The following is a 72,089-nucleotide window of genomic DNA, read 5'->3' as shown; positions in this document are numbered from 1 at the left end:
CTTGCACTAATTGCTAAGCATTTAAGCTTGGACGATCCTACCTATTTAAAAATTAAAGGGGCGCTGGTGGCAGTGGCCGGTGGTAGGTCAATGGGAGAGTCCGTCGAGTACTCTCCGCAACATCGAGGACGTATATTAGATGGTGTACTTCTGCATGGTTTGGACCAGACTGTGCCAAAGTCGCAGGACATCGAGGGAAGCCGTGAGGGATTTAGGTACAATACCTGTAACCACCCGCTCGAGACGCCAAATTTCTTTGATTTCCCACCTTCTTCTCCACGGTATTCCGTTCGATGTTGTTGTTATGGGGGATAGCAACATCAATAATATACCCAGAGGGACCCGTCTTGTCAACTAACAGTACATCAGCCTTGTTATCTAGATTATGGCGATCAGTCAGAACTTGCCAGTCCCAATACATGGTGTAAGCAGAACTATCAAGTACTGCTTGCGCCTCATATCGGTAAACCGGACATGTTCCCGTAATCAGCCCATGTTTGTATGCAAGGTTTTGCTAGATAACCTTATATACAGCATTATGCCCGGTGATGTATTGCACCGCTGCCATAATAGTACAGCCAGAAATGAGATGGTCCAACGTCTCTAACGCCGAACCACACATTCTGCACTCGTCGTTCATGGCGACCTTTTTATAAGCTTGGGTGGCGACCACGCCGTTCTGAATGGCACACATGAACCCCTTCGTATCAGCAAAGAGCTCCCCAGCACTCAGCCATTTGTTCGACAAATGGATGCCAAAGATAATTCACGTGTTTACCGTGCATTGCCTTCGACTTCCATTCGTCGATCCGCTTTTGATCCGACTTCACCCACCCAGAGGATTGAAAGATCGATCCTTCAAGTTAAGTGGAGTCAGTCCACAGCCTGACAGACAGCCGCATGCAAGGGACTTGCCTGCTCTTTGCTGTAAGAATAAGCGCGCAGCGAGTCGACTTGGCGATGATGTTGTGCCGCCACATCAACCATGCCCCTACCTCCGATGTCACGAGACAGGTTCATCCGCTCCACGGCAGACTTTGGATGATGCATTCGAAATTTGGACATAGTTGTCCGTATCCGCCGCTGGACGTTTTCCAGATCCGTCTTCGTCCACGGCAATATTCCGAATGCATAAGCCAGTGAAGGGAAAGCGAATACATTCAACGCGCTTATTTTATTCTTCCCCGAGATGCGATTTCAGCATCAGCATTATACGTCGCAGGAATTCGGACAGCAGAGCATCCTTCAGATCAACAATTCGTGCATGGGTTCCTTGCAGAATTCCTCTCAAGGTCGTCAACCTTTGCGAATGGTTTGGATTCGATACTTGTTTAATTCAAACTCCATCCGAATATCACGGCTGAACATGGCTATTATTCGCAACAGACTTCTAAGATGGTCGTCAGTATCAGCATACAGCTTGATGTCATCTAAGTACATCAAGTGTGTCAGTTCGCACTTAGCACGTAGGCCGTACTTTATTGAAAAGCATGCATGCATCATTCAGTAGCCATGAAAGGGGGTTCAATGCCGTAAGATATATCAGCACACAACCGAGATTTAATCTCATCATTGATTTGTAATAGAATTCCCGGAGTTGCTGGAGATGCATAGAGCCTGGGAATACCTGGTCTATGCAAAGGAACCATTTCCGAGAATTCTATACACGCCCTTTGGAACTCGTCTCGAACCTAAGCTGGACGGTAGAGAAGAGTGTTGCAGCGAGTATTAAAACTCTTGCCTGCAGTACGGCGTGGTGTTGTTGATGCCGCCGCCTCTGCCCCCATCGACTCTCGGTCACCAGTTTCCCCGATAATCTCAAGTCGAACACGCTCCCTGATGATGGCCGGAATTGTGTCGCTACGATTTATAAAGCGGTACTGATCTGCGATTCGCTGCACAGGCATGTGTGCGAATTGGGGGAACGTTCGACGAATCTCTGGTGCAACTGGTTGTAGGAGCGGATGATGAAGAGGTTCATTTCTTCACACTTCATCCGCTGCCTACGCGAACCTGCTGAAGTGGCCGCCACAGATTGTGGCGAAACAGCTGCAGCAGGCGGAGCAATGCTTCTGGTCGTCGCGCGCCTAGACGTCGAACCGCCCCACGACTAGCGGCTTCGACGTCGTGCTGTCCATTACGGAAGCCCGACCCAGTCACCAAGTCAGACGACGCCCGCCGGATCTAAAATTCCTTCTTCTCATAGATGGATTTGCATTTTATACCTAACTGCCAGGTGTGGGGATAGCTTCCTCAGTGAGTAATCTGTAAGACTGCAAAGTTCCTGCACTTTCCTCACCTACTTCCTGAGACGCTGCGGTACCGTACAGCCATTCAGACTGAATTATCCATCCCTACTCCTTTCACAACCGGGCTTGGGACCGACTACGGCGGCGTTATTATTATTATCAGGGGCTCTGCACCAGAGACTTGAAGGTTATATAAATTAACTACTGTTGTTAGAAGCTTGTGGGACCTCCTTTATTACTAATCATTTCCAATAATCGCTTTTTCATTGATTTAACCAGATTGTATGTAACTTCTGTTGGAATCTTCTTCCATTCTTCCAGCAAAGTTGTTGTTGTTGTGTCCATCTTTATTTGTTACTCCTGTTGCCTTTACTCGTTGGTTAATTTCTTACTGCCCCCAGACCTTAATCCCATCGAGAATTTACAGGTTTTTTTCAGCTGCCGGGGTGCATTATACAATAGGTTACTCCATCGATTTTTGTTTGTTCTCCCAATTTCCCATAAAGATTTATCTTGATTTCACAAGAAAACAGTTAATTCAGTGATCGACTTTGGCATGTCCACCGTGTATGTAAGCTAATCATAGACTAAAACATTTTCTATTCATAAGACTTAGTTTCTGACCTTTGTCCTTAAAGCCCATAATGAGTATAATTAGTTGTAATCGTTGAAATGTTTTGTTAGCTTTTTTTATACAAGTGTTTCCAGACATTTTTTGTGCTAGAGGAAATATTTTATATTTCAATGATTTCTCATAACTGTTGTTGGTTTGCATTCAATCCTATATTCTATTAAAATAAAAGTTTAATGTCTGCTGGGCATTATAAAAATAGTTTCAGCATGGAATCGTATTTCCGACAATATCAGCATAGTAAGTTTTGAAACGTAGGTGTTTCCAGATTTTTTTGTCCAGTGTATTTAATAGTGCTTCGTTGTGCTAACTTTAAACCTACCCCGTGTGTTCAGTCTATTGGAATTGGAACTCTGTGAGGTGCTCATGTTATGTTATTAGCTAGACTTGCTAGGCATATTATGTTTGTAAGACTACGCTTCAAACCAAGTTAAATTAAAATGTCATTAGGTCACACAAGAATAAACAACGATCAATAATATATCGATTTTCTTGTTAAGGAAGTTGAAAAACTCACGGTCAGATCTAAAACAACTGCAATCCGTTGAGAGCATTGGAACGAAGGAAAGTTGAATATAAGAAAGCAATATTCAAAGTGAACAATGCAACACGAAACCTTAATTCCTATGCAAAACTGATAGCAATGAGGCCACAAGGTGCAACCGTCGGAAGAAAACTTCCAAACAAAGAATTGTAATCATTTAATCTCGGCGATGTTGGATGGCCATGTTCCCATATGACAAAAGCTTGTAAAATAACAAACAGTTTATTTAGTCGATATTCGCAACAGATAAAGTGTTCATTTAGCACCTCACTTCCTGCGGGTTTCAAAAGCAACTATAAAGACATAAATCGATTATGTATGCAACATGCGTCGATTTGCTGTTTAATTAGAAGATATAATGTACAGTGTGTGGAGTTTTTAGTTGGGCGCCCTTAAAACGATGAAATTTAATAGTTGGCCTTGACAGGATCAATGAAATAATTTTTTCTGCTAATAATTTTATTTCCTTCTAGAGAATATATTATTTCGGAAGCCAATTGTTTCCTTGTTCCGAAAGGGATCTTGGAGGATGAAACATTTGATTCCTAAATTATTTCTAAGCGTACCAACGTTATTCATTCAAAGTGGAAAAAATCCTGCTTATACATAGTCTGCCTCAAAGTAAACACTTAAAAATAACAAATGGTTTTTTCGGCAAAATTGTTTTATTTTAAATAAAAATAAAACTAGCTAGTTTCCCCTACTACAATATATAGAGTTGGGGAAAAAGAAATGTTGTATTTGTGATCGAATTTTAACGCTTTATTTAACATACTTCGAATTATCCGATTTAAGTCAAATATGCGCCGTTTTGTCCGCAAACTTGTTGCCATTTTTAGAAGGCAACTCCGTTATCCCCCTCTTATAAAACACCCCCTCCTTATTTGCAAAAAACTCAGACAGCCTGTTTTCGCAAGCCTCTTTTGAGGCTAACTTAGTAGCACCAAGAGCGTTTTGCATGGACCGGAAGAGATGGTAATCACTTGGTGCCAGGTCCGGACTATACGGTGGGTACAATGGGACATCCCATCCCAGCTCCCGTAGCTTCTGCCGGGTCATCAAAGATGTGTGAGGCCGAGCGTTGTCCTGGTGGAACAGAACACCATTCCTATTGACCAATCCTGGCCGCTTCTGGTCAATCGCCTGCTTCAAACGGTCGAGTTGCTCACAGTGGAGAACCGAATTGAGGGTTTGGCCATAGTCGAGCAGCTCACAGTGGATGACTCCCTTTCAATCCCACCAAACACACAGCAAAATCTTCCTGGCCGTCAATCCGGGGTTGGCGATGGTTTGGGTTGGCTCGCCGCGCTTCGATCACGATTTTTTCGCTTGAGATTTTCGTACGTGATCCAGTTTTCATCACCAGTTACCGTCCACTTCAAAAATGGGTCGAATTCGTTCCGTTTCAGCAGTGCGTCGCAGGCGTTGATTCAGTCTAAGAGATTTTTTCCCGTCAATTCGTGTGGCACCCAGACATGCAGCTTTTTTTGCAATCCAATCTTCTACAAATGGTTCCAAACGGTTTCATGGTCCTTACTCAGTTCCTGACCAATCGAGCTAATGCTCACATGCCGGTCTACTTGGATGATTTCGACGATTTTATCGGTTTCTACGACGATTGGCCTACCACTACGGGGTGTTTCTTTGACATCCACTACACCAGAACGAAGTCGATCGAACCAACGCTGTGCTGTGCGAATCGTTACAGTATCGGACCCATAAACTAGACAAATTTTCTGGGCGCCTTCGTTGCATTTTTACCTCTCAGGTAGTAAAAATGTAAAATATGACGAATTTCTTGTTTGGTGGACTCCATCTTTGACGCGCTATAATTTGAGACTGAAACGTACGATCATAAAACAAAAAGATACCTGTAGCCCAGATTGTCGTCTTCAAATCGCCGTATAGTATGACCCGATGCGATAAGTACAACACAATGTTTAAGTGTCGCCATCTACGACATTACTTTTTCCCCAATCTAATACATCCCATTCCGATAGCTACTCAAATAATAATTCTTAATAACATATTACCATAGTTTAGGAATTTATTCAACAACTCCCTTAAGTTCATTCTATGTCAGCACAATTTGGTACCATTATAAGTAATAATACAATACACGATTTTGGAAGGTTTGAATACAACCCAACTATATGGAGGAAATGCGGTCCAAGAGTCCAGTCTTTCAGGAATTGAAATAAACAAGGTTATAGGGTTGTTGTCCGCGCAACAACCTTCCGGGAATTCTTCTGTATTTGGTCGGTGTCACGTCTGATTTTTCAGTAGCTGCTCCTTCGGTGCTCAGGTGCAGCCAACTTCTTCTTTTCCCCCTACTATTTCCACCGTTTGATTATTTTTATTCTCCATTGGACATGGCACCACGGCATCGTATTCTGTATTAGTCAAGAACGCATGTACCCTCCGGGAGAATGCCCCAACCCCAGTTCTCTGAATCCTCTCCTATGCTTAGGTCATATCGGAGTTGGAGTTTGGAAATACATATATCAAGGAAATTTCTCATACAAGATGAACACAAAACCTTTAACTCCAGGAATTCACTACGTGAATGTAAGAGGCTCATAAGAAGTTCGAAATGGGACTCCTTTAGAACATATTGTGAGGAACTGAAAGGTGGAAGTGAAATTTCAAGGCTGTGCAGAGTCCTAAAAAGGGATGAGTCGGCCAAGTTGGAACTTTTCCAGATTCTCTTGGAAGTACACTATCAACAAAAAACAGCAAACAGAAGTGGGAAGGAGAGAATTGGTGATTGGCGAAATTGAAACACAACATGGACAAGTAGTGGTTACTAATGAAAACCCGAGAGCTACTATACTGTCTTTTGAGTACTTCAAAGAACCTGAAATGAACGGCATCTATTTAGCGATGCTAAAAGAGGAAATAGAGCGGTAGTCCAGGTGTTTAAGATTCTGATGGCAATTGGCTCCTGCGACTCTCCTCCACGGGTGATCGATTCCGTCAGTTTTTTTGTGAGCGCCAACCAGGTGCATAACAAAAGTGGCGTAGCTCCTCAACACAATCGTGCCACTGTGTCCAACTACGGGGCTAAACGGCTTTGTCCTCTGCTTCATAGTTACCGAAGACTTTTTGATTGGCCAGGAAGTCTCTGTAGCGTTCACTTCTGATAGATGGCGAACCCTCAGACCTTGTTCATTCACGGGCAGTCAAGCGATGCTGCTGTTTTTCGAACTTCTCCGTCCATCTAAGCAACTTCTGAATTGTAGAAATGTGGATTGGAAAGATTACTCGCACGATTTCGGTCCGCAAACTACGTCGCAGGGTCTCGACCAATTTAGCTTCTTGGAGCGGTTGGCAGAACTTCGACACAAGACGTCTAATGTTCCGGTAGAAATCCGCCTTTGGTTCCAACTTTCTTTTTAGGTTTTGGGATAGCTCTCCCCTCTTGGTCGTCTCCGGCCACTTTCTCTCATTTTCAAAACATCTTGCTCAATGGCTTCGAATCTGAACAATCAGTAATTCTTTGTTTACATTCGAAGAAGAAAGCAATCATCGTCCTTCGATTTGATATCAAAGTTAACTTCCATTCGCCGTTGGAATAAAGCATAGTTTATATTTTAAACAAAAGCGGTTGTATTATGAGTTTTGTCGTCAGCGTTGCTTATCAACGTACATATAAATGCATTTCTCATACATTTTAAGTGGTATACGATATCCATAGCTGACCTTTTTCCCGGTCGAGCATACGAATATTGGAGTTACGTAACGCTATTGTCTAGATCGTGAACAATTAAAGAATATGCAAATTACAATTCCTACTTGAATGAAATGAAATACAGAAACTCCTTGAAAAGTCGTCTGATCTGAATATATCAAGGCAAACAACTTTATTATTGTGAACGTTCTACACATTCATAAATTGACATGCTCATTTATTACTTGAAGCAATTTCAGAATTCCTTATAAACTCGATATTAATAAATAATAAGCAAGCAAAGCAAATAGAAATCATAAAGGGAAACACTCATTCTATTTTTTCGCTTACTGTTATTTGATTGTTTGCTAAGTTTTACGTTTTCGTATTCAAATAAGTGAATATTTTCGTGCCTGCGTGAGTGAATGTGAAATACAACTTTATTCGTACTTGCAAGCTTGAATACGAACGTATTCATATTTACGAGTGTAAATACAAATTCTGTTGTATTGATTCAATGTAATTTCTATACATCCCCCCATTCCAAAACTAAAAGTACACCAGGGATAGCTAATGCGGGCAATCGGGTATTTGGAGGGATCGAAGGACTGTTTATTGACTCGCTACCGATATCGAGCAAGCATAGGGCGGACCATCTGGAAATATTCCATTGAGAATTCTATTGTATTCCTATATACGTATGTAACTATGTATATTCGATTTCATATTCATGTCTTCTATATTTCCACTTATTCGTTTGCAGGTTACGAATTTTCTCCATGTGGATGATCGATGGAAACTCTTTTTTCTTTTAATAGACCCCATTTTGGAATAACTATACATGATTGAATTGATTACCTAATTATTTATATATTACTTTATATCAATTTGCGATGTTAATGAGATTGAAATACAATTTAATTAAAAATAAAATAGGGGGGGGGGGGGGGAATCACAATACAAAACAAGTTGGAAAACCGGAAGCTGGAAAAAATATTCACTATCAAGTGGTATTGACATTCAAAACCTTTAGTTTGCAAAAAAGCGACAATTTTGGCCTATTATAACTTTGTTAATAATAGTGCGATTCCCACCAAACTTGGTAGGACCATGCTGGAATTTCGTGGTACTAGGATGAATTTAAGGAGGGGTTCCCAGCCAATAACTAGAAAGTATAGTAATGTACTATTATTAACTTTATTTGAGCATATATCGGTATGCAGGGTATTTCGGAGCTTAGGCATCGCATAGTGGCAGCCTCTTGATTTTTTTTCAGATTTTTGGGTTGAGTAGTTTCTGAGAATGGGTCCGTTAAAGAAATGATCACTTTCAACCCCCGTATTCCCCACCTTTCCAACAAATGTCAAAACTAACACCGCCTTCGGAAAGTACTAAGTATTTGATGAAAAAAATTTGCAGGGTGTTTGCATATAACAGTTTCCAAATCCAGAGTCCGGTCCCACAAATGGTACACGGTCGCCTCTTGTCGAAATCAGATTTTTCATTCTTTTAATCCACGTTTCGAATAAAAACATTGAAATCTTGTATTTTTTCTATTTCAGTCTCACGAGTTTAGTAAGGAACCATCTTTGCAATGGGTTATGAATTCAGTTGATTCTAACCTATCTGCCGTATCTGGTGATCAATATCAAGGCTTACGCCAGCCACTATGGTCAGCAATCGATGATGAAATCAGTCTCTCAGAATGCGACATTTACAGCTACAATCCTGATTTAAATTCTGATCCTTACGGCGAGCCAGGATGTTTGTGGTCATTCAACTATTTCTTCTACAATAAGAAGTTGAAGCGGATCGTCTTCTTCACTTGCCGTGCAGTTAAGTAAGTATTTATTGACAAGTAATAACTTTAAGTGGGAAATCTATTATGAACTTTTTAGTTTCTGGTATTTTCTGAAAGCATTTCGGTAGCAAACAAATGAAGTTGTAGAGAAAATCAAATAGCAAAAGATTGGCGTCAATAGCAAACGAATTCTTGGATTGGGTTCAAGATTGGGAATAGCTATTATGTTTTGATGGTGTCGCTGCTTTTATTTATATCGTATATTCAGTGCTGGGTGAAGAGTTGGAAAAAATGTTTGTAAACAGATTTTTCAAGGAAAAGCCATTATTTTTCATCTTATAAAAACAAATTTTTCTCTCTTTTTAAGAAAAGGCTTTTGCATCTACGCTAATCGAAATTTCTCACACCCACATTGATTGTTTCTAATTTTGAATACGATATCAGCTGCTTGATACATGTTGAGTTATTTGCTAGATGCCATTGGGACATAAAAATAGAAACAAATGTTGTTTGGTCGAAGGTTGTAGACCTTAAGTGATGTCGTGACTTTGGTGAAAGCGAAATTATGGAGGAACATATGGGCTAAAGACTTATTACGTAAGCGTATAATTAGAAGTACACACAAATTCAAATTTGGAAACGCAGAATGACGGCAAGCCACTGCCAACTTTTCATCCGTTCCTTTCTTCAAATTAGAGAAATTTGTCGGAATCCAGAAATAAACTACAGAGTTTGTCTGACTGTTCTTGCGGTGTTTCAAATGATTAAATTGTTTGAAATAATTGGACGGTTTCGATATTTCGGGAACCACTTGTTAGCTTCATTAGTGCTGTTTTATTTCAAATTCAGGGTTTGTGTTGCTTGGGGAACCTCCTTTTATTTAAAACAAATTTCATATAGAAAAGAAATCATGCAACAATAAGGAATATACTCACGTGCATTTTAAAAGTGCATCGATTTTTATTTATCCTTGCCATGTAACAAGCCCATACCAAAGAGGCTTCATTCCAGGCAAATCAGCAACAGCTCAAACTTTCTCTCTATGGCAAGCGATAAACTGATGGAATATGGACATCAGTTGCACCAGCTTTTCATTGACTTTAAAGCCACCTACGACAGCATAGCCAGGTGTAAAACTTTACACGGCCATGAGAGAATTCGGTATTCCGATGAAATTAATAAGACTGACTAGGCTGACCCTGATCAATGTGCGAGGCCAGACAAAAGGAGCAGGATCACTCTCGAGGTCATTCGACATCATAAACGGTCTAAGACAAGGGGATGCTCTATCATCCGTCCTTTTCAGCCTGGCTTTGGAGGAAATGATTCGCGATGCAGGCGTAAATGCGAGGGGCACCATCCTCTTCAAGTCTGCCCAATTACTGGCTATGCTGACGATATCGACATTATGGGAAGAACCACCCGGGATGTACAGTCTACCTTCATCCAGATCAAGCAGGGAGCGCGAGATCTCGAACAGCACATTAATAAAGGCAAGACGAAGTATATGGTGGCAACGTCAGCCCCAAAAACCAAAGAATAAACAACATCGAATCGCATTGATCAAACGAAAACAATAAAGATAGGAGAATACAACTTTGAGATCGTTGAAAATTTCGCCTATCTAGGATCGAAAATCAAAACATCTCACCACAGGGTTAAAGCTCTTACTGTACAAGACTATGATCTTGGCAGTTCTTATGTATTCCTCGGAAACCTTCTTAGTAAAAAAAAAATGTGAACTCTTGGGCGCGTTCGAGGGAAGAATCCTCCGAAGAATTTTTGGCCCCCCACACAAGGTTGGACAATTCCATTGTCTACATAAGGACGAAATCTATGAGCGATACCACGACCGTTTGGTTGAGGGCGATTTTGATACATCCTCACACTCACGCACACTTCGAATTTTATTTTTGGGATCGTGGTAGAACAATTGAACTCAGCGAACGAGTTCTTCGGACAGTAAGTGTTGTCGTAGAGCATATCAAATGAGTTCGTGAGGCTTCTCCATGGGTAATCGCGCAGCTGTATTGCGTAGTTCTGCAGTTATTGACAGGTCCGGCTTGATTCGCGGTTATTTCCACGATTTCGCGAATACGGTTGTCAAGGATTACGATTGTGGGAATAGAATCATAATCACGAAAGCCCGATTATTATTACAATCACGTAATCGTGATTATGATTTCTCTCAACTATGGTCCAAATCCTATTTACGTAAACAATGTATCTAAGTAATATAAATCGATATATACCTCCCCAAAGAGTACAACAGCAGATTCCCGTATTTTTCAGGATAATGCTCACCAGATTCTCGTCATGGTGGTTTCGCTGGAATTCTTGCTGAAGCTTGAACAATCGAGCATGCCGTTAAATGTCCACACATGCTAATAGCCGAAGCATATATATATAAGCAATTTAGTTGGTTTGAGCTTTATGTGCGTCTGCAATGTCTTAGCCATTCAAAACAAAACTATCCTTGTTTCCTCTTTTATATTCAACTTGGAACCACAGTTGGTAGATTCATACTGTACAGTTGGCCCTTGCAATTGACGGGAATGATTTCGTATTGTTCGTACCTTTAGACGGTGTGAATGGATACTTTTAGGCCCTCGTTCGGTTGTGGGTGAAATCTGACTAAATAGGTTACGGTATCCGTATGGATGAGGATGATCCAGCCTGGAAAGTCTATAAGGGCAATATCTATGGTAGGAAAAGAAGACGAGGCAGACCCTGTCTGAGATGGAGCGATGGCGTAGGTCAGGACACCAGACAGCTTTTACGGATATCGAATTGGTGGACCTCGGCGCAAAACGGGGATGTCTGGAGTTCCTTATTAAGGCAGGCCTAGACCGGATACCGGTTGTTGTGCCGTTGATGATGATGATGATGAATGGATACTGAAAATTTAATATGAAACAAGGCTCTAAAATAGTATGCTGCGAAATCCAAAAAATAGTTCAGTTGATGACAAATTTTCAGGGGTAGTATGAGTTACATATTCATTACGGTGCAAAACTGGCGCAACGGATATTACGAACGAAAACCGTACTTGACATCTCTTTAAATGTGTATTTTATGCACAAAGATTGTATGTGATATTTATTGTGAGATTATATTTCAAATAGTATATATGTTTCCTGGAATCTATAATAATTGATTTTTTGAATTTTCCAAGAAATACGTGAATAGTCCGTTGGGCCAGTTTTGCACTAAAGCTTTCTGATTGGTGCCTAATTTATTGTGGAATCCGGTAGTTCACATTTGAGCTTCTTGCGGCTAACAACAAAAATTAATTATCAAATATATATTGGTTCAGGCACTAAATTGCGAATGACCCCGCCAAACCGGAAAGAGCACTAAAAACGCTGAGGGTATCTCAAATAAATCAAAACTCACAAAAAAAGGTAGAAGAGCTAACAAAGTCAACCGTTCGCTTATGTTTTCAAAACCAATAACAGCAGGTTTAATTTTTTTGCTGACTAAGAAACCTACTCCGAGCGCATGGTTTACTGGATGGCCACTATAATATATGGTGTAGTGATTTTTCGGCAGAAAACCGGTTCCTGTCCAACGCATCTCCTGCAAAGCTGTTACATCAGCCCTAAATTGGGACAGGGTATCTGGGCGGGAGCGCACGTTCCATGAGAAAATGCGCAAATCGTTATTCCGTTTTCGTTGCCGGGTTCGTCGTTGTAACATCCATCCATTCCGAGGCTACTGTTGTGGCTTCGTAACAAGTTGTTTTTCGTGTGGGGTTGTCAGCCCTACTCAACCCCCAACTTGGAAGGACCAGTGGGTACAATTTGTCCCGTTTTTAGGCGCGGGAGGCTCGCCTTCATCATTCTCTGTCTGCAGCTTTTCGTTAAAAGAGAGTTCCAGCGGTCATCACGTGGAGGTGGAGATAGGGTTTGGTAGTAGAGCTGTTAGTGTTGGTTCAGCAGGCGTTGCCCAGGTTTTATGCTCCATCGTGGGTACCAATCCACGTTTTGCCCTGGGACCTATACAACCCTTTGACAACAGAGCCTATTTCAGCTTACAAAAACTGTTCCGCTCGAAACGTCTCACCATAGGGTCAAAGCTCTTACTGTACAAGATAATGATCTTGGCAGTCCTCATGTATTCCTCGGAGACTTGGGTTCTTAGGAAGACAAATTGCGAGCTCTTGGCCGCGTTCGAGAGAAGAATCCTCCGAAGAATTTTTGGCCCCCTACATGAGGATGGACGATTCCGTAGTCTAAATAACGACGAAATCTATGAGCGATACCATGACCGTCAGGTTGTGGATAAAATCCGGCTGAATAGGTTACCGTGGGCGGGTCATTTAATCCGTATGGATGAGGATGCCCGGAAAGTCTATAAGGACAGTATCTATGGTGAAAAAAGAAGACGAGGCAGACCCTGCCTGAGATGGAGCGATGGCGTAGGTCAGGACGCCAGACAGCTTTTAGGTATGTCGAATTGGTGGACCTCGGCGCAAAACCGGGATGTCTGGAGTTCCTTATTAACGCAAGCCTAGATCGGTTGTTGCGCCATTGATGATGATGATGAAAAGTTGGTGCACTCATTAACTTGTATGAAGAACTATAATGAAAATATTGCTTTTTGTTTTATCTTATATAATGCCAGGCTTTGTTTGTTGAAAAAATAAACTATCAATCTAATACGGAAAGTGTAACAACTATTTGTTTGAACTTTTCCGAAGAACAACGGAAATCAGACTATAGAAATTTAAGCTGATGAAAGAGGTACAAGCGGGAGTTCAGTAAAATAATGATCACATTCGAAAAATGATGAAGTATTCAGAGCTAGAAATCAATTACTAGATTTAGAATTGTCGAAGTAGAATATTTCGGTGGACGCTTCGCAACAGGAACAAATGCATACACATAGGTGTCCTCAAAAGGTAACATTAGGAAAATAACGTCGATAAGACGAATTGAAACAACTTCCTAAGCAGATAAAGATATTTTCTTTCGAATTACCAGATGTACAAGCTTAAATTACATCACATTTTTTTCAACATACTGGCTCTTGCTATCTACACATTTTTTCTATCTCTCGGGTAATTTATGAATACCATGCCAATAAAATTGTTCATCTTTCGAAGCAAACCACCCATCAAGCTATTTTTGGACATCTGCGAAAGAATCGAAGTGCTGCTCAGCGAGCGAGTGGCCTATCGATGAAAACAGATTTTAGTCGGATGGGGTCAGGTCTTGTGAGTAACCGGGGTGGGATAGTATCTCCCAGTTGAGCGTTTCTATGTAGTTTCAGGAGGAAAATCAGCTGTTCATGTCTTTGTTGATATTCTGGCCGTTTTTCATTCAGAGCACGATGCAATTTGATGAGTTGTTAGTGATAACGGTGGGCATCGATGAGATACCCCGCTGATTCCACCACACGCACAGCATCGTCTTCCGTTCGAAACGATTTGTTCTTGCAAAAAATGTCGCTGATTGGCCGGCATCAACCCTCGGTTTTTTTCGTTTAGGATCCTCGGAATAAATCAACTTTTCATCGCCAGTCCCAATCCGATGCAAAAACATCTTCTTTTGTGTCTGGCAAACAAGATTTCGCATATGTTTTGGCGCCGCTCCATCTGCCTATCGTTCAGTTCATGCGGCGCCCATTTTCCGATCTTTTGAACCGTAATGTAATGACACGTAGACGCATGGAAACGGCTTGTTGAGAAATACCTAATTGCCTGGCGAGCATTTTCTGCGTTTAAGTATTTTCCTCATCCAAAGGAGCCTCAAATTCGTGGTCCTTAACTTTCCTGGGCCGATTTTCACGTTTTTTGTCGCTCAGATCGAAATCGCCATCTTTGAACCGACGGAACCAGTCTCGGCACGTTGTTTCCAATAGAGCATTGTCGCCGTAGGTTTCCACAAGCATTCGATGCGATTCAGCGGCTGATTTCTTCAAATTGAAGCAAAAAAGTGGAGCTACCCGCAAATGTTTTTTTCCAGGAACAAAACTGGACATGATTATTGAAGAGAAAAAATGTTTTTGGATGAAATTGCTGATGATGTTGACTGACAGTTGTTGACAAATGTCGTACTAAAAAAATACGGCGTGCTCATAGCAGCTTGATACGCTCACTGGCTCCATCTGTGAGCAAACAGTGGATTTAAGCTTTTACATTTGGTATATTCAAACTTAGGATCGGTTAGGCACTTTTTCGCGACCCAATTGCCTTGCCTACGATGGGCCAGACTGCCTGCATTATCGTTTGTATTTATAGCTCGTAATACTTGGTTGACGCCCTTTCCATCCCACAGTATCCTGTTGGGGGGTTTAATCACAATTTGAATCATTTACTCCATCGGAGGTCAAAATATAATCAATCGAGTAAAGAAATATTACCTTTGATATAAGGTTCAATGAATATCGTTAATATTACCTTTCATTTATGGAATTTGATAAATAATTGCAAATTTTTATCAGTTAAGTTTTGTTTACGCCAATAATCGATTAAATTAAATAATCGCGTTTAACTTTACAGCTCATTGTACAGTGGAGACTCTGGAATATCGTCCGATTTATCCATGGAGGATGATACCTGTGGCTTTTAGATTTGCGGAAAGTTGAAACTTATTCACTTCTATATTCCAAACAGCTCCTTACTTTTGTTAAATCTTATTTTCTATAACATTTTTTTTTTTCAAAGCAAAACCATAATGCTTGATAAGAGTTAATTTATGTTGCGAAAAAATATTAAGCAATCAAATCCACTATATTTCGGTGCCGGTAATTAGAAGAAAACAGAAAAGGAGGATTAAAAAAATACAAAAAAATATTGATGACGTGGTAAGAAAAATTAAAATCAAAAACTAATGAAGAATTCGAACTATATTTTCTTTTGGGAGTATGTTTAATGACGTAAAGGCAGGTGAGAGCTGCGATGTGAGAATTTACGTCGATAAACATACGCGATGCAGGCAATATTTCTGCTGCTATTACTGTTAGGGTTAAATCTACTAATTTTTGTTTATTAATACTTAGTTCTATGCTGTAATAGTTGTTAAGGAGATGATGTACTTACACTTGGTAATAATAGTTTACTTCAAGTGGATGGCCATGTACAAAACTAGAAGTTTTGTTGGAGAGGCAAAGTGTAAGGACAAGGTGTGATTCGTTACTCCATGAATTTTAGGAGAACAAAAGTGAGAGAACAAATTACTTTAAAACGTTATGAATTATATGTTGTTGGTCATATTGATGCATTTTTAGGCAATCCTTCCGAAAGAGCGTGATAAGTAGCAAATTATTTAGACTTTATACGCAACTATATTCTGAAAAGCCCAAACGAATTTATAACAAAAGCAAAAGTTTTTGCGGAAAATATCAAATCGTGAATATCGTTGAAAACATGATTGGGGCATATCTCAAGAAGAAGTACAAAGTTCTTGAATGGGTTAGTGTTATTATATACATCACATTTTTAAGATATCTGCTACCCACATGAGCAGTTTTTAATTAGTAAATTCACCCGCTAAACGCATATCCTGGGGAAGAAATGCATCTCTATCGATACAATTCATATGTTAGCTTGTAAGATTGAAAAGCAGCAGAAAATATGCCCCTGTTGGTGTTTGAACATTCATATTTTAACCGTTGTTCTTAAACTACGAACATATTGGACAAAAAGACTTATTAAGCCATTTAAGTAAATATTAAAATTAAAATAGATATTCAAACACTAACAGTATTTCAGTACACTCAATTTTATAGGGCGGTTTCACATCTACACCACTCTCAGGATAGATGTGATGTTATACTGCACGTGAGAACTATTCTATTGACTGTACTCAATTATAATTTATATATAAATGTGTTTTCATTCGTATTTTGTTTAGTAGATTTTGTGTTTTCGTGTTTTATTTCAAATCTTTCTTGTAACTATTGGAACAAAAATATGAATATCAGATCGTTTTTCATATGAGAAAGAAGATATATCCAACGAAAGGATACAATAAATTTGCAAGAAGAGGAATTGGAATTTGATAATGTATTTTTGTAAGATTTCCAATCAACATAATGCAAAGCCAGACAAAAAAGACATCAAAAACTAATATCAATCAGTCTCAGACGAATATGCTCAGATAGCCTTCGTCTTATCTGCTTTACAGATATAAATTATCAAAACATTTCTCTTCACTTTTAAGCCAAGTAAACAAAACAATTAGTAAAATATTCAAAATATTACGATAAGAAACGATAAATTATCACTAAACAGAGGGACATCGACTTTTTGTGTTTATCCTCGATAATTTAACGGTAGAATGGTCATTAGATATTCCACTTTCAGTCCGGTATTTCTAATGGAACTATCTGTGACGGTTCTGGGTTCAAGTCCCAGTCGAGGAATGCAGAATGTCGAGAAATTGCTTTTTCTTTAACAAAGATAAATATTCTTCTTATCAAATATAATGAGTAATACAAATTTACATTGCACTTTTACATACAATTTGAATTGATAAAAATCAAACTTATCACTAGGGATAATAGTTAAATCTTTGAAGTAATAGTTGAATTGCAAGAAAGTTATACATATGAACATTTTGCTTTTCGATTTTTAGGATTTTTGCTTTTAATTTTTATAAATTTTCAATGCTTTCAAATTTGCGTTTGTCATAGGATATAAGGAAATATATATCTTTCTTTATTTTGCTTGAATACATGATATTTACTTTAGAAAAATTTATCAATGTATTTCTAATAGAATATGAATTTTCAATCTAACGCTGCTGATGCGGCAATTTTATTCTCATATATTATATATTTGATGTAGAATCAGCATATTCTATCAATATTCATGATAATAAATGATTTAATATTTTAAAATCAATTTTGTTTTAATTAAAACATTTCAAAATCATTATTGTGTCCTCAGTTATTGCGCTGCAATCTTTTGGAATTTTGATGGAGAGTTATGTGATGGACTCATGGATTTATGTGGTGGTTGACCACCATTGCTTGAATCAAAATATTTATGAAGAAGTGTCCCAAGAAGGTGACATTCTATGCTGATTATCTTCTCTTTCTGAGGTGTCCCGGATCACTTTCGACGTTACAGATCCATATGTTCAGTGAGTTAGTGTGTATTTGTTACACAGTTGTTTCTTTTAGTACTTCCGTACTGTGATATCGAAACAAGACTGAGGTTCCTTCTCGGTCACCTCGTATTTATATTTCCTTAAAATTGTTTACATAATATACATATGTTCCTTATCTTCTATGAAACTATCTAATAAACTAGCTGACCCGACAGACTTCGTACTGCCTCAATCTATAAATGAAAGACCTAAACTTTTGTATAAAATAATTTTAAAACAAACAAAACGAATCCGTATTTAATAAAAATGCATATTGTGAAGCATACAGTCTACGAATTCGATCATTATGTCGTGATTGCTGTTGTTGTGTTTGATATGCACGAACTCGTTGCATTCTAAGCCTATCTACTTCATTATTACTCACTAAATAACGCAATTCTGACATAGCAATACGACTATTTTCTTGATCTGTCTCTCTCTGGTCATCAGTGCGGTTAGCACGTGAGGTAGTTCTTCGCACCTTTGATTGACTACGACGACCTAACTCAGGTCGTCTTCTCCTTGGCATCGTAAATTGTAAATAATCAAAGCGAGAAAATTTTTCGCTCACTTAACAGTAAAGTGTCACAATCACAAAATATCAAAAAAAAGAGCACATTACCTGGAATGTCACTATCACAGAGGATCGCCAAAGTAAAGAAAGTTCTCGTGGACTCATAGATATCGTAACGCAATATCGTAATACTTCTTTCCGTGTTCTAAAGTGCAACAGGATGGATTGACATTAGTTGGTTGTCAAATATTATCGTTGCGTTCAGAAATTTAATTTGTAACAAAATTTAATATCTAGTCTAGGTCTAGGTAGTCTAGTTTGGTCTTGAAATATTTATTGAAATTCAGAGAAGGTTTAAACGGTCAGAAACAAAAATACTAAAAACAGAAATTCTATTTTCCAATACAACATGTTCTGAGCTGTGAAACATTTGATGTCTTTTGTCTTTTTAGAAATAAAAGATTGTCACTTGGTTGTCAAATATTTCCAGGTGCGTTAAAAAATTTGTCCGTTTCATAGCTGTAATATCAGGTCCGATGAACACAATGAGTGATTGAACTTTATTGAATATTAATAAAGTTCAAATTGACTCTAAACTTTATTTAGAAAAAAACATTTATACGGGAATAAGAAAAGTGCTGGTTTTAGGGTTTTACCGGCAATTATTCGAATTTTTCTCACCTTTTAAACCTTCCCTAGACCTCCACGGACATTTCAAAACCAAGATAAGATAAATCCGTTCAGCCGTCCTCGAGTTTTAACGAGACAAACGAACAGCAATTGATTTTTATATATAACACATATTAACATATGGTTCTTATCTACGTAAAATCCTTCTTATCTACGGAAAATCCTATCCTTTTATTAGGGTCATTCTGAGCAGGGAATATGCGCAAATGCATCTTCGTTTATTATTCAACAACAGGACATGTTGTGAAAAAAAACATTTGACCTGAGTCGTGTATGACGAGATGTAGAAAATGATAGAGACCGAAATATTTATAATGGTCATACAGAGAAAAGATGCGCAGATGCATCTTCATTTATTATTGTTTAGAACCAGGATTTATGCTGGTCGTTAAAAGATGCCGACGACGCGGACGGTTCCATAACTCAGTGTACACAGCCTAGACAAGGTAATATCAATACACACAATAAAATCAATTGCTGATGACGTCACTTGGACCGATATGATGGATAGTGAAATTTAATGAGCATCTTGTATCTCTGCAACTGTTATGGCTAAATGAAAGTTATGAATTAGGATTTGTAGGTAACATCTCTGTCTGTGAATAAAGTCCATAGCTATGAAAATCGGTAGGAAAGTCTCTGAGATATTCCATTTCGAAAGTCCAATTTGGTAAGATGATCACAGATTCTTTAATATTACGACCAAAAATGAAGTCATAGCTGAAATTTATTGTTAGTAAATCGAATATTGAATTTGATTATGAACTACAGGACACCTCATTTTCAGGAATTGAAAGAAACATTTGCAAAATTCATTGATAAAAAGTCAATCAATCACGTTTATGTTCAATAAAGAGCATAAACGTAACATAAACACATCAAATTCATGAATACTCTTAATAATTTTCCTTTTTTTTGGGACCGGTTGCGGAAGTAAATAATTTAGGTGCCAGTCGTCGGTCTTATAGTACTGGAAAGTACTTCTGACCTTCATTTCGTCAAAAGAGAATACCACAGTCGTTCCTCAATGCGTACTTTAATGTTGATGTAGCTGCAGCACGGAATCTACGATTTCAGGATTTAGTTTTAACTTTCCAACCCATTTCTTCGGTGTCGGCACTGCTGGAAGTGCTGCTTTTCTCTTGTATAGGAACATGTATGCTCGTGGCCCATTAGACTAAAAAGAAATGGCAGAAGAAATATTCTCACTACACCAACGCATCTTTTTTAGAATTTCCCATTCTCTGAATTTGCCCTTTCGTAAAAATACCTTTCAACTAAGAAATAATATGTTTTGCCATTTGTAGACGTCTACGTATTTTTTATTGACTGCAAGCTTTGATGTACCTGCTTTCTCGTTGTAGCTCTAATATTTCCAACTCTTAGCTACAATGGTAATCAACCCTGTTTTAAACATTTTATTTAGATCAGCCAAATAAACATACTTCCACCCTAATGTTTACTTACTTCGTTTGAACCTCGGTGTCTTTTCGAGTCGATATATGTTCTTGTCTTTAATTCCATTATCGGAAATTAAATTTGGATTTACTTATTTATTTGAGGAGTGAAAAGTCCACCATCAACTTAATTAAGTGCAACTTGATGTGCTGCTTTTTATGCGCGGACCTATCACTCATGGGCAAACACCCAATGAAAAGAAGGAAAAAGCTAGACGGGTTCGTCCAAGAAGGAGGCATGATGAATAAATTTAAGCAGGAAACAATACCTAGCTACTGCTTTTCGGTCACACTGCTCACAAGATGAAGGCGAGCGCCTAATGAATTATGTCTCTATCTTGGGTGAAAACGTCTATCCTTTTTTATATTTTTTAAATTTCATCTTCAAATTGAATAATATCTTACTTTTCAAAAGATGATACAGCATCTTGTAGTATCTTTTTTATCTCCTGGGCTTACTCTTTTGGATCTGTCCCTTTCATTACGCTGCTGCCGTAAACGCTAACTCGAAACAGTGTCGTTCTTTAACCGCCTTTTGCTTTCCACCGTCTCCAGAAATAAGTCTTGGAACTTATAATCGTCTTGCATAAAATATTTTGAATACATACGAGCATTTTTGAAGTCGATCGTCCTACACTTTTTGCAAAGTTTTCTACATTCTTCGCAAATTGTCTCATTCTTCGGAAAACGAAAGAATCTCAAGGTGCTTCCTCTTTTGCCTTGATAACTATCACAACCATTTATCGCGCACTTCAAAATTTCATCTTAAACACTATTGATAGAAAAAATAAACAACAAATTTTAACACTTCTCAATAAAATATTCGCAATGATTTTCAAACCGAAACGGATTACTCAATAATCACGACCCAATTGACGTAACCAAATTTAAATATGGCGGACATGATGTTCGGATGATATTACCTTGTCTAGTCTGTGTACACTGCATATGTTGAGTTTTCATTATCATATCATCATTGTAGTCGAGATTTTCAAGGAAAAATGTCATGGTCCATTGAAGTCTTCTACGTCCTCTGGACAATTTAGTGTGAAAAACCTTACCAATAACAAGAAGATATAATACCGACAGTAGAATGCAACCCTGTCGGACTTCGGTTTGGATTTCAAATTCCTCCGACATTTTACTTCGATTTTGCGTAACATTTTGCGCCACTTACTAGGAAAGATCTCACATTCCCTGGGCTTATTAATGAGTGGAAGTAGCTATTCTGCAGAGACTTCAGGAACTGCAAGGAACAGTTCCGCGGCAAGACCATTAAAACCGGTGGTCTTCACCCGCTTGAGTGTATTGATGGTAGAGGTGATTTCACTTTAATAAGAAGAGTGATCTGTATCCACATATTACGATGACTAGTCATTTTATCTATAATCATTATTTGTGACAAATTTCTGTCACGGCGCATGCTACCTTACACTTCCTTAGTTCCGCCCTCGTACTGAAGCTGAAGTGCATCACGTTCGCCCCCACTCGCAGCGGCAATAAGAGGCTTCAGTCCCCATTGCTCGTCTATCCTTTTCCAAATTTCAGTCGCCAGTCAGCAGCGGCCGACAACTGGACCTACGCCAGAAGAACCATTGGGCCCGGCGAGCTCCCATTCCCGAACGATAGCCGTATGGCATAAGCGAAGTTTCGGGGGTCGGGGCTCTCCACCCTTCTGTGTAGATAGGGCCGCAATACACAAGCGAAGGCGAGCAACCATCGAGTGATGGTTTCACAGCTCCTATATCTACTACTGATCGCCATATGGTCGATCCGATCAGATGGCAGGCCCTGTGCTTGAACAATGTGCCGTTAATGATGAAATGGTGAAAGCCGCAAAAAACCATTAACACCTCACCATTGTCATTAAAGTCCCTAAAACCGTGTTTCCCACCACACGTCAGATCCCTCCTTGACAGTGAAATTACTCGTCACGATCGCAATGTCATCTTTAGGAAGTCCCTCCTGGACTGCAGTGAATTGCTCATAGAAGGGCCCCTTCTTTTTATCGGATGTCCCGGACGGTGCATAACATTGTACAGTTGACATGTTCCTCATTCTGAACCAGAAACTCCCAGTCCATATTTTGTTCGATGCCGGTTCTCAAGCTTCCCCAGCTGGCCGTCGCAGAAAGGCAGGGGATTTCATCCACATTTTAGGTGACCAGAATCCGGACATGGGCTTCGGACACTAAAGAGGCCAATCTAGAAATGTGGAAGGTTTCAGCTTGGTATTCGAACTGCACGGAAAGAGTCTGAAGGTGCCCAGGGACAGTCACCATATGATGCTGCACTTTTTCCTCGATAGATTGACATTTAATCATATCTCCATTTTGAGAGCGAAGTACAATGATGGTCTTCAACTCACACGGAATAGAGGAAATTGCAGCATCATCGCTTTCCCATAATGGAGCTGAGGATAGTGCATACAGTGGCGCAATGGCGAAGGAACTACAGAATAAAACCTACTTGTTAGCAACTTCTTCTACACCATTTACGGAACAGGCGGAAGTAAGGGAAGTCAGAGACGTGAACGGATCTGGCTTGATGTCGGTTTGTGTGACCTAATCTACACCAACTGGGTACATCAAACCAGTGAAGGTGTTAAGTGGAAGACAGACGAATATTCTGCTTGATGAAATGAGACCTTTTATGAATGAGGACATGGGAACTGCTGCACCCCGAAATGTGTTTATTCTCAGAAAATTCAAACACGAGAGGATCAAGTCTCTGGCAGTAGGTACAGTGTGCGGGAAATCTGATCACACGCCGACCATGACATACGCTTCTAACCGTTTTCCATTACACATTAGACTAAGGTTATGTCGAAAAACATAAAGGTTAGTTAAATTAACTTGCAGCATGCCAAAGCCACCTCCTATCTGTTGGCAGCGAGACTGACCAAGCTGCAGGACTATTTCTATGTTTACCTGGTGCAAGAGTCGTGAGTTCGCTTTAATAGAATTTGTCGCATTGGATAAATTAAGGGGGCTAGGATCTGTTACGATGAAAAATCCATAAGATCGAGAGCTTGTATCCTGATATCAGGGCGGTAGGAAGTAAGATGCTAAGACATTTCTGTTTCCAGGATTTAGTTACGATCATCTTACAGAGGAGAAACACCATAGTTGTCTCTGCTTATTAGCCCTATGATTCTTTGTGTCCTTCACAGACGCAAAAACTAAGGGATCTGGTGGCGTATGTAGAATCAAGTGGACTTGAACTCCGATGCGAACATTCAACAAATTTATCAGGGCAGTAGCAAATACAAGCCCAGAGGAGGGAAGCTAATTGATTTAGTCACTGGTCTCATGACTGCAAACGTAGGGTACGTTCCAACGTTCGTGGGAGCTAGTAAAAGTGAAATGAACTCCAGACTGGAATCAGTGTAGACCCCCTCTGGATATACACTGTCCGGGAGAACTGGGAAGAGTTGGCGGGTTCTGTAACCACTTCAACATGTAAGTGTTGCAAGGTGAATTGATAAACTGCGAAAGCGGTTGTTGCCAAAGAAAAAGTGTGAGCTGCCTGTTCTTCAAACACTTCAAGCACCTGGCATGGATTGCATCTATCCAGCGATGCTAAAGGAGGGTATAGAGCACCTAGAGCGACTACTTAGAAATATTTTTCTAGTATATCTACGTGCCTACCTCTTGGCAGAAAGTTAAAGTAGTCTTCATACCGAAGCCTGCGAAAGATGATTATTCAAATCCAAAGAACTTCAGATCAGCTTGACATCAATCTTGCTGAGAGCTTTGGACAGGCTGGTTGAGCGTCACTTTCGTGGGAAAGCGCTAAGATCGTACTCACTAAATGAAAACCAAGATGCTTATCAACGTGAAAAGTCCTATGAGTCTGCTCTTCACGCTTTTCAATGACAGAGGATGCAACTCACTCAACGACACTGAAGGGGCGTTTGACTGTGCGTTTTTCCGAGAACTTTATGATGCCGCCAGAAGGCATAATACCGATGGTACTTTAATTATGTGGATCTATGTTATGCTAACGCAGAGATTGCTGTGTGCTGGTGTGTCTCGATCGCTACCTAACAGCAGAAGCAACAAAAGGCTTCCCCCAAGGAGGTGCGCTATCGTCACTTCTGTGGAGTGTGCTGATCGACTCACTACTATGCGAACTGCAGAATTTGGCAACACACGCTCAGCCTTATACTGGTGTCCTCGCAGTGCTTAGCTTAGCGCAGCGCGGGATTTCGGCACAGAGCAATGGAAGAGTTATTGACAGGACTGAACTGACGAGTTATTGGCAGAACTGAATCCAACTTTGGCAATACCTTCTGGTTCTCGAATCTCCATACATCTGATCGGTACAAGATGTAGAGAGAACCGAGGAATGTCTGACAGGATACACGGAGGTCTTCTAAACTGATGGTTTAAAAACAGAACAGGCTTTTGGAGCCGACGTCTACCTCTGAAATAAAAACGAGAAGTGGGCAACGGTTTTCCAAGCTGTAGTGTACTGTAGTAAATGCGATTCTAAATGCGGCAGCCTGGGTGATTGATGAGCGGTTGAAGGGTAGTCGCATCGCAATCTGCGGCGATAGCGAGGCTGCATTCAGGGCGTTGAGTAGTCCTTTGATCATCTCGGAAATCGTTCAGGAATGTAGAAACCGTTTTGATTTCTATTCCTAGAAACAATACCGTGGAACTACTCAGGGTAACTGGTCACTGTGGTGTAGAGGGAAATGAAATCTTGAATGCCTTAGCCAAAGAGGGTTCAATCTCCCCTATGCCGATATTAGTAGCATTGGCTAAGTTTGTCTTCATAAACTGGGAACCTGGCAAATGGCAGAGTCTAAATGCAGCTAGACACACCAAACTTCCTGTCAGTATCTAATGTGCACACCCTAAAGTCTATCCTGCCGAAACGGGGAGACTTGTGGCCAGACTGACAGACTATAATTCACTAGCTGGGCACATGTTTAGAGTGGGAATCTTAGAAGATGATACGTGTCCATTCTGTAATAAGGAAGCGGAATTCGTGACTCATCAGACATCAGATTTTTGGTGCTGATATGCTCCAGTTGCATAGCATCACATCCATTATCGGAAATTTTGCGATACATAAACGAATCCGGAATATTCCGTTAGACGGGGGAATCGAGTAAAACGGGTTTCCACGGTCTGAATGTTCAGAGACTATGCTTCCCTTCACCACAAACAAACACCACGCATCACAATAGTGATTAAGATTAATAAATCTTGATAGTCGATTGGCGTGCCATGAAAGAAGTTGAATCAAACTAAATTATGCTGAGTAAAAACTACTTTATTAAAACAATACATGGAAAATTCGGATTAAAACTAATACAATAGTTTATTTGAAACCATTTTCTGCTCGTCTGTGAGAAATCAAATAAATAAATGTCGTTAATGAATTCTTATTACATCAATATTGTATGTATATGTGATTATAGTAAAAGATCATTTCATCAAAGTGTTTAACACCAACTTAAAGCTGTTAAAATTTTCATGTTCACTACATTATTATTGCATCCTTACATGCTAACTCATCTCTTAACCATAAATACTACGCAGAGGTACTAACGTTATCAACAAAGTGTTCAATATTTTTAACGATACATCATAACATCGGTGCTTTGATACATGCACATGTACGCATCGCAAAGCAGACGTTTTGCATGCTCTGGAAGCATTTTATCATTGGATGCCGCCTCATTGATCACACGCGCTCCTTCTTCTGATAGCCAATGTGGCAGATCTGGCACCGATACCATTTCGGGTATGTTGTAGCCGTTTTGTTCACCTGAAGACGGGAGTGATGTATTTCTAAAATGTGTACTATACAAGTAAATTTACGAAGTTACCTTTACGATCAGCCATAGAGTCGAAAAAGCACCAAGGTGCATCTTGACCGCATCCAGCTTTCACAAATGCTACGTAGTGGGATGTTTCGATGCACACAACTGCGAAAAGTTCCATGAAAATACGCGGAACGGGAACATAGTCTGGCATTATCTTGAAGTCATAGGGAACTGATAGTTTTCTGGGGGTGTGGCTGGATCTGGTTTTCATTAAATAACAAAAATAACAAAAAAAGATTTGATGTAAATCGTTATTCGTATTTGTATAATCGTTATACATGGAAAATGAATTGATATACTTGATTCTGTAACCTAATTAGTAGTTTTATTATGTTTCCGCTACCTAATCCAATACAAAATTTAATTTCAATTACCTTTTTGAATGGCCATGCACTGTATCTAAACAGTTTTTGCAAAAGGCTGTACTTTCTAATCCGGCAGCACATTGAAGTGAGCCAAAACAGTCACGACATTCATACTCAGCCAGTTTTCCACATACGGAGCATTGTCTTGGTGCTGAAAAGACCAAATCAATTAAACGTCTTCCGATTGAGCTCAAGTTAGCAACTTACAATCTTCAATAATATCTGTTACATCCAACACTTGAGATGGTAGAATTCGCGGGTACATTTTGAAATTTTTGCCAAAACGAGGCATTTGAATAATTAAGCAAGAAGGCACTTCCTTAAGTTTAATGTCGGAAGCATGGAAACTCTGTTCAAACAATTGTTGCACCGATGGGAAACTAAGTCTTTCATCTTTTTCGACGAATAGTTGATAGTAGAATGCATCCTGTCCAGAATTAAGCTAAGAAAAGTTGAGAAGTGATAACTTGTTAATTTTGGTTTGAAGCGACTTATTAGACCGAATATATGGTATGTATTTGATTGATATTTTAGATGACCATTTTGTACACGACTTACTTTCAAAAACGGCTCAGCTTTCATAATTTGAGCCAACAAACTATTCAAAAACTCTTCTGGATCCTTTTCTTCACATGTAAGACCGCTAACTGAACTCAATTTATCCAACAATTGTCTCAATTTCATCACACGATCAGCTCGGACAAAAAGATTTTTACGCAGAGGATTAACAATTTCTTCACGCAAAACTTTCTGTACTTCTTTATAGGCTGGAATGTCCTGTTATGAAATGATTTGTTTATTTATTAAATTAGTGAAATTTAAAGAAATCAAGAAATCACTTACGTCAGCAAATTGTGGTCGAAACAGTATAGAATCGAAAACATATGTGAACATAAACATAGAAAATAGGGTTGCATCGAGGTAACATGAATTGTGATGTCCTTGAATGCCTTTAAATTTACCGCAGATTTCCTCTAATCCTTCAGTACTTAAGATTTCTGAAATAAATAAATATTTTTGTAAGACATAAAAAGTTAAAGTCTACACTGGAACGTGCTAGAAAAGGTATCGTTTATTTTTACCTCCATTATACAGTGAAAGGCATTTTTATAAGATCATGAGTTAAATTTAAAACACACCAGGAAATTAGAAGCTGGGCGCTTCAGGTATGAAAGGTTTGTGGATTTCTTTTACAAAAACATTTGAATGGACATTTGTCTGATTAGTACCTAGCACGTAATGTACATATTATGTCAGTATATCCACTTTCGTGTGCTACTGACATTCAGAGTCTTAGAATTTGCATTGAAGCGATAACTTTGACCTACTACACCTTTGTAAGCAATAATGCGATTTTGCATCAAATTTAGATCATGCTCTATATTATAGCCTATATTGCTGCAAAATTTCATAATTCTAGGATGAACTTAAGGGAGATTTTGCAGGCAATTTCTAAAAATTATAGCAATATACTATTATTAATTTTATTTGAACAGATATCGGTATGGCGGGTATTTCGGAGCCTAGGCTCCATATAGAGGCAGTTTCAGACTTCAGATTTTTTGGTTGAGAATGGGTCCGTGAAAGAAATGACAATTTTTCAGCCCCCGCCCTCCCCTCCTGTGAATTAAATTTTCCATGTATGGGGACCCCCTTAAATTAAATTTAAATTCCACGTAGAACGATTTTTCTGGGGTGGCATAGGTGAATGCATTTACGCACAGAGTCTTGACTTCACCAACGGTACGTCGTCGGACTACCAACTAAACACCTTCCCATCGTCAGAGAGGTAGTCTGGAACTGTTTGTAGCAACTACTCTCTCGCCTTGCGGAGCCTTCAAATCAGGGAATTCCTTTCACCAACGGGAGGGGAGAGGAGGAAGGGAACTGTCAGGAACTATCTGCCAGCCGGTTCCTCCACCGGCCGAGCTCTATCTTCTTTGCACGAGAGGGACCTGTCAGCACTCTTCAACATCTCCTCGAAATGTCTGGAGAGAGATTCCCTCTGTTTAAATAGAGAGAAGAAGAAAAAAGAAAAGAAAAAAAGTGTGATGGAGGTAGTGCCTTTCCAATCTTGTACAGGTAAGAACAAAAACCTCCATGCCAACCTAAGAACTGGGTAAGGAAATAGTCAGTCCCACCATGGTTCCGATTCAGCCACGCATCTAAGTTGCCAATGAGCTGCGCGGTCCATCTGCCTCCAGTTTCATTTTGCCAAGAGAGTTGCCACTCATCTAGGGTGCGTTGTTGTTTTTCACGAGCAACCACCTCCCATGGCTCTTCTCCCTTGCGTTTGTAAATGGCTTGACGCTCCTTAGCAAGAAGGGCAACGGGGATCACTCCCGTCATCACCATCACGGCCGATTCAGAGACAGTGCGGTACGCAGACGCCATCCGCAAAGCTCCCCGCCTCTGTACTTGCGCGAGACGCGTACTATATACTTCCTTGCCAAGATCGTCAGCCTATACCCCTGCACCGTAGAGCTGGACAGATCAGGAGACGTCGCCTGCTAGACGCAGGCCCCCAATATTTGTCAGTGGCCTACTTAACGACGAAATTACAGTTGCAGCCTTGTTCGCTGTTGCCTTGATTTGCTCAAAAAAGCTCGCCGAACGATATGGGACACAGGGTCGGAATTTTCTTTTTAGTCAGGATGAATACTTCGGTTTTTTTTCAGTGCAAGGTTGAAACCATGAGTAGTCATCCATTCACTTATCCGTCACATCAATACGCCGAGTCTTATTTGCGCCTGATCGACAGTATGCCCAGCACCAAGCGCCGTGACATCATCTGCATAACCGACCAGACACGACTCATCATACAGGGGTTAATCCCCTTGTAAGAGGGGGCGCTGATACCATTCAGAGTACTCTGAATGTGACGGCAATTTCGGCAGTAACCATAGATGAGCTGTCGGAGATCTGCAAGAGAATAGGCGAAACAAAGCTCCGGGCCTGAACAAAATACTGAATAGGGCCCTTAAGTTTATCGTGAAATCTAGACCGGACATGTTTGCCGGATTGTTCGCAGTATGCATATCCGAGGGGATATTCCCTACAGCATGGAAGCGACAGAAGTTGGTACTGTTGCATAAGGCTGGCAAACCTTCAGGTGAGCCATCCTTCTATAGACTCGTATGTTTTCTGGTACTATGGAAAAAATGCTGGGGCCGGTAATCTATAATATATTACTCCCGGGCGTTGAGAGCCAAGGAAGCCCTTAGATCGGCACCGTCCAGCCAGATCAACCATTGATGCCATCAAATTGTTTGTTGGTTTGGCCGAAAATGCAATTCATGAAAAGGATAATATTAGCCAATATTGCGCGGTAGTAATCCTAGATGTGAAAAATGCTTTCAATTCGGCCAAATGGGGCCGTATTCAGAAGTCTCTTGCGACGATTGGGGTTTCCAACTATCTCGTTGCCATCGTAGATAGGTACCTGCGAGACCGGACGATCTGGTATGACAGTGACGATGGACTTTAGGAGTACGTTGTTTCCGCGGGTGTCCCGCTGGATTCCGTACTGGACCCAGGTTGTATAATGGACCCACTACGGTGGAACATCATGTTCAAAGATGTTCTTAATTTTCCAATTCCCAAGGTGGTGGGCTATGCACTGGTTGTAGTTGCAAAGCATCTCGAAGATGCTAAGTTGTACTCATGCAAAGCAATTAGTGCTGTTAAGGCTTGGTTGGCTAACGCTGAACTGGCACTCGTGGGGGCAAAGACGGAAGCGATCTTCATCACCAAGCGCTGGAAGAGAAATTTTGCTCGTGGGATTAAGTTTGGCGGCCCTAATATACAGTTCAACTGTATATTAGAGTATATGATGTCTAAAGCGACCCACGCAAGCGGAAATACAAAATGATCCTGCACCGGCTGATGAAGGAATTCCATTGTACCAGCGGTTACAAAACTTGATCGCGGCCCCCAGCTTTTTGAATGATATTCAACAGATCAAAATCACCATACATAGAACAGAATCATAAGCTTTCAAATAGCGTAGATCAACAGCATGAGTACAAAATGCATCCCTCATATAGCTTTGTACACGAATTGAGTCATCAACATCCATTATTGATAATTAAAAAATGTATGCATGAAATTCTTAATGACTCAACTCAAAAATAAGATAAGGAAATTGACATAGTTAGTCACCTCATAATGCAATAAAATGTAATTCGAGTATCGATACGATGTGGAATTAATAACTAAGGTAAAAATTGCAACGTAAGCGGTCAATCGCAATATAGGTCAATTATAACATATAAATAGGTTCGACTTCGAAAGAGACGATCATTTGATGGCCCCTTATCGTTGGTTACGAGTCGCTACTGTATCTGCTCGCACGGAACTTCAAATTCAAATTCGCGATCTGGCTGTCGTCAGCAGTTGGAAAATTTCGACCGAGAATAAAGATGAGCACTGAGCTGCCATCAAAATGTCTTTATTTTTCTAGTTCTCGTTCGACAGTGGGAGAAGAAGCTCTCTCTCTCTCTCTTTTTTCTGTCGTAAACCAAGTTACTGGCGGTATCCTAAAGGGGCGTCATAAGAAATGGGCGATTGCGCCAACGTGGAAGTGGTGTAAGGAACTGCTGGTCTCCGTAACATGCAGATAGCGATTGTTTTTTTCCAAATAGAGTGGATCAAAGTATCTAGGCTTAAGGGTTTCCCTGCAAAACTGTTCCTTCCAGTCCCTTCAGCTTTGTTACTCAACTTATCCGTAAATTCTGGGAATGTGAGATTTTCCCCGTAAAGGGAAGTAGAAAATTATAGTTTAGATTCCGCAGGACACCCGTCATGACTGCGCTGAGGGGAGGGGAGGTACATGTATACTTCCTGCCGTCGCAAGGAAAATAGCGAAAATATCCAGGAATGCATGAAAAACACCTTGAAAATTTGATCCACAGAGACTAGTTTTAGATCTTCCCAACCTCGCCACATCAATATTTGGCGGGTCACTTTGGAACAGTGTTCGGAGTTCAGATCTCCGCTTCATCTACTCTACATATATCATACATCGATTTCGAGAAGGCTTTCGACAGCATCAACAAGGAGGGTACCTGCGGTCCTCTACGCAGGAGGATATGACGGTGCAAAATGTCACTTGCTGTATCGAGGTCAAATTTCGGAGAGATTTTAAGTCCAGATTGGAATCAAGCAGGATTGTAATCTGCTATCGATACTATTTTTCGCGTTATCCGTCATGTTGCCTTGTTCGGCTGAAGTGTGAGGCTTTCAATGCATCATAACATCTTTCCTCAAACATTTCGACTACGTTGGTGACATCTGTTTGCTTTCACACTGAGCCTTAGCCAAATAGCTCTGCATTTGAAGAAGGCTAGCAAAGTTAGACTGAAGATAAACACAACCAAACCAATTCTGAGGATCATTGCACTCTTACTATTCACATTAATGAACAGAACATTGCATTGTGCATTTTATTAGCATTGTTTCTATAGATTGTGGCACCGGATGCGGTGTTACTTTAACAACTGGTTGCAGATATGTCAATACCAATATCAAGTTGAGGTTGATTCCCGCCGGTGTGGTGGTATATGGGAGTCGCATGTGGAAAGTGACCGTGACTATTTATCGCAAGTTCCGAGCCTTCGTTAACGCCGGTCCCTACTGGAGTGGAGTGGAGTGCTCTGGCCCGACACAATCTGCAACCGCAAACTACGTAGATGTGCTGATAGACCTGTTCATAAAAGGCGGTGTTGGCAGTGGATAGGCCATATTTTAAGAAAGGACAACAAATAATTATGCCATGCATTGAAATTCATATTTCTAAAGTGACCGATGAGATGGTCGCTCGAAAAACACACGACGTAGAACAGTAACGGAATGTAGGCTTCCCGGGGAACCTGGAAAGAGTCGAAACACTTTTCAGCAAAGCAACAGCGGTGGGTGCGGTTAATACACTATGGCCCAGTTGGGGGATACTGACGAAAAGATATCACTGTGTAATAGGTTTCTGACCAATATCGCTTTTGAAGCAACATAACCCTGGTCATCATCAGGGAGTGTCTGCGACTGGACGTAGTTGCGGAAGCCTGTAACAAAGAATCGATGGGAACAGAAGCACTTTCTTTCGCTCAGCATTTATGAGTAGATTTGGATGCACTGTATAGACGGGTCATTACAAACCTCTATGTATCTCCAGCAAAGATTAAGTGAGCCCGCTTTGGTTTTGTTTCGCGATGAACCCGTTTATTGTTGTTAATATAATAGGATATGATTTTACAATCAAATATGGCTAAAGTTACCACATATAATGTACTTTCATGACATCAAGCTGTATGTATGGAATTTGGTTCAAAAATATGTCGAACCCAAGCCATTCGCAAAGATCGTAATGATTTGCATATAGGACAGAGCATTAGTAATTTCTACATTCTAGTTATGATCTAAATAGCTTTCTATAAGTACTAAAAAGTTTTACAAACAACTCATATTCATGTTGGTTATTCGAAGGTTGATCTGCTTTTCGAATTTCGAATGAAGGAATGGAGAATCTTTCGAGAATATTATGTGAAAATTTGAGGCGAATCGGAGCGAAACTAAGGAAGATACAGCGGTTTAAGCAACCACGTCTCATACATTACTCAGCGCGGACTTGTGGTTCGAATAGCAAAAGGATGCAGCTGCTAATGAAATGTAATAATAATAATCGTTGGTGCAACAATCCAATTGGATCAGGCCCTTCAAGTCTGTTAGAACACTTCATTCAAGACCGTAAGGGTACACTACAGGATTATAGTATCCTATAGAAAGCAATGTAATCAGCATTGCGCTCGCCCGAGATTATTACCCTGATTTGACTCAGTTACTCATTCACAGCTGAGTCGATTGATATCCGACGTCAAATGACGATACAAATGCCACTAGTGAGATTTGAACTGCGACCTTCCGTACCATAGCCACTCAGCTATCCGGACACACACACGCCAATGAAATGGATTTGCTCAAACGCTCGTATAGTCACCCCTGTTGGAAATTGGAATCTTCATTCGTAAGCAAAATACGCCAAAAAATTTCTGATTTGCTTGTAGAAAATAAGGCAACCTACAAGTCGATTCTTAGCCAAGTCCAGGAGCAGGAGCTTTTAGGGGTTATAAGAATCGATAAAAACCAAAATGCAATAGAAATACCCCCCAACTTTCAACATATTGATAAACTGAAAATATTGTTAAAAACTATTCGGCGAAAATTTGCGAAATGCTGCTCTTAGAGGACGTCCAAAAGTTAAAGAGCCCTTGCTAACACGAAAGTCCTGGGGGTTTAACGTGAGTACCTGCCGTGAAGGCGTAATCCCACGGTCCTCTTCGGACGCGGATTGATTTTGTGACCACAATCAGAGTACCGCCATGCAAGCACAGCGGTCCTGGTTTATACTTAGTGCAGGCTCAGCATTCATACCAGTGGATGCGAGGCCTATCTAACACCTCTGCCGCAACTAAGGGGTACGGTGCCCGAGTTGTACAGCGTGACTCCACGCTTGAGCTCCGAGGAGCTCTGCCCGCGCTGTAGGCATAACCATAACCACCATGAAACTCCCACTAGGGGGCCAACCGCAAATCCTCCAGGAATTCTCCTGGAGCATATGCTCCCAGAGGGCCATCCCGGTTCCCATGGTACCAGATAACCTCCGGTGAGGCTTCGTGGCAGAGCCACTTCAGATGAGTTCCTTGCAGACTCGGGTCTGATCACCCTCCTCGAGTACGTGGGGACGGAACTCCCCAACGGGTTAACTGGAATCAGCCCTTGCTAAAAAAGAGACACCAGAAAAATATGAAACCTGGACTGCAGATGGGCTATATGGTAAGAAGAGACCAACATTAACTATTTGGATCGGATGGCCATGAATGGATGTAGAGGAATCTTGGAGGGAAAATACAACCAGACCATGTAGAGCCCACACTGAAGTTTGCATGAGGCTCAATTATGGGACGCCATTGTATGACAAGACAAGGAGCTGGGAGGTTGGAGAGGGTTGAAAAAAAAAATGATAGAAAACTCTTATATTAAGGTTCTATAGGATCACTTGTTTGGCAATGATCTGCAGTGCACCACAAAATCAACAAACAGATGGCTCCAGGAGCACGAAATAAAAACGTTTGGCTGGTCTTCCCAATATCCAGACTTAGCCCCACTGAACACCCCTGGACAATAACTGAATCGGGGACAATAACTGAATCGTGATCTAATGGGCGGGATGCATGGGGTGCATTACCACAGGAAATTTATGAAAACTTAGTTTCTAGTGTGACTAATAGAATCCAGGACGCACAATATAAAGGAGGATGCTATACAAAATATAAGCTTTAATCTTTCCACAAAGTTAGAATAAAATATTTTTTTTTAAGAAAATATCGAAACGTTCTTGAGTTTTTAGTAACAGATTCCATTTAGCGGAGGCTGATCAATTTATAAGTCACTGGTTTCAATTCGGAATCTATCCCCTCAAATCTGCAGTCGAGCGGATGAACCTGCGTGATATTGAAGTAGTTGACGTTGCGGCACAATGGCTTGTTCGTGCTAATTTTTATAGTAAAAAGCAGAGTAGTTTCTTGCACGTAGCCTTTTGCAACGTAAATTTTGGTTTCATTTCACTCAACTTGAAGAATCAATTTTTCAATCCTATGAGTGAACTGAAATCGGGCTAGGAGTGAATCGATGAATGGAAGTCGATTGTCGTTTTCCGTTTGTAGCATAGAGCGGTTTGTGTGGCCAAAATCTACGTTAAGATGAACGGATTTATGTGTGTCGAGGCAAGTTTTTCCCGTAGGCTTCAGCCCGTCGCATCACCAAAACCTTTTTTGGCTTTTTTTTGTTAGATTTTGAAAATACCCTTTACATTTAATGTTACATAATATTAGCAGGAATAAAGTACTTACTCAATGGTGGAACTTTTCCAGGTACCGCTGGGCACTCCACTTGCCCGAATGTTTGCGCATCTGAGAGTTTAGCGCTTTGACTGGTGGATGCTGTGGCTACTGCCGCTGCTTGTGGTAACTCAATATCTTGGAAGCGTCTATCTTTAGAGCACTGTGTTGGATGTACAAATAATGCCCGATTTTCCGGACATCTAAACAGTCTGAAAGTCAAGTTCGCTATATATACACATCGTCGAAGTGGACACACTTATGTCAAAGCTTACCTAACTCCATTGTGGGTGCCATTTGTCAAATTTAATGGTCTATCTTCTTGTTCGTCCTCAAGCTCAACACCCACCATAACACTTCGGGAACCTTGTGGACACCCAATCCATCGTATCACACCGTAAAGATCTTCACATACGTCGGTTGAAACCTCAACCATTGATCCGACACCGAGGTTTGCGCCTGGTATTTCTGAAAGTGGTGAGGGTGATATGTGTTCATCCTCTATCGGAGTCACTGACACTAGCGATGGTGCATTGTCGTAGATTGGTTCAGGATTTTTATTTTGTTCTATGAAGAGATTTAACAATTTAGCTGCTACTTTCTTATGCCCTGTTTTTGTGGATGCAATTGAATCGTGAATACAAAGCGCTTTTTTCACTGTTTCTAGTTTTGCCTATATTTACAGGCAGGACGACGAGTTTAGAGCTTTTTAATTTTTCCGGTATTTTTTTGGGGGAAATGCGCCGCGAAAAAAGTGAAATGAGGCACAAAACAAGAATATGTGATGTACATTCATGCCCGTATACACGATTCAAAACTTTCCTTACGAAAACTATAAATAGATAAAAACAAAAATTGTGAAATGAACCTGAATATCGAAAAGCCTCATAGTCACTCGTATTCCAATCGAAGTGTTCCAAAACGGTTAAAGGAATATAACTATATCGATACGTTTCTGTTGTATCCATTTTTGTTATTTACTGACTTATTAGTTCACACAAATAAAATACTAAACAAATTAACTACGGTGAAGCAATCTAGCCCGAGAGTGAGCGCCGTACATTATGCCAGCGAAGATAAATGTACTTGAATATGCTGTTTTAGTAGCGCAAAACGAGAGATGATGTAGTTGTGATTGTATGTTAGCTACTCGAAATATATCTTAAAGTATTCGATTTACTTCTGCAATTGTTAACACAGGAAAACTTTTTCGATATTTTCATTTGATTTGTGTATTGTCTTTTTCACGAGTTAGTAAGAAATGGGACCACGACAACGAGACCACGCAAGACTTTTCGATGTTAAGAGGAATGACTGAGCTGTGGTGTGTTTTGTCGAGCCGTTTGGATAATTTTAGATTTAACAAATTCGAAATCTATAAATAACAGAATGCATGATTTTGAAGTTGCCGGAGCTTCTTCTTAGCATTCTAAACGAGGAAGCTGATCCCAATGATTTTGGAGGCAATCAGTTAGCGCTTGAAATGAAAATCGTTTTTAAGGTAAAAGAACGAGAAAACTTTCGTTGAATTCGTTCGTCAGAAATGAGTGTCTAACTAATCCGTCTTACTCACGAAGTGCTTCATGTTTAATTCAGATACTAGAAAATAATAATGCTTACTTTTTGCGTCTACTGTTGCGGTTGAGTTATTGTCCCCTGGCTGCATTATATTGTTCTCCTTATAGCGTTTATCATTCTTTGTTGCAATCAGATGTGACAGTGGATTTACTGACTTGTTTCTATCATTCCTTGTGCTGTAGCTACTAACGCTACTATTGCTGCTGCTACTCCCAACGGCAGTTGCCTTACTATTCTCGGCATTTAGCACAACGGCCGCTTCACCAGCATTTGTGGGCCAGTTGGAACCTAACAATTCAGCCAAATCTACGTCCTTCTGTACTACAATCACTTCACTTTCATTCATTGTGGATTCCTTAATATCTGCCTTATCTATTACAACAATATCACGATCTTCGTAGCTCATTATTGTATTGGGTTTAACGGTGCTAGTGTGAACCGGTAGCTTCTTTTTAGTTTTGGATTGTTTTAGAATGCTTACTGGAATGTGTGGCTGTTGCTTATCACTACTGTCAGACCCTCCGGCAGTGTCTGTGCTGCTGCTTTGCTTATGGATTTGTCGTTCCAAACTGTTCAGCTTTCGCTCTTTCTTCTCTATGAATTGTGCATAGTCCTCGTCTATGTTGTTTAGGTTACTTTGGTTTGCTCGATCACGACGGTCCTTGTCCGGTGGCCTTGTATTTATATCATTATCAAAGTTTGTGTTTGTGGATTTGTCTCTCTTTGGATAAATAGCAGAGTTGGTTCCTGATGTCTTTGTTGATATTGATGATAGTCCACTACTAGCTGTTGATTTACTGTACGTTATTTTCGTCGGGTCCATTACAGTTTTGACATTCTCATATTCAGAATATCCATTTGAGGGTGAAGGGGAAAGGTTTTTTGGTGATATGGTTATGGGAAAGTTCTCTTTCTCCTTGTCGAATGAGCCAGACCGTCTTAATTGTTTTGGGCGCTTGGGTCGTCGCAAGGATGATTGTCGGGCACCGAAGGCGGTTTTTGCTTTATCAAGGGTATCAGTTAGTAGATCTTTTGGTGAAAATTTCAGTGCCTTGTTTTCTTTCGAATTGCGGTTGATCCAGTTCGATGCTACTATTAAAGACAGCGTTGGTTCGCATGGTATGTATTTACTTAGGAAGGTTATGTCTTCACACTGTGGGGATGTGCCATTGCAGAGATCCTGAAGTATACATGAAAGCGTTAATGTAGCTCTATTTTCCTTTTTCTATTGTTTGGCAAAGATTTAATGCATTCTTATGAAAATATTAGTGTAAATAGATGATGCATATTTAAGTATAGAGAAAGATCGAGAAGAATAAAATGTGCTATCATCTAACTATGATTTATGAAGGCTTTTATACATTACTTCCTACAATAGATTTTCCCCAATTGCCTGATCTAAAATTTTGAAATTTATTTATGTTACATTGAAAGAAGATAAACCCTTGAAAATGTTGAGTTAGTTCATGCAAAGAAGCCATGCATAGCAAAGTAGGAAATTCAAAGAGAGCAACATGAACAAAGAAGCAGAAAAATAGAAAAACAAATAATAATAGGCAACCATTATCAGAAGGAAACAACTCCTGGTGTATATAGCATTTCGCTCTTGAAGCTACAATTGGTTTATAAATCTATTCATTGAGTTACACATTTAACAGGCGCTAGTTGCAAAAAAAACAGAAATTCAAATATACACTGATCTTGAAAGAGGATTCAAAACGTTTTTTTGTAAAATTAGAAAAAGAGTTCATAGTTCAAATTATACCGACACAACCAACCGACGTTGGGCTGACATTTTGTCTCCCAGGGAGTAGTAATTCGATACAAGAAGACATCATCATCATCAACGGCGCAACAACCGGTACCCGGTATAGGCCTGCCTTAATAAGGAACTCCAGACATCTCGGTTTTGCGCCGAGGTCCACCAATTCGATATCCCTAAAAGCTATCTGGCATCCTGACTTACACCATCGCTCCATCTCAGGCAGGGTCTACCTTGTCTTCTTTTTCTACCATAGATATTGTCCTTATAGACTTTCCGGGCTGGATCATCCTCATCCATACGGATTAAGTGACCCGCCCACCGTAACCTGTTAAGCCGGATTTTATCCATAACCTGACGGTCATGGTATCGCTACGGAATCCATCCTCATGTAGGGGGCCAAAAATTCTTCGGAGGATTCTTTTCACGAACGCGGCCAAGAGTTCACATTTTTTCTTGCTAAGAACTCCAGTTTCCGAGGAATACATGAGGACTGGCAAGATCATTGTATTGTACAGTAAGAACTTTGACACTATGGTGAGACCTTTCGAGCGGAACAGTTTTTGTAAGCTGAAATAGGCTCTGTTGGCTGCCAACAACCGTGCGCGGATTTCACCATCGTAGCTGTTAGATAGGAGAAATTATTAACGGTCTCAAAGTTGTAGTCTCCTATATTTATTCTTCCCGTTTGACCAGTGCGGTTTGATGTTGCTGGTTAGTTGGTTTTTGGTGCTGATGTTGCCACTATCATTTGTTGATGCTTCATCTCCTGGATCTCTATAGACTGCGATTATTGCGGTATCTATTTCCCTCTTATAGGCGTTGCGGAGGGCTGTGTTGTGGATGGCTTCACTGCTAATTCTCACCCGATTGTCAGAGGGGATTCTGGGTGGTGTTGTTATTCGAGCACCCTGCCAACTAGATAGTGATCCGAGTCTATTTTGGCCCCCCTATATGTTCTGACATTCATCAAGGCTCAGAAGTGGCGGGGTTCGATCAACACGTGGTCAATTTGGTTAAAAGTGGTCCCGTCTAGAGAGGCCTACGTTTCTTTGTGGACCGCTTTCGCGCAAACCAGGTACTTCCAACAACCATTTCGTCTGACACTGCTAATTGAATAATCCGCAGTCCGTTGTCATTTGTATTTTTATCTGAGCTATAGGAGCCAACGTATCGCCTTAATACGGGCTCCTTCCCTACTTGGCTGTTAAAATCTCCAAGTATTATTTTGATATCATATCTGGGACAGACTTCGAGGGTTCGTTCTACTGCCTAGTAGAAGGAATTCTTCTCTGACTCTGCAGTCTCCTCTGTAGGGGCGTGAACGTTAATGAGGCTTATATTTCTAAATTTGCCTCGCAAGCGCAGAGTGCATAGCCGTTTGCTTATGTTTTCAAAGCCGATAACAGCAGGTTTCGTTTTTTGGCTGACTAAGAAACCTACTCCGAGCACTGGTTTACTAGATGGCCACTATAATATATGGAGTAGTGACTCTTCTCCAGGAAACCGGTCCCTGTCCAACGCAACTCCGCAACTCCTGTAACGCTGTCACATCAGCCCTATATTGGAATAGGGCATCGGCAAGCTGCTTGGCAGCTTCATCTCTGTATAGGGAGCGCACGTTCCATGAGAAAACCCCCAACCTGGAGGACCAGTTGGTACAAATTGTCCCGTTTTTAGGCGCGGGAGACTCGCCTTCATCCTTCTCCATCTGCAGCTCTTCGTTAAGAAAGAGCTCCCAGCGGTCACCACGTGGAGGTGGAGATAGGGTTTGGTAGTAGAGCTGCTGGTGTTGGTTCAGTAGGCGTTTCCCAGGTTTTATGCTCCATCGTGGGCACCAATCCATGTTTTGCCCTGGGACCTATACTACCCTTTGACAACACTTTGACTTATTATAACTTTGTAAATAATAGTAGGATCTCTTCCAATTCATATGAAAACCTGTATCATTGCAAACCTTTAATATTACTTATTTTTTTTTCACATTTTTCGGTTGAGTAGTTTCTGAAAACGGATGCTTGAAGTAATTGACTTTTTTCGTACCCCCGCACTCCTTTTATTTGCAACCAATGTCAAAACTAATACCTGCTTCGGAAAGTACTAATCGATACTTTCCGTTTGATACACACATGGCTATACTCGATCAAGGAAAGGTAAGGTCGCGGTTATAATCTCATTGCTGGCAGAGAGATTGGTATTATGACTCCATGTCGAATACCAGTCGACTCAGCTCTGAATGAGTACATCAGTTAAATCAGAGTAATAATAGACGAGCGCAATGTTGGCCACATTGCCTCCTACAGTGTACTGCTGGGTTCCGTTATGGTTTTGAATGGAATGCTCTAATACACTTCAAGGCCCTGATATAATTGGATTGTCGCGCCAACGATTATTCGTATATATCAATCGTAAAATTATAAAGTCAAAAACGAAGAGCTTATCATCCCATTCTCATACGACCTAGTTCTAAAGAAGCTAACACAGCTCGTCGCCTTTCTCCATAAAAGTTGAAGATAGCCAAAGCATATTTCCAGCACTACTTCGACAACGGTTTGTCCAAATTTCGAGCAGTCTTTGTTTCACCAACCCACTATACTTAGCCTCTAAAGAGCAACGGACAATTTCGACCAGGCAGCGAGTACCGAGATCTCGAAGCAGAAGGGGTTCCTGATTGCTACATTATCTCACGGTTCCATGATATTTCAGCCCCGTTACGAGGATGTAATGTCTTTCCTAAAATATTGTAAATCTGCGCTGTGTATTCCACCATCCCGAAAACCGCAATCATCGCGCCCTTTGGACTTTTCGAATTCAACGGGATGGCATTCGGACTTTGCGCGCTGCCTGAATTTTGCAAAGTTCTATTGGCACACACTTTCGAGTACTCGACTTCCTTTCCAAATTCATCGCCCACTTTGTCGAAAATACCCGAAATATAACAAACGGAGGAGGAGTTTTTAAAATCGACTAGTTGTGACCTCTGCAACTCCAGAAGGAATCGAAGCTCTTGCCGAATGAGTCAATACTATCCAAGATTTCCCCTAGTCAGTTACCATTGCTAACCTGCGGCAGTTCCTTGGCATGATCGACTTCTGCAGGCCTCACTTGCCCAACGTTACTTGAAGTAAATACCACCGGTACTAACGTACACACTTGTCTATCCTATTGGACACTACCCGCAAACTTAATTAGCACATGGATATACATAAATATGTCTGTCTCAAGTAATTCATATTGATAAGCAAATAATTAAAAAAAAGCAAAATAGGGAAAACACAAATGTCCTCAGCCGTTCATATAACTTCACTTTATATGATGATCACGTCATACATGTCTCAGAGTGTAATAAATTTACCTGAAATGCAACACTTTGACCTTGTATAACTTTGTTAATAATAGTTGGATTGCCTTCAAACTTTTCAGAATTATAATGATGAACTTAAGGGGAGTTTCGTTTAAATTTCTAAAATATGATAATATGCTATCACTAACCTTATTTGAGCAGGTATCGGAGTCGGATGTATGATATTTTGAGGCCTAGATTTCGTACAAATGCACCGTTATGATTTTTCGGCTGGACAGGTTCTGAGAACGAGACCTGTTTCACTTTTTGAGGCACACATTTTGAGCCTTCTCTATGTTTCATCTAACATCATTTTCGAAAAGTACTAATCGAGACCCTTCATTTGAAAAATTACACTCCCTTTCACATGTTTGGGAAGTCCCTCTTAAAATTCAACACAAAATGGAGCCACTTACTATATGTAAAGGGATTCACAGGCAACACCTTCTCACCGAATTTCGTGACAATCGGTTAAGCCGTTTTTGAGTAAATCAGGTGTGACACATAGACAGATATTGAATTGATTTTCATAAGATTCTGCTTTACACAAAACCTTAAACAAGTCGGGAAACCGGAAGCTGGACGATTCAGGTATGAAAAGTTTTATGTATTTCTTTTACAAAAACATTCGAGTGAACATTTTTCCCATTAGTACGTAGCGCGAAATATATGTATTATGTGAAAATATCCACTTTCGCGTGACACTAACATTCAAAGTTTGAATTTCCATCATGCTATATGTTATTGCCTACATTGTTGGAAAGTTTCATGTTTCTAGGATGAACCTAAGAGGGGTTTTGTAGTCAATTACTAAAAATTGTAATAATATATTATTACTAACTTTGCTTGAACAGATGTCGGTATAGAGGGTACTTCGGAGCCTAGGTACCATGTAGCGGCAGCATCCTGATTTTTTTTTCAGATTTTTCGGTTGTGTAGTTATTGAGAATGGGTCTGTGAAAGAAATGATCACTATCGACCTCCCGCACTCCCCAGTTTTCCAGCAAATGTCCAATGTTCTAACTAAGGCCGGCTTCATAAAGTACTAACTGCTACCCCACATGACTATATTTGGTGGAAAAAATTTAAACCCCCCCTTTTGTATTTATTGGGAACTCCGCCTACTTATAAACCCAAAACTCGAAATTTAAATAATTCTAATACCGATGTAAATGAAGTTATTATAGAAATATGACGTGAACTTAGCATCACATTGGCTCCTTAAATTGGGTTTTCCTCAATATTAAAAATCAATTGAATATAAAGGATTAGGAAAAAGTATTTTTTTGGTGAAACCACAATTCTGGAACTTTTGATAAAAAAATCTGGACCATCTGATTTTCATAGATTACTGTTGAAGTTGGTTTTAAATCAACAACAAAAATTCTGACGAGAACGAAATGAATGGTAGTCGTGCGGGGTGGGGTGGATTCATTGAAACGTTTTAGCTGAAAACTCTGGTACTTTTTATACAACCATTAAAGGTGTGTGTCTGGTACTATCGTGATGGAAGACAATGTTGTTTTGGTCAATGTTTTGTTTCATTTTTTGACGGCACGATAATTGAGTTTGTTGAACGTCACCCTATAAATTACGTTGTCCTGGGCTCAGGTCTTGGTCGTCATGGACACTTATGTACATTTGTAGACTTATTATTTACACAGCTTTGAATGTGATAATAATAAAACTGAAGCACAGTTTCATTTAACATAAAATAGGAGACAAAATACAATAAGAACAAGCAGACTGTACCGACGCCCTACCCTCCATTAATGAGAGGACAGAAGACATATTCTCCAATTGATTGAATAGGGAGTTCCATATCTTCATCCAATTATTTCATAAGATGTAATGAACTTTTTTAAGAATTTTAACTCATATTCAAAGCATAATTACTTTCGACTGAATTAAAAATATGTCCCAATATGGTACTTTACTTCTATTGGCCGTTACTTTTCAAACACGCAATAGTAAGGATTAAACAGGGTCATACAGGCAATTACACAAATTATACGAGAGAAAATGACAATGACTTTTTCCTTGACCTAATAGAAAATATTAAGGGGGTCATCCCGTGTGTCGGGTTGGAGAAATCGATTTTTTTTGCATGAATTGTATTTATATATAGTGGAGAATATGTGGGCAAAGGGATTTTCCGATATTCCGAGTCGTTCAGAAATTACAGTATTAAACAGGTAAGGAGTTTGAAGCCGCGGCTAGAGAACTCGATGAGAAAGAGCATCGAATATTTTTTTACCTGTTAGTTTTTTACCTGAGCCTTATAAATTCGAACACAGGTATAAATATAAAAAGATGGAAAACCAATCAATCAATCAACTTATTTGCTGTTTGGAATAAAAAGGATAATCTAGTCTAGAGTGAGCACTGAAAGGCTTTCAAGCTATACTCAGTTACATTTTGTTGTGTGCTGTTTGTGCGTTCGGTGATTTTTTTAAATGAGTCGTATGAAGGGAGATCGTTTTAACGTTCAACGTCGTTTTTTTTCTATTCATAAAAAAAGCCTTAAAAAAACACCAAAATCCAAAAAATTGACACGTATTCCGAAAACTAGCTATGATGTCAAGCTGAATGTGAAATTTATCACATATACTAGAGATATCAATAAACATATGGTGAAAAAATCACGTTTCTATCTTTATCCAGTCCTCCAAAATAATTTTTCAAAAAAGGCAAAAAACGGCCTTCACACGGGATGACCCCCTTAAGAAACACGTCCGATAATATTTTATAAATCCCATAAAATTCAATCATCTTTGGCAAATTATTCCAAGAAATTGCTCATTTGGTGTTAATGACACATTTTCGTTCGATTAGATCACTTTATCGGACGAGAAATTTTATTTTATTTTCTTAAGTCTAAAATTCACTTCGCCAGAACGGAAAAATATACATTAATACTTGGCAATTGAACCGAAATCTAGAAAATGATTTCGCCATAAAAACCAAATGTTATTATTTCTCCATCCAAGCGAAGATTTACTTCCTATATTAGGAGCTTTTCAAAATAGATTAGAATTGGACATTTTAAACAATAGAATTGTTAGATGATCAGGTACGAAAGGGTTTGTGTATTTCTTAGCGCGTAGCACGTAATATATGCATATATTATATGAGAGTATCCACTTTCGGATGATATTGACATTCATAGTCTTGAATTTTCAAAGAAGCAACAACTTTGACGTATTATAACTTTGTTAGTAATGGTGCGATTTCCACCAAACTTGGTAAGATCATGCTCTATATTGTAGCCTACATCACTGCAAAATTTGTGGTGCTGCTAGAATTAACTTAAGGGGGGTTTTGCAGCCAATTACTAGGAATTATAGTAATATACTATTATTAACTTTATTTGAACAGATATCGGTATGGCAGATATTTCGGAGCCTAGGCACCATATAGTGGCGTGTGTATGTGTGTGTGTATGGTGGGGGAGAAGCTACAGCTTCTGAGCACTCAGGCCGTGTTAGCCCATTGTACTCGCCTCCCCCGTCTAACGGAATATTCCGGATTCGTTAACGTATCGCAGGATTTCCTTTAGTGGATGTGATGCTCCCCGTCGCAATTGGAGAACATCAACATCGGCACCAAAGATCTGATGCCTGATGCGTCCATAGGCGGGGCATTCACATAGGAAATGCTCCGTGGATTCCGCTTCCTCATTACAGGAGGGACACGTATCATCTTCGGTAATTCCTATTCTGAACATATGCCCAGCTAGTGAATTATGGCCTGTCAGAATGCCCACAATACACCTGCAAGTCCTCCTGCTTTTCGACAGGATAAACTTTGCGGTACGTATGTTCGGTTCTGGCAGGAAAAGTCTGGTGTGTCGAGCAGCATTTAGGCTCTGCCACCTGTCATTATGGGAAGCTTGTTTCCAGTTTTTGAAAACAGATTTAGCCAATGCTACTGATACTCCAATTGCTGGCTCGGGTCCCGGCATAGGGGAGATTGACCCCTCTTTCGCAAAAGCGTCCGAGATTTCATTTCATTCATTCAGGGGCTGCAAATTGAATAGTGCATTCAGAGCTGCGCCGGATGCCGTGCTCATAGCACCAGTGATACCCAGACATACCCATATAGTGGCAGCCTCATGATTTTTTTTCAGATTTTTCGGTTGAATAGTTTCTGAGAATGGCCCTCTTAAAGAAATGACTACTTTCAACCCCTGCACTCCTCATCAGAAACTTTTCAAGCAACCTACGATGCTCCCAGAATTGAAGGCACAAAGAGTAAAATTTTTTAAAATCTTCAATATTCCAGTAAATTCTCATTAATCCTTAACTACAGATGTCCATTATTTCTTACCGGTAGACAGTTTCAGTTTTGCGATTTCCACGAATCCCCACTGATTACGCACTCATACGTCTATGTACCTTCTTAGCGCTTAGTATAACATTTTTAACCAAAGTGTCCAGTGTGTTTTGTGATCTGTGTACGTAAGTATTTTTTTTAATTCGTGTTGTAATAAAACTAACTGAAAAATGGTATTTTTTATCATAGCTTTGTGTTTTTGTTTTAGGATATAGAAATGGATGATGAAATTAACCCTGGACCTTCAAAGAGAGTTAAATTTGGAGACAATGTTTTTGAAGAAACTTCAGAAAAATGGGCAGAAGCGGTTGATTCTAATACAAGTGATTAAGATTCAGATTACGATTATGAACCATCGGATCACCATACTAAATCAGAAATAGAAGCAGAGGATGAAGATATCGAAAATCCCGACTCTGATGCCATCCATACTAGCTATCTACATGGTAAGGATCGCTTTAAATGGCCAAAAGACCCTGTAGTACCTAAACATATCCGAACATTGCAGAATAACATCGTTGTCATGTGCCCAGGTCTTAGAAGATACACGACATACACTGTTGATCCTGAGGAAGTGTGGAACTTTTTCTTTGATATAATATTGTAAATCTCATTCTTCATTCAACAAATGCCAGAATCGTGAAAATAAGGCAGACATATAAAAATGACACAAATAACTCCGACCTCCGAGATTAAGATATTGTGGAACTAAAAGTATTATTGGGATTACTAATATTAACTTCAATTTTCAAATCAAACCACGAAAATATTCGATCAACTTTCGTTACGGATGGAACTGGCCGAGGCATTTTTAGAGGTGTAAAAAATGCCAATCGATTTCAAATAGTTCTTTCTTGTCTAAGATTTGATGATGCGGAAACCAGAAACGAACGGATAAAACAAGACTCATTAGCCGCTATACTTCTGATATCTCATTTATCTCGAATTGTCAATCTGTAAATACCGTTGGTGAAAATGTTTGTGTAGATGAGATGCTAGTTGCATTTCGCGCAAGTTTAAAATGTACACGACTCTTAAGCCTGCTAAATACGGACTAAAGGTTATGGCGCTAACAGATGCAAGGACGGGGTCCTCATTAACTCCTGTATTTACCGTGGAAAAGATTCAGATGGGTATGACTTCAATGAGGAGGAAAAAAGATATTCAAAGCCTAGACAGGTTGGGCTAAAGCTTGCATGACCCATTTATAATACAAATCGCAATATTACGGCCAATAATTGGGTTTCATCTACAGAAAACCAAAAAGCTCACCTTTGTGGGGACATTAAAGAAAAATAAAGCGGAAATTCGAACTTTGTTTTTGCCGAACAACCTGTAGAAGGTGTCTACCTAAAAAAGCGAGAAAAAAAACGAATATGTTTACAATGCACCCAGAGAATTTGCAAGGAGTGTGCAACTTAATTTTTTGCAATACTTTACCCCATACAGGTTTTTTCTTAAATGTTTATTTCAAATTTGTAATGTCATATTTTTTATCTGGAGTTATTGCATTTTAAGTTTGTTTGTTTAAAAGAACCATTTTTTTGTTCAAATGTCATTTATAAACGTTTATCTACAAAATTAAAGGAAATGTTTTAAAAAGTGTCATTCAATATATTTTTCCCATAAAACTTGTGTTATTCTATTAAAATCAATCGTTTAACAGCTTTTACCAAATCTAGAATCTCTAAACATATATAGAAAGCATACAGATTTCAGTTAGTATACAGATATTTTTTACAACCCTTAAATTTACTATAACCGGTCCAAAATATCGTAATAATAAACTCCGCCGTAGTCGGGAAGGAAGCGCGGTTGTGAAAGGAGGAAGGATGGATAGCTTCAGTCTGAATGGCTGTACACAACCGCAGCGTCTCAGGGGGTAGGTGAGGAAAGTGCCAGAACTTTGCAGACTTGCAGATTATACACTCAGGAAACTATCCCCACACCTGGCAGCTAGGGATAAAATGCACTACCAAAAATGAGAAGAAGAACAAATTTGAGGTGCGGTACGGACAATCGACGGAGTGGTCTGACTGGGTCGGGCTCTCGTAATGGACAGCACGGCGTCGAAACCGCTCGTCGTGGGGCGGTTTAAGGTCATGGCGCCACGACGACCAGGAGCATTGCTGCGCCTGCTGCAGCTGTTCGCGTAGGCAGCGGATGAAGTGGACTGAAGAAATGAATATCTTCATTATCCGCTCCTACTGCGAAATAACGGCGGGGGTGAGTAAAACATCTTACCGCCCCCTGTTGCACCAGAGATTCGTCGAGCGTTTCCCGCAATTCGCCCACGTGACTGTACAGCGAGTCGTAGACCAGTACCGCTTTATAACCCGCAGCGACACAATCTCGGCCATCATCAGGGAGCGTGTTCCACTTGAGGTCATCGGGGAAACTGGTGATCGAGAATCGATGAGGGCAGAGGCGGCGGCATCAACAACACCATGCCGCACTGCAGGCACCAGTTTCATTACTCGCGCTAAAGCATTAGTCGAGCATCAGCGAACCAGAGTATCTAGGTTAGATTGAAGGGAAACACAGTCCATAGGCGACGATATAGCGGAAAACGGGTTAAGCTCGTCTGCATAGAGCAAACAGGCACAAGTAAGGAGAGAGGAAGGTCATTAATAAAAAACAAAAATAACAAAGGACCCAGAATAGATCCTTGTGGGACGTCAAAGAAGAGGGAGAAGGAGCGGGAAGTGCAGCCGTCAAAAGAGGCGCGGCAGGATCGGTTGGAAAGGGAAGAGGTAAGACATAAAACAAGTGGTATGGGAACGCTTAGAGACGAGAGTTTGGATGGAAGTATCTTGTGATTTACAGTCTCGAAGGCTTTAACGAAATCAGTGTAAACTTTCACTATGTGGTGGCCAAAGTGGGCGGACAACCAGTCGGTGACATAGGATTTTGGAACAGGAGGAGAAGAAGGAAATGAGAAGGTAATTCTCGGCAAGCGTACGATCGCCATTTTTGTGTATGGAGATGACGAGATCCTCTTTCCATAAGCCGGGAAAATGATTCTTTTCGAGGCTTTTTGTTGAAAATAAGAGATAGGGGAAGAGAGATGGACTTATCAGTTTTGAGCAAAAAGAGGTTTGGAAGACCATCGTAGCCAGGTCCGACATTGGCATCAAGTTTGCCCATGAGGTACTCGACAAAGATAGTAGTAAGAAGGGGAATGGTAGGCGATGCGGAGCAGGCTACATCCACTATCAGCAGGGATTCGGTGGAAGGAGAGAGAAAATAGACTGAGGAAAAATAGCGGTAGAATAAGTGACAAGATAATTGGGAGAGTTAGCTGAGGAGCCAAAGAATTTAATGGACAGAGGAGATAACTGGACAGGACAGCGGGAGTTGTGAATGTGGGACCAGAAAGGCTTGAGGTTTTCACGCTTTAGTGAGTCTTCCACAATGGTCAAATATTCGTTTCTGGACCTGCGTATTAAAGATTTGATCGAGGAACGTAGAAATTTGAAAAAACTAAGTCAGCATATTTTTTTTGGAATTGAGGGGTCCTAAGTTCGCATCAACTTAATGCCGGACCGGACCAAATGGAAAGCAACTTACTCCCCCCTTCTTGGTCCACGGAACCCTCGTTTGGGCTTTGGTTGTTAAGCGATCCAGCATTAAGCTGATGCGGACTTAGGACCCTACAATTCGCAAAAAAAAATATTTTCAGCTCTGGCCAAGCCCTGGTCAACGGATTTGCGCTCAATATAAATCGTAGTCATGTTGTATTCTGCGAATTATATAAAGGAGCACATAACATCTGCGGGCCACTTCAGTCGCGTTGCTCCCAGGGCAGAGGTGAGGCAGCGTCTGACGATTTGCCTTTGCCCTGGTAAGAAGCCGTAAAACCGTCATCGACTGACATTTTTTAAAATTTGGGTGCTAAGTCCAAACGAGGGTTTCGTGGACCAAAAAAAGGAGGAGTAAGTTGCTTTCCATTTGGTCCGGTCCGGCATTAAGTTGATGCGGACTTAGGACCCCTCAATTCTGACTCAGTTTTTTCAAATTTCTACGTTCCTCGGTCAAATCCTTAATATGTGAGTCCAGAAACGAATATTTGACCAGTGTGGAAGACTCAGCAAAGCGCGGAAACCTCAAATCTTTCTGGTCCTACATTCGCTATCCCCTCCATCCATTATATTATATATTATTATATATTCTTTGGCTTCTCAGCTAACTCCCCCCAACAATTTTGCGATTTATTCTGCCGCTACTTTTCCTCAGTCTATGTTCAGCATAGTTACTCGAAGGCAGGAACTTTTTCTTTGCAGTCCGTTTTTTGTGAACTTCGGTGGTGAACTAGACGGGGTAAAAGCGTAAGCACTTAAGAGAGGAGGGAACGTAGCAAGGAAGAAGATCAAATAAAATGGTATACAAAATGCAGAGTGCTTGGTCACACGTAAATGGAGAGAGGAGGGAACCCAGCTGATTGCCGCCAGAGCTGAGTTCAGACCTTCGAAGTTCGCCTTACGAAAGTTGAACTTGGTAGGATTGCGAACGATAGGAGAGTGGAGTCGAGATATCTGAGCATCGAACTCGAGAGCAGGATGATGGGCGTCCAGAGCAAGGTAAGAAGGGGCATGCAGGAATTGGGAAAGGCGACGCACAGGAAGGTTAGAGAGGACAAGGTCAAGATTGCGATCTAAGTGGTTTCTAGAAAGGTTAAACTGGACGGCGCCACAGGTGTACATGAAAGTGGATAGAGGAAGGGAAGAGTGGGTGGAGTTATTAGGGAGGGAGGGAAGGCCAGGAGAGCATGGGAAGATTAAAGTCGCCAAAGAGGATGAAAGAAAGTGAGGGAAACAAAACGATTAGGACCTCTCATAATCTGTCGAAGAAATATGATACTCGTACAAAGAGGCTGAGGCAGGGAAAATATACACACGATATGATAAAGGGGCATCCGTTTGGCGAAATGACTCGTATGGTGACAGAATCGCAGGTGGAGGAGGAGTAGGAAAAGATGATTTCGGCACGGAGAGGGGACTTAACAGCTATTAGGGCACTTCCATCAGTTGTCTTGCCAAGCGCAGCACAGTCTCTGACACAACGAAAGACAGAGTAACTTTCGAGGAGCTCAGAATCTATCTAGATTTATAGTAAGCTCTCGAGTTACCATAGTAGTTTGTCCAGACTATCTCCCCACTTCACCAGAAAGGTAAATGTTAAAACTTTCTCTGAGAATTCTCAACGTAAAGTGCAAACAGAGGATTGAAAATGTCAAGGTGACTACTTATTTTGGGGATTCCCCGCATTTTCTAATAAAACAATAAAGATAACAGCGGTCCGAGTTCTGGATTATTATTATCTTGGTTAATTTGGTAACAACAATATATGGTTTGAAATGGTGGTTTAAAAAATACTTAAAAGAGGCATCAAGTTGATAAAGTAATTAGGAATTGAATCGAGAATCATTAATTCCCTCAAATATATTACAGTGGAATCCCGATTATTCGTACATCGATAATTCGTATTTCCGTCTATTTCGTACAAATTTACTGGTCCTCAGAGTTAATTTTCTTTACTTTGCACTGCGGATAATTGGTAATATATCGTACCAAATCGTCAGTCCCTTGACAATACGAGTTATCGGGGTTCTACTGTAGTAGGAGAAACCATCTTTCAGAACGAACACATGTAGATAAAGTGCAATATTGTGGAAAAAATACAAAAGCCAGACAAATAAAATTTCCACGACGCTCTCCATAAAACTTATTCAGTTACAATACGTAAAGCATCCAAAATAACGAATTAAAAAAAAGTGAATATGAGAACGAAACAAGCATTTTTCTTTATGTACACAAAACCAAAACAGTTATCGGTTATTGATAATGTTTGCTCAACAAATGGAATTTACTCACACTTTCAGACGATTTAGCAAAATGCTTATCAAGCACCTAACTTTCGGCTCAACGAAAATAGCAACAACCTGCTAAGATAAGCTTCTGTTGATATGTAATGTTATGTGGCGCGAATTGGCAATGACTCAGTGCTGACTTTATCGTAATCAATTTCCCTCTTTGGGGCATTGTATTTATTGATTCGTTATTAATATTAAAGCCTTTCTGACCTTTGTTGACTGTGAATTAATTTATTGACGATCGAATGTTATGAAGCATATGAAATCGAAATGTGCTCAGAGAAACTTTCGACAAGCGCTATCGGCACCAACAGATTAGTTGGAGAAAACATAAATTAGTCATAAAACTGGTCAATAGTGTGGGCAATCGTTTAAAACCAATTATGACTTCGTTACAAATAATAACACTTATCTAGCCTACTATAAAAAGATAAGTGTAATTCAGCAGAAAACGTGATAATCTTTTCATGGAATATTTTTCACATTATACTAAGTTTACTTCATAGTTTGTATCTCATTAGATATTCGCTCAGTTTATATGGATGCTACCCAGCATATTTCGTCAGGAAGATAATCTATTTTAGTTTATTATATCTTCATTATAAATGATAATCTGCGAATCTGCGTATTCCCTTGAGGGGGTCAAAAATCATGAGGCGACGTGGCGCTGCGTTCTGGGTGGCGGTCGCCAGGACCCTCCACGGATCTAGTTTTTTGCGGTAGGCGCGAATTTACACGGGAGCGTACATCTGGTAGCTTTACCGCCGAATCCTGCTACCCGATCGCCCTTTTTGAGCAGCAGACCGCGAGCGAGCTCGCGACCTGGCGCCCGTATGTCAAACGCGCAGACAGCCTCTTCAGACCACACGATCTTTCGTGTGTCCTTTGTTTTGGGGCCAGACAAGTACGCGTTCAAAACGGACTGATGTTGGCCGGCCTCGGGCACGAAACGACGATAGAAGTTTAGCATGCCCAAGAACCTCCTCAACTCCTTCATTGTCTTCGGAAGCGGGAAGCTTGCAATTGCTTCAACCTTGTCTGGATCGGGCTGTATTCCTTCAGGGGAAATGGAGTGGCCGAGGAATCTCATCTGTGTTTGAAGGAACTTGCATTTCTCAACGGCCTCAAGAAAAGAAAATGCACTCGAGATGGGCTAAGTGCTCAGACTCAGTGGAAGAAGCGACCAAAACATCATCCAAGTACACGAAACAGAAATCGAGGTTTCGCAGGATTGAGTGAATGAACCTTTGAAAGGTTTGCGCCGCATTGCCAAATCCGAAAGTCATCCGGGTGAACTCGAAAAGTCCAAAGGATGTGCATATTGCCGTCTCTAGTATGTTTTCTGGAGCTACAGGGATTTGATGATAAGCCTTGGCTAAGTCCAAGATCGAAAAGATGCGGCAATTTGCCAGATGATGCGCAAAGTCGTGGATGAGCGGAACTGGATATCGGTCAGGAACAGTCTGTGCATTTAGCCTTCTGTAATCCCCACAGGGGCGCCATTCGCCGTTTGGCTTAGGGACCATATGCAGTGGGGAAGTCCAACAGCTGTTTGAAGGTTTAGATATACCCTGTTGAACAAGTTGTTCAAATCCTTTCCGCGCAATAGCCAGTTTCTGGGGTGGTAGAGGACGCACCTTCGAGAAGATCGGGAAACCAATAGTGTTAATGTAGTGCTGCACATTGTGCTTCACTGGTTTAGAGAGACTACACTCGGTAGTAATCTAGCTGAACTTTTGGAGAAGTGCCCGAACACGAGAGTCGGTATTGTCTTCTAAAATTATGGAAAGATTGTTGCCTGGCTGTGATGCCATTTGGCCCGACGAATTAAGGTTGGTCGTGGGATCTATAAGAGACTTGTTTTGCAAGTCCACCAGCAACCCATAGTGACACAAGAAGTCTGCGCCTAGTATGGGGAAGCTGACATCTGCTAGGATGAAACGCCACGAAAACGTGCTACGCAAGCCAAGACTCACGTCCACTTGCCTATACCCGTAGGTGTTGATTCGGGAGGAATTTGCTGCCGCCTGTTTTAATGTTTGTGGAAATAGCCGATGGTGCCGGGGTACGGGAAGAACCGAAACCTCCGCGCCAGTATCCACGAGGTAGTTGCGCCTAACTCCAGATCAGAAGGGTGCGTGTTCAGATCACGTCGGGGTCATCAATTTGGTATTTTGAAGCACTTAATGATAGATTTCTATCCAATTCAGCCACCGTGCGAATAAAGTTTGCTTAAAGTAATTTATCTGGTTCTAGCGACACGGAAACACGACAGGCAAGAAGAGTGGCGGGACAACATCAATGCAAATGCTACTTTAATTTGATTCTGGAAGGTGGCAAAACGTGTCGCTAGTGCCAGATAGATACTTTAAGTAAACTTTATTCGCACGGTGGCTGAATTGGATAGAAATCTATCAATACGTGCTTCAAAATACCAAACCCTTGTACATTTGGATCATCGATAAAACTTGACCATAATCATTCAAAATCAAGATTAAATGCTTTTTGCATAATTCACATTTCCTTTCTCAATCTAAACATTGTGAAAATGCTCAGATAAGGGCAATAATAAATTCATGTTTTCGCGATATTCTAGTGAGATATCATGTACTGTGTTTGCACTAATTCAATATATTAGCTCTTTCTGTTTATTGGTCGATCACTTAACTTCAAAAGTGAAACTTTTGAAAGACTATGTCTATCTTATCTAGAAATCCTCCACCGAATAAATTCTGGATAGTATTAGCACGTCAGCGTGCTAGTAATTTTCTACATGAATGCAATTACTAATCAAGAATTTTGGTTTTGTGCAGACAATCGGATAGTAAATACCATTGCAGTTGTTAAGGAATCCAAGAAAAAATTTTCTATAGCCACATTTCTCCGCCTTATCACTTTTTCTGATGAACAATGAACAATGAACTTTGTTGTTATTTGTTCCAGATTCTCTTTTTAGTCTTTTAGTCCTTTCAAAATTGCATCCTTATCACGGCAAAATATTGTAAGCTGTGGGTTTATCTAAGGCAAAAGTACTTTGTCTTCAATGGTGCAAAAGGTAAATTCAGGCCTTGGTCTCCACATGAAAAAAGGACTTAATAAGTGATAATTAAAACAAGTTTAAAACTAGAACTGTGGTGCAGCAGGGTTAACAACATTTGGAATAAGTTTCGATAAGCGTTGTGATGACATAGGGTCTACCGGATATGCAGAGGGAAAAACTGTCACGCCAAATCAGCATAGGTTGGTTCACCGTTCACCTTGATGCCAGTTATGTTGTGACTACGTTTCCCTCTGCATATCCGGTAAACCCTACCCCAAAGGTCATCACAACGCTACCAACGAATCGCCTCCAGTATTCTTCCTTAGACTGCTTCAACAAATCTTTATAAGACGAAGCACCTCTCCAATAGACGAGCCTTAGTTGGTTAAAATTAACATCCGGACGACATAAGTGGCGGGTCCACATTCACACCCCCATTGACCAGCATGTGCTGGCCGAGATCATGCATCAAGGCAACCGTTCTGATGCAGTTCAGTTCACCCCGTTACTGCAAGAGGAGCCCATATGGCCACTCTGCGAACAAGGAGCACACACATGGTCCTTCGATTTGCAATCAGCGACCCTATGATCAAAACCTAAGCACCTGAAGCACGGGGGGAGGGGGCATGTTATGCGACTTAGCTCGGTAGCTAAACCACTTGACATACACTCGCTCAGCGAATGTCCGCCTATCAATAACAGCTGGAGTTCTTTCCACCACTATATTGCTCACCGCTTCAGGACTCGATTGGATCGGTCGACTGACAATTTTCACCTCTTTGGCAAATCTCTCAGCTGACATCTCCTCCGCGATATGATTCTCGTGTATCTGCTGCATCAGCTCATCAGCACTGATGTAGCAGTGTCGCCCAACCTTTTGAGCCACAGCCACCCCCAAATCATGCTCTGAGAACCTTGGGTTCTCAACCAGCCCCCAGATTTCAGTGGGATCACAGTGTGAACCTCACTCCCAGCCCAGGAGCTATCTCGCGCATAGCCTGCGCGACGCCTTCGTTGATTTTGGAATCACCGGCAAGTTACTGACCGCAAACACTCCCTTGGAACCGACGGCAACTGGCACCGCCACAACAGGGACCACCTGGCCGCCCCTTGCAGCCATGAGTCCTTCGACTTTACCAGTCAGCTTGGCAACTTTCTGCGTCATTGTGCTCAACAGCCCGCTGTACCTCAAAATTACGTCATTGGTGACTTCAGCAATGACTTCGCCAGAGGCACCGCTTTTCATCAATATGCCGACAATCTGCCCACACTCGACCATCTCGTCAACCTCCACCTTAGCCTCCTCTACCTTGGGACGGCTTGATTCACAGCACCTTTCTTACCTCCTTTACTGCTGCCACTCATCTCGCAGTCAGCACACAAGACTGGTGGCTGTCCACCCCGGCCACTATGACCGTTCGCCCATCATACTGCAGACGAAGCAGCGTCGAGGAACTAGCTCCTTCGTCGGAAGGCAACACGCACGTATTCATTAGCGCATTTCAGTGTATCACTGCTAGCAAGGCACTGGCTAAAATCAAAGATACCGATTGCGGACGTCACAGTACGCTGGACAGACACAGAGGCAATGGGATCAGTCCTCTGAGTCGGCCCCACACAGAACACAGCTCCGACTGGAGGCAAGATTCCGGGAGAAGAGAAACTCATTCAAACTGCCATGCCCCGTCAAGACGAAGCCCATCTCAAGTCCGAAGTCCACGACGGAACTTCCACAGACCTGAGCCTCGCCATGCTCTCCTCACTCTCACAACACCTCAGGGGAGGAATTTTTTCCTCTCCTTCAGTGCGACCGTCAGGAGACACCGAGTAGTTCACCCATCATCATCATCAACGGCGCAACAACCGGTATCCGGTCTAGGCCTGCCTTAATAAGGAACTCCAGACATCCCGGTTTTGCGCCGAGGTCCACCAATTCGATATCCCTAAAAGCTATCTGGCGGACTGGCCTACGCCATCGCTCCATCGTAAGCAGGGTCTGCCTCGTCTTCTTTTTCTACCATAGATATTGCCCTTATAGACTTTCCGGGTGGGATCATCCTCATCTATACGTATTAAGTGACCCGCTCACCGTAACCTATTGAGCCGGATTTTATCCACAACCGGACGGTCATGGTATCGCTCATAGATTTCGTCTTTGTGTAGGCTACGGAATCGTCCATCCTCATGTAGGGGGCCAACGATTCTTCGGAGGATTCTTCTCTCGAACGCGGCCAAGAGTTCGCAATTTTTCTTGCTAAGAACCCAAGTTTCCGAGGAATACATGAGGACTGGCAAGATCATAGTCTTGTACAGTAAGAGCTTTGACCCTATCGTGAGACGTTTCAAGCGGAACAGTAGTTCACCCAGCAGAGCACAAACACGATCACGTTGAGGTCACCACTTTAACTTTTGTGTTAAATACTGATCACCACTTTAACTTTTTATTTTTTTTAATGAATCTATAATCTGTTCTCTAGTCGCGTTTAATATTTTTTTTTGTCTTTACTTAATTTAAACAAGTTTTCTTTTTTTTATGTAAATCGCACTTAAAAGATACACAACCGGCTAAGCCAACGTTTCGGGACACAGGGTGAAAAAGCGTGCCTCTTTGTTCACAACCGTTCACCAGTCGGGTGCCACACAACATGCTGGGCGGGTAAAACCCAAAGTCCACCCCAATATTCTTTCGCCTCCGTTGCCGAAAACTGCACTGTCTGGACGTTCCGTTAGGATTCTTTGAGTGATCTGAAAAAATTCCGCTGGTTCCTCGCGTGCGTCGTCTGGAGTGACTTTCGCCATGCCTTCGTAACCGACTGCATACGACAGAAAGTTTCTGCTCTAGTGTGTCCAAAATTTCAACTACGGGTGTCTCACTGGGGATGGCATATTTCCTGTAAAACCTCTTCACTTTATTTCTCACCCGTCTGATGCCATTGTCAGTGTTGCTTGGAATCAATCTAGCAATGTTCTGCCTTAGTGAGTCTCGCCGATGTTCCAGACGAATTTTTCATGATGGATCTATTCAGTCACTCAAACCAATAACGCGAAAGCGTTCTGACCGTGCAATCTGACAGCCGTAAGTGCACCACAATATACATAAGTGATTGTAGTTGCAGCAATCTCACCATTGATTTGAGATAGAATTCTCGGAGTTGCTGGAGATGCATTGAGACTGAGAATACCTGGTCTATGCAAAGGATCAAATTCCGAGAATTCTATATATGATCTTTGGAATTCGTTCCGAACTTCAGCTGGACGATGCAGAAAAGTGTCTCGGTGAGTACTTAAACTGATGCCGGCACTGCGACGTTACGTTGTTGGTGACGCCGCCTCTGCCTCGTCGACTCTTAGTCAACAGTTTCCACGATGACCTCCAGTCGAACACTGCGAGTAATAAAGTGGTACTGATCTGCGACTCGTTGCATTCACGTGCGCGAATCGCGGGAAGCCCTTGACGAATCTCTGGTGCAACAAGTGGCAACAAGATATTGTACCTGCCCCCGTCGTTATTTCGTATTAAGAGCGGATGATGAAGAGGTTCATTTCCTCAGTTCACTTCATCCACTGTCTACGTGAAGTTGCTGAAGTGGTCACCACAGATTGTGGCGAAACAGCTGCAGCAGGTAGAGCAATGCCCCTTTTCATCGTGGCGCTTAGACGTCGAACCGCCTCACGCTTAGCGGTGTCAACGCCGTGCTGTCCACTACGGGAGCCCGACCCTGTCAACAAGTCAGACGATTCTCGCCGATTATCCGTGCTGGACCTTAAGTTGTGAGTAATCTACAAGACTGCAAAGATCCTGCACTTTCCTCACTTACCCGCTGAGACTGAAGCTATCCACCCCTCCTCCTTTCATAACCGGGCTTGGAACCAGATACGGCGGATTATTATTATAAATTATACAAACCAAATTTACGCCTATAAATAATGGGTACCGATTACCATGTCGAGTTTGGCATGTCGCATAACAAATCCCCCTCGCATTTCGATATCCCAACGTTGTGCTGAAGGTACACGAAACTTGACTTTCTAGTCGAGTGTTTATCATTGCTTTTGAGAGAATGGATGAGAAGATTTCGTCTGGTTAATTTAGACCGTACGACAGGCATGGTACCATGACTAGAACATTGTAACTGACAGAATTTTTTTGTATCATCATTAATTCGTTTAACAGCATTTTTCAATTTCCTTCTATTACATTTTTGTGTTTTTGAGGTGATAAGAGTGCAATAGAGAGAGAAACAAAAAGGAACATGCATGCATCTACGTCTTAAAATAATATTTGGACCCAGGCCAAGTTGTCCATGCAGGCTGTGAAGCGCACTACCTACTCACATGACCGCTGATCCGCAGGTGTTACTTTGGATGAGTTCTTATTTTCCAGCCTATGGAAGGGGTGCTTGCATGAAGCATGAATGGATTATTAGCAAAACTTTAAGATTCTAAACGACTGAGGAGAAATTATATGAACAAATCTTTCGTGGAAAGCGGAAATTCTGGTTGAGAAACTGTCGCTTTGGAAGTAATAGTTGGTTGGCGTGGATTTGGGGTAGCATTAGAGCCTAAATTGATAGAGGAATACCTCCCAAGCCAATGACAATTGCTATCACCATTTATCTACCAGATATCGTTAGAGTGTCCAAACTAATTCGAGTAGAAGTGTATTCGCTACTTTGTGTTACTGTGTATTTACATTCTGAGTTTAGTGACTCGGTGCAAACATTTTCGTGAACAATAGGCGGCGAGGTATGAATCACTCAATGCAAGTGTTACTGTACACGAGTAGCCGCAAAAGTGTTTCTACATCTCCGAGGCAGCCTAAGCAGTTGGTCTTAGCACCCACGCGCAGCCTGGCTAACTTCGAATTTACAAAATAATGGAGATACAAAATGATGAGCGGATGAACGGAAACGAACACTGAAAAGCAAATGAAAGAAATAAAACTTTACCAAGAGCTCAAGTCCAAAGTAGTAGCCGGGACCAATCTCTGGAACGAGACCAATGTACCGTACAATGCAATTGTAGTCGAACGAGCTCGACTTCTTGAACAGCTCCGCTGACACGGAAACAATTGACCCGATTTTCAGTGAGAGTATGATCTGACACCATTTCGAGTTCAAGGCGAAGCGGAGGCGCTCCTCAGGGTCAGCGATGGCTATCACATAGGGCCATGTGTCCTGCGGCACCTGGCGAACGCTGTCCGCCGCGCACTTGTACATGTTCTCCCAGATCGGGTTCTTGTTGATATAGTCCATGACCTGGACATTCACCGAGCTGGAGCCGTTTGCGTCCAGGATTTTCACGAGCGTCCCCTTGGAGACGATGACTTTCTGTTGCTCGCGCTTTGCCTTCAGAAGGCCGCCCGCCAAGCCGCCGGACTTTTTTGGCTCACAAATGATCTGCGGAGTTTGAAGGGTCAATTCACAGCTTCGCGTTGCAATGCCAAATAATTGTTGCCGTTTCGATGTCGAGCTCGGCGGCGATGACGACGTAGGTGGCGATGGTGACGTATCCATGGCGAAGCTCGCTCCAAACGCAGTAACTTCCAGGAAATGATAATGCACACAACAAACCAACAGAACAGATTTTACTTGTACCAAACTCGAAACGCAAACAAACTCTTGGTCAATTGAAATGAGGAGAAGCCATGCCACAACACAACAGAAAATGAAAACTTGAGGAAAGCACTTCACACGCCGTACAATTGCGACACTCAATCGATTTTATTTCCTGCTCAAGTGGATCGCAGAGTGAACGAAACGAACGAGCGAGCATGCAGCAGAATAGCAGAAGACTGTTTTCTTATGGGAAATATTGGAGGAAACTTACAATCAGCAAAAGTCGAGCGCAATGTCGGGAACGCGACGATCGCAACCAGGCCGCTGGCGAGACCGCACAACTGTCACGGGCGGAAACTCGAGTGGCGGCAATCACTCATTTTACACGCATTTACTACTCCCCAGAGCTTTGTTGTTATCTCGCGCTGGGAAAACACAATTCACTTCTAATGAAATTTCACACTCCGCACTGCACACTTCGTACACAGAGGAAGGTGACAGGCAGCGATGCGTCAGCATCGAACAGCTGTTGTGCGAAGAGAATTAAGTGGAGTAAAGAGAAACAGAAGAGGCGAATGACAGTTCTTTAAAGAGTGATATTGGCGAAAAATGACAACAATTCATTCATTGCAAGAGAGAATTGTGGAGTTAGGAGCGAGTCTTGGAGTGCTGGTTCTGTTTTTGGATGTATCTGGATCTAATCCCGAAGAATAATTTTAGAGGATATTGCGTAATTTTACATGGAGAAACGCACATAATAACTCTTGGCATCTGAGATAGCCGTCGATTCCAATTGGAAACCTTTCTCCCTATTTCCTCCACAATCCACTCAAACCAAATGTCAACAGGAACCATATTCACTCTGCTTTCCAATGCGAGTAAAATTTACGATTTCATTGTGTTGAATGAGTGACGAACTGTCAGTAGCAATTGTGGGTGGTAAATCTTCCCCACTAGTTTTTAGAAGGTAGTTTGTTTGTATCTAGTTTTTAAGGGCCCTGCTACTGCGAACAGTGGAAAATATTGACTATTTCTGCTACTCTGAAAGGCGCCAATAACAGTCCAGTTTGGGTAAGGAATAATATATAAGGATTATCTCTCAAGAAGTCAATGTACAAAGTTCGAAGTGCATTTTCCATTCGGCATTTGCTTAGGGTTTAATTTTTCTATCCGGCGACGGTTTTATTCCCGGAAAATAACGTTCGATAAAAAAGATTTATTGTGATTTTGGTAAAAAGTAGTTGATCATAGAAACAAATGAGAATTTTAAACGAAAGGATTTGTTGACTTGCGATTTTCACTAACATTTAATGAAAAACGGGAGATATTTTCTTGGGAGATGTTGATATTGATATACAGGATATTTGTGGGGATACACTAGGCGACATAAATCATCGTGTGTGTGTGTTTAAGGTAGAGGAGAGGCAAAGTCTCTGAGCACTCAGATCTGATGTGTCCGTAGGCGGGACATTCACATAGAAAATGTTCCGTGGAATCCGCTTCCTCATTACAGGATGAACACGTATCATCTTGGATAATAATAATGGAATATTTCTCGCTAATGAATTATGACCAGTCAGAATGCCCACAGAATGCCTGCTTTTAGACAGGATAAACTTTGCAGTATGTTTGTTTGGTTCTGACAGGAAAAGTTTGGTCTGTCTAGCAGCATTAAGGCTTCGCAAACTGTCCGTATGGGAAGCTTGTTCCCAGTTTTTCATAGTAACATCAGCCAATGCTACCGACACCCCAATTCCTGTTTCCGGTTCGGGCATGGGGACATTTCCCTCTACACCACAATGACCAAGTACCCAGAGTAAATCCACCGTATGGAATCTAGAAACAGAATTCAATCGGTTTCTACATTCCTGAACGATTTTTGAAGTGATCAAAGTACTACTCAACGCCCTCAATGCAGCTTGACTATCGCTGCAGTTTGCGATGCGCCTGCCCTTCAACCGCTCGTCAATCACCCAGATTGCCGCCCTTAGGATCGCATACACTTCAGTCTGAAAGACCATTGTGTATTGTTCCAAAGCCCACTTTTCGTTTTTATTCGAAAGGTAGACTCCAGAACCATTTCCTGTCTTTGAGCCATCGGTGTAGAAGACGTTCGTATATCCTGACACGCATTCTTCTGGTTCGTCCCAGTTTTCTCTCCATTTCAAGATAACATCATATTTTCTACCAGATAGATGTATGGGGATCTGAGAATCGGAAGACATTGCGAAGAATAGATTCAGTTCTCCCAATGACTTTTCCAATGCTGTACCCCTACGTCTATTATTTCCCCATAGATCATAGAGTAATGCATTCAGAGCTGCGCCGGATGTAGTGCTCATGGCACCGGTGATATCCAGACACACAGTTCTTTGCAGTGTGGCTAGTTTACAGCGAAAACCCTGTTGTTTCACCTTAACCCACCACACTACGGATGCATAAGTGAACATCGGCCTAATGATGGCAGCATGTATCCACATTACTACCTGACGCCTAAGCCCTATGTCGAGGTAAAGGTCCGCCTACACAGCTCATAAGCTGTGAGAACTCGTTTCATCCATAACTCCATAACTCCCAGATATTTTACTTCTTCGGAGTGTTGAAGGATTATACTCCCCATCTCTGGAAGGGAAAGACCACACAGTTTCCTCCTTTTTGTAAATAATACAATTGTGGTTTTATTTGAATTTACTGGAAGTTCATGCCTGAGACACCAACTGTCAATCAAATCAACGGCGCGTTGTGTATTTCTACACACCATTCCGAGATCTCGATCAACAGCCAGCACAGTCACGTCACCCGCATAAGCTTGAACGTGTATCGGCAGACCTTATAGTAGTGAGTTGATCAGCGTGCTCCACAGAAGTGGCAGCATCACAGAGCTTTTGGAAGGGCCCACGGTCAAAAGCCCCTTCATTGTCTGCGAACACCCCCATCGCGTACTCAACCTTGAGAGTTGCATCCACTATCTTTAAAAGCAAAGAATGAAGGGCAGATTCACAGGACTTTCCACGTTGGTAAGCATGTTGGTTTTCAGTTAGGGGGTGCGAATATGACGCTCAACCAGTCTCTCCAGATATTTCAGCGAAAATTATCTTAGACTGATTTTTCTGAAGTTCTTTGGATTTGAATAGTCATCCTTCCCAGGCTTTGGTATGAAGACTAGCTTCACCTTCCAAGAGGAAGGCATGTAGCCCAGAGCAAGACATCCTCGAAAACTATTTCTTAGCAGTTGCTCTAAGTGCTCTATACCCTTCTTCAGCATCGCTGGGTAGATGCCATCCATGCCAGATGCTTTGAAGTATTTAAATGGTAGTACCATCCGGTTTTCTAAGAGAGTCCAACTTGACCGACTTGTCCTTATTAAGGACTCTGCATAACTTAGAAGTCTCCCTTTCACCTTCCAGTTCCTCACACTACGCTCTAAAAGGGTCTCATTTCGAACGTTTTACGAGCCTCTTATATTCACGCTGTGAGTTCCGGAAGTTTAGTCAGTCTTCATCTTTATTGCTTTTGCAAGCACGGTTTAGGAGTCGTCTGGTTGATTTCCTGAGTCTCTGTAGTTCTCGGTAACACCATGGAACCGTTTTACCACCTTGGTCTCGGGAAGTAGGACAAGCCTCTTCAAAGCACTCTAAAAGTGTGCAATTCAGAGTTTTTAATTGATCTTTTATCGCCAAAGGAGTCCTTAGTCACCTAGGGAATTCAACTTTGTCGCCAAGGAGTTAATTGAACTTCGTCCAATCCGTCTTCCTAGAATTCTGTCTTTGTATTACAGGCTCTTCGCCTGCAATAATTAGACTAAATTCTAAGTAACGGTGATCTGAGAGTGGGACTTCATCTATCACTCGCCAGTTTCTATTTTGCAATTACAATTACTTCACTTCTTCTTGGCCCCACGAAAGTAGGGACGTAACCTACGTTCGCGGTTATCAGACTAGCTGAAGTGATAAAATCAAACACCTTCTCTCCTCTAGGATTGCATTTGCTACTGCCCCAGCAAATATGCTGAGCGTTCACATCATAGTCTATTAAAAGTTCAAGGCCACTTGATTCTGTATACACTACCAGATCCCCAGTAAGTAAGCAGAGGGAACTATGACGTTTCTCCTCTTACCATTAACCTGGTATTGTAAGTTGACCGCAACAAGGTCCTGCGAACAGAATTGTCTCAGCATGGTTGTTTCTAACAATTTTGACATCAGAACGCAAGCGCTCCGTTTCGAAGATCTTTCATCCAAGAAGATCCTAGTCCCCTTGACTGATTCAATGCCACAGATCCTATTAAAACGAACCCATGGCTCTTGAACCAGAAATATATACGGACAGTCCTGCAACTTTGCCGCCAGTAGATAGGAAGAAGCTTTGGCATGCTGCAGGTTGATTTGACTCACTCTTATGTTTGTTTATGTTGCTTATAAGTACAATCTAATATGAAAACCGCCGGTAAATGAAAAGTCTGCTGCGTTCAATGTGGATCTCATCGGGGTTACCAACTTGCCCTCACCTTCCGCCGAAAGTTCCGCTTTCTTGCGTTCAATTTCTATGGATATCGCCAAACTTGGTAGTGTAGCAACGTCCATGTCCTCACTCCCAAGAAACTTCGCCTTCTTTCGCAGTGCCTTACGTTGCCGTTTCCGGAATCCGGGCTCTATGGATCCGTTTTCAGATACCGGCGTTAGACCATTACCACCATCCACATTACTAGCTTCCCTTTCTACCGTTTTTCCGGAGGCAGGCGGAGGAGAAGGTTCTGACAGGCAAGCCTGTAGTCCCTTCTCCTTTGCGGCTAAACTTTCCTTCTGCTGAGTTTTCCGTCTCCGTATTTTAGAAGAGTTAGGCAACAGTGTAACCGACAGGCCGACCGTATTGAGATTTACAGTTCCTCTCATTAACGGGGTTGCTGTACTATCCTTTTTGGCTGACCGCGCCGTAGACACTGGGTGTAGGTTTTCCACTGAAGTGGAGAGCCTGTCTTTCACAGATTTCTCCGTGGGGGAACATGAATTGGGTGAGGCCTCCAAAATCTGTGCCTCAGCCACGACCTAATTTCTCAGAGTCGCGGGTGGATTCGAAGTCTGTAACTTCTTACCACTTGGAGAGTTACAATCCTTTTGTTATTCAATTTTAATCAAACAAACAACTTAATAAATTCTTTTCCTAAAAACATAGCTTAAAAAACTTGAAGGTAGCTTTGATTTTGTTGAAAATCGTACTCATCTCTATTCATTTTCGTGCGAATTTACTGTACTCCCATGATATCATAGTATATAAGTATCATTTTGTAATAACTAGCCCCACAGTACAAGAAACTTAGAAAACTTTTTATACCGGAAGCACCCAGCTTCTGGTTTCCTCACACCTTTTAGACAAATTATAAAAGAACAGGTCATCAAATCGTGGGGCCACGGAAACCGTAATCGTGCCTAACAAATAGACAGCTCAAGTAAACTTTACATTCATTTACCGTTTCTTGCAGTTTTTGCAAAAATTGATAAAGTAATAAAAAGATAATACTCTAAGCGACAAAAGTGATCGTACGACTATTGTTATTCTGAGATATTGGTTAAATATCAATATTTGGTCGGGCCTCCTTTGGCTTCCAGGACAGCTTGCATCCGCGATGGCATAGATGACACAAGTTTTTGCGTAATACTTTAAGGTATACTATTCCATTCATCCTGTAGGGTCTTCTTTAGAGAACTCTTTGAAGGAATGTGGTATTTGTGTAACTACTATTCGTGGTAGTCCCGCAAATGCTCGATTAGAGTTATGTCTGGGTACTGCTTCGGTGAATACAGCTGCTTTGAAACATTATACAGCTGCTACTCCACATAGAAGATGCTGCAATTTGCTCTATAGTGTATGAGTCGAAGACCATCATTTTTCTTTGCTCTCAAAATGGAGATGATGCTCTACAGTTTCCTGATACGACTGAATTTCAGTCTATCTAGGAAAAAGTGGAGCACCATATGGTGACTTCCCTTGAGCACATTCAGACTCTTTTGGTCCAGTTCGAATACCAAGGGGAGGGGTTTCCCCTCCACGTTTGTAGATTTGTCCTTCCTGGCCTCCATGATTTACCCTCCAGTGTCCAAAGTTCATGCCCGGGTTCTTTTCACCTAGCATGTGGATGATGTCCTCTGTCTTCCTTCAAGGGCCTGGTAACCAACATCTGGCATGTTCTGTCCTGTTCGCCGGAACTGAAAACCGGGATTGCCACTTTAAGGCGACCTTGTCAGTGCACTTCAAATGGAGAAGCCCATCGCGAAAACCTTGATTGTTAAATCGTGGCTTCGTTCCAGACCCCAGCATTTTTTCCCACAGACATTCCCGGAGGATGGTAAATTTTCCGTCCGATATTTTGCCATATTTGGAGGAAACTCTCAAGACAGCAGTCAGAACACTGAGTCGGAAAGCATGCCTTCTATAGATTTATGTATAGGGGGTATAAATGTGGTGAGGCCTCCGAAATCCATGTCTCGGCCGCGACATGATTCCCCATGGTCGCCAGTGGATTCGAAGCCTGTGCCTTCTTACAATTTGGTGTTCGTTTCCATATTCATGTTTTGAACACTCTTAGACTACTACAGGCTGCCCCCCTCCTTGTGTAAATACAAAACCTTATTAAAATCAATTTAATGTTTATCTGCCTGTCATACCCGATTTACTCGAAAACGACTAAACCAATTGTTATGAAATTTGGTAAGGTGTGATCTGTGAATCCCTTTAAAAATAGCCAGTAGCGCCATTTTGTGTTGAGTTTGAGCGGGGGCTCCCCATTCATGTGAAAGGAGGGTGTAAAAAGTTTTTTCTTACCAAAAATGGTCATGTATGGTATCAAATGAAATGGCTCAATTAGTGTTGACAGTGGTATAAGGGATAACATAAGGCATAATGGTTTCCATTAGGAGAAGTTGGTTAGCCGAAATTTGAAGTGAAAGATTTGCCTTTGAAGGTATTTTCCTTGGGGGCTGCCTATTGCTGCCTCAGAGGTTTTATAAAATTTATTCCTGAATGTGAAATAGAATTCACTCATGCATGCGAAGGCCAGTTTCTTATACAGTTTAACCTTCTTCCTCCATTCGGATGAGTTTTCGTGTGTCGTGATCCATTCTTCGAACAAGTTTAGGACTTCCTTCATCGGCACACTTGGGAACAGCGCTTTTACGTCGAAGGATACTATTATTTCATCACTTTGTATCCTCCCAACCTCGTTGAGTCTGGCAATGACTTCTCTGCTTGCCGTTTTCCTATTTTAAGGTCTAACATTTTGACATTTTGACCAAGAGCCACTTTGCAATATTATGGGACGGTAAATTCGTTCAGAGCTCTCGTTCCTTCTTTATGTATTTTGGGGAGGCATTTGATTATGTCGGAAGGTGAAAATTGTGGAACCTAAAAATGTGTTTAAAAGCTACTAAATGGTACTTTTTTATGAGCGTACTTAAGGTCAAGCAAAAAGAAAAGATTTTCATCCCTGCTGCTGTTGCATTTTGTGGCTCATGTATATCGCGTAATGTGACTACCAATATTATCGGTAAACTGTGAAAAATTGTTTTAGGAGGGAGGAGGTGGAAGATCGTTCATCTAAACACGCGTGAGGCGATACAATTAAAAAAGTAAAACAACAATGAAACTGAACATAACCAAGTGCAACAAAAGCATTGGTACAGTAAAAAAATTAGCGTATTCTAAGGAAAATCAACCAAATTTGAACTTCTATTTCAATTTTTATGTTATGCATGCAATTGCAGCTGTAAAGCAACGATGGGTCGGACTGGAGAGTTCTGTGAGCAAAGTTCTAGCTTTATATATAGCTATAAAGGGGATAAAACGAGTTGTATGTGTTTTTTTACAGGAACGTAATGTACAGTCTGTTATAATGCAAAGAAAATCAACGAAAAAGGATAAAATAAAACATGACTGAGGGCGAATAACAAAAGAAACTCTATTTTCGTAACTAAATTGAAATCCGGACGGTGCTAAAAAATCACAATGGTGACATTAAAAACTCAAAAAATGATTAGTTAATATTCCGTATGGAGACTTTAAGCAACATTATACATCCTTTGCTGGGCAGTGGCTTGGATTTGAGCAAACGTTGAAGTGGGATCTTTTCGAAGGCCACCGTCAACATAATGTCAATAATATTGCAGTCTGAGGATTGTGAAGAGATTTTGAGTAGCTTTGGAGAATTGAACACTACTATGTGCGAATTATGTTTTTCATTTCGTTAAAAAAAACAGAGTTTCCGTTCCTAAGATCATACGATCTTCTTTATTTCCGAATCAGAACTGTCTGCTAACATGTAGGATCTTAACTATTTATACTGTATCTACACAGGCCAAATATTGTTCTTTTCTTATGAAGAACAAGTCATAAAATTGATTTCTATTTTTGACACGCAGGTCAAACTCTTATTCAACCATCTGCGATGCAGATGTCATAATATCTAATATTCGTACATTCCCATCACGTGGTACACAAATGTTACACTGATTGGGTCAGAGTGCATCTTGTAATCATGCGTTACACAGATGTTACATTGTTTGACGCGCAGGTCAAAGTACAAAGATATCTTATCTTAGAACTATGGTACAAGCAATATAAATAACATATGCTTGTACTGTAGATTTCCTTAAACAAATATTATTGTTGTACTATAATTTGCGTGTTTTTCACGTTTTATGCTTTGGGTGATCCCTCCTGTTAGCTCTAGAGCACCAATGATCGTTGTAACTAGCCAATCACTCTTTACAGGGGTGAATTATAGTTTGTGAGTTTGATAACTTCTCTGTCAACACCACAAAATCAAAATTTCTAGGTAACTTTTGCTAGTGAATCCGAATATTTTATTCTGATAAAATTCTGGAGAAAATGTTGAGGTCAGTGATAAGACAAGGCAGAAGTCGATGATCAGCAAGCTTGGTTTAAAGCTTATGTTTCGCAGCTTTGTTAGTTAGCTTTAACTATAGTTGGCTGAAAGGTACTTGAACGATTAATACTTTTTATAAACAACTTTTTATATAATTTTTAGATGATTTTGAATAAACCAATGCTTTTTCTAGTCTCCATTTGCAACCGGTAATCAAACATGGCTCTGCGTGGAATTAGGGTACTGGAATTTGTAGGCCTAGCACCAGGTCCTTTTTGCGGGAAAATTTTAGCTGATTTCGGAGCCACAGTAACCCGCATAGACAAGGTATGGATGGTTACGTATATAATACTTTGTCTTTGTTACTTATGAACTTATTGCTCCCCAGGTTATTGAAAATCCAATTGAATGCCTTCAATCCGGTAAAAACACTCTTGTTGTAAACATAAAGAAAGCTGAGGCTCAAAATTTTATAAAATCGTTATGTAAAAGTTATGACGTCCTTATTGACCCTTTTCGACCAGGAGTGTTAGAAAAGAATAATTTAGGTCCAAGCGATCTTATGAAGGAGAATCCTAGATTGATATACGCGCGTTTGACTGGTAAGACATTCTATTTAATTTACTAATTTCGACGGTCATAATCAAATTCCATATTTTAATACCTAAATAGGCTTTGGGCAGAGTGGACCACTTGCGAATCGATCAGGTCATGATATCAATTACGTTGCATTATCAGGAATGCTTTCGTTCCTTGGTAGGAAGGGCGAAAAACCAACCCCACCAATAAATTTACTTGCGGATTTTGCATCAGGTGGATTACTATGTGCATTCGGTATTTGCTTGGCTCTTCTTGAACGGCATCACTCGGGAAAAGGACAGATTGTAGACAATTCAATGGTGGAGGGAAGTGCATACATCGGAAGTTGGTTGATAGCGTCACAAAAGTTACCAATTTGGTCCAAACCTCGAGGCGAAAACACTCTCGATTCAGGCGCTTTTTACTATGATACCTACGAAACAAAGGATGGAAAATTTATGTCAGTTGGAGCTCTTGAGCCCCAGTTCTATGCATTGTTCGTGGAAACTTTGGGTTTGGATAATTTAGAACAATATGATGATAACGATACCGCCAAGAAGTTGGTTAGTGAAAGGTTTTTGACCAAGACACAGAAAGAATGGTCAGAAATATTTGAAAAAGTTGATGCTTGTGTGTTTCCTGTTCTTGATTGGCAGGATGCAGGCGGACATGAACACAATAAATTTCGACAGTCGTTTGATAAGAATGGACTGCCGAAACCTGCTCCTAGACTTGGTAGAACTCCAGGTCAACTAGCAGATAATGGTCAAGTCAAAGATTTATACGAACAGGCTGTGACCATTCTGAAAGATATTGGGATGACAGAGAAGGAGATTCGAAAGTTAGTCGATATTGGAGTGATTCAAGTGAATAGTCGGAATAAATTGTAGGTATAAGCATTAAAGGTTATTGTATTGTGTTAATGGATGGATTTTAATAAAAATAGTAAAAATTGTATGCTCTTTTTCGTTTTGTGGTTTTTTGAACTTTGTTCGATTTTGGAAATAAGAGGCGATTTTTTTAATTGAATGTTAGACAGCTATTTTGTGTTTTGCATATATGGATATTTCGCAAACCACATAAGTGTAATCTACAGTCTGGGTTTTGTACATATGCAAATTTCAACTTTCCTATTCCATTTGCAATTATTTCCTATTCGATTTTTGTTAGCAATTATAATTCCTGAGAGGTAATAGGATGAGTAAGCACCCCATGGATGCGATGGGTTTCATCCGAAGCTGGCGCGTGTTGTCTGAAAAATACTTACTACACTGTTAGTAATTAGGTACTTCTTCCTTGAGGATACTCACTTTATAGTTTGGATACATGTGTTTAGTGTTAAAGTCAACCACCAATAAATAATTTATCAGAAAGCATACTGAAGAATTCCTGA

The 72,089-nt window shown here is 40.9% G+C and overlaps 3 protein-coding genes across 4 annotated transcripts in view; 2 read left to right on the top strand and 1 right to left on the bottom strand.

Annotated features, from left to right (window-relative positions):
* The window catches only part of LOC119650645 (repressor of RNA polymerase III transcription MAF1 homolog), a 22,938-nt gene extending 5,780 nt beyond the window's left edge, over nucleotides 1-17,158 (top strand). The window contains exons 2-3 of the mRNA XM_038053573.1: nucleotides 8,657-8,934; nucleotides 15,401-17,158. Coding sequence (XP_037909501.1) covers nucleotides 8,657-8,934; nucleotides 15,401-15,470 — 348 coding nt within the window. The 3' untranslated portion in view covers nucleotides 15,471-17,158. The remainder of the gene's footprint in view (nucleotides 1-8,656; nucleotides 8,935-15,400) is intronic.
* An 8,763-nt stretch (nucleotides 17,159-25,921) lies between these two features.
* On the bottom strand, nucleotides 25,922-61,724 carry LOC119651329 (ubiquitin carboxyl-terminal hydrolase CYLD). 2 transcript variants are annotated; one of them, XM_038054869.1, is made up of 10 exons: nucleotides 60,631-61,724; nucleotides 37,372-38,509; nucleotides 36,027-36,318; nucleotides 35,764-35,963; nucleotides 27,704-27,858; nucleotides 27,419-27,637; nucleotides 27,068-27,302; nucleotides 26,870-27,011; nucleotides 26,499-26,695; nucleotides 25,922-26,437 (listed from the first exon to the last, which is right to left on the bottom strand). In XM_038054869.1, the coding sequence occupies exons 1-10, from the start codon at nucleotides 61,195-61,197 to the stop codon at nucleotides 26,244-26,246; spliced, it is 3,339 nt and encodes a 1,112-aa protein (XP_037910797.1). In that variant the 5' UTR covers nucleotides 61,198-61,724; the 3' UTR covers nucleotides 25,922-26,243. The 2 variants fall into 2 exon arrangements, with proteins under 2 accessions (XP_037910797.1, XP_037910798.1); XM_038054870.1 differs by lacking the exons at nucleotides 37,372-38,509; nucleotides 60,631-61,724 and adding an exon at nucleotides 36,620-36,903 and having other exon boundaries at nucleotides 26,244-26,437.
* A 407-nt stretch (nucleotides 61,725-62,131) lies between these two features.
* LOC119652938 (alpha-methylacyl-CoA racemase) lies at nucleotides 62,132-71,639 on the top strand. Its single transcript, XM_038057327.1, has 4 exons — nucleotides 62,132-62,310; nucleotides 70,311-70,444; nucleotides 70,506-70,719; nucleotides 70,790-71,639. The coding sequence occupies exons 2-4, from the start codon at nucleotides 70,337-70,339 to the stop codon at nucleotides 71,584-71,586; spliced, it is 1,119 nt and encodes a 372-aa protein (XP_037913255.1). The 5' UTR covers nucleotides 62,132-62,310; nucleotides 70,311-70,336; the 3' UTR covers nucleotides 71,587-71,639.
* Nucleotides 71,640-72,089: the final 450 nt, after the last annotated feature.

This window comes from Hermetia illucens, chromosome 3, assembly GCF_905115235.1.
Source record: "Hermetia illucens chromosome 3, iHerIll2.2.curated.20191125, whole genome shotgun sequence".
Lineage (NCBI taxonomy): Eukaryota > Metazoa > Arthropoda > Insecta > Diptera > Stratiomyidae > Hermetia > Hermetia illucens.
This window is presented reverse-complemented; position numbering and strand designations above follow the sequence as displayed.

Bases quoted from the DNA above. Each gene is read 5' to 3' on its own strand.
- LOC119651329 (XM_038054869.1), bottom strand. From the start codon at position 61,197: ATGGATACGTCACCATCGCCACCTACGTCGTCATCGCCGCCGAGCTCG. The intron at 38,510-60,630 runs GTAAAGTTTTAT...TGTATACTTCAG, and splicing joins ACTTTGGACTTGAGCTCTTG to GATCTCTGCAATGGCACATC. The intron at 27,859-35,763 runs GTAAGTACTTTA...TATTTATTTCAG, and splicing joins TGGAAAAGTTCCACCATTGA to AAATCTTAAGTACTGAAGGA.
- LOC119652938 (XM_038057327.1), top strand. From the start codon at position 70,337: ATGGCTCTGCGTGGAATTAGGGTACTGGAATTTGTAGGCCTAGCACCA. The intron at 70,445-70,505 runs GTATGGATGGTT...ATTGCTCCCCAG, and splicing joins CAGTAACCCGCATAGACAAG to GTTATTGAAAATCCAATTGA. The intron at 70,720-70,789 runs GTAAGACATTCT...ATACCTAAATAG, and splicing joins GATATACGCGCGTTTGACTG to GCTTTGGGCAGAGTGGACCA.